The 71,494-nt window shown below is 41.3% G+C and overlaps 2 protein-coding genes and 5 long non-coding RNA genes across 8 annotated transcripts; 6 read left to right on the forward strand and 1 right to left on the reverse strand.

The window, feature by feature from the left end:
* The first annotated feature begins 20,710 nt into the window (after window positions 1-20,710).
* rps6kb1a (ribosomal protein S6 kinase b, polypeptide 1a) lies at window positions 20,711-36,953 on the forward strand. Of its 2 annotated transcripts, XM_031571730.2 has the most exons (16): window positions 20,711-20,997; window positions 25,506-25,549; window positions 25,671-25,791; window positions 25,932-26,000; window positions 27,929-28,076; window positions 28,335-28,392; window positions 28,995-29,095; window positions 29,380-29,470; window positions 29,663-29,753; window positions 30,097-30,204; window positions 30,685-30,747; window positions 31,022-31,099; window positions 31,352-31,459; window positions 31,795-31,907; window positions 32,515-32,830; window positions 33,043-36,953. In XM_031571730.2, exons 1-15 carry the CDS (start codon window positions 20,926-20,928, stop codon window positions 32,783-32,785), a joined length of 1,536 nt encoding a protein of 511 aa, XP_031427590.1. In that variant the 5' UTR covers window positions 20,711-20,925; the 3' UTR covers window positions 32,786-32,830; window positions 33,043-36,953. The 2 variants fall into 2 exon arrangements, with proteins under 2 accessions (XP_031427590.1, XP_012691247.1); XM_012835793.3 differs by having other exon boundaries at window positions 32,515-36,953.
* A 73-nt stretch (window positions 36,954-37,026) lies between these two features.
* rnft1 (ring finger protein, transmembrane 1) lies at window positions 37,027-41,095 on the reverse strand. Its single transcript, XM_031571731.2, has 9 exons — window positions 40,893-41,095; window positions 39,883-40,334; window positions 39,718-39,794; window positions 39,535-39,635; window positions 39,290-39,443; window positions 38,817-38,975; window positions 38,547-38,612; window positions 38,331-38,432; window positions 37,027-38,173 (listed from the first exon to the last, which is right to left on the reverse strand). The coding sequence occupies exons 1-9, from the start codon at window positions 40,916-40,918 to the stop codon at window positions 38,039-38,041; spliced, it is 1,272 nt and encodes a 423-aa protein (XP_031427591.1). The 5' UTR covers window positions 40,919-41,095; the 3' UTR covers window positions 37,027-38,038.
* Window positions 41,096-42,061: 966 nt separating this feature from the next.
* Window positions 42,062-42,721, forward strand: LOC105907411. The gene is made up of 3 exons (XR_004164124.2): window positions 42,062-42,201; window positions 42,347-42,440; window positions 42,541-42,721. It is a non-coding gene; the product is annotated as an uncharacterized LOC105907411 (long non-coding RNA).
* Window positions 42,722-44,779: 2,058 nt separating this feature from the next.
* Window positions 44,780-45,449, forward strand: LOC105896009. The gene is made up of 3 exons (XR_001162198.3): window positions 44,780-44,921; window positions 45,074-45,167; window positions 45,268-45,449. It is a non-coding gene; the product is annotated as an uncharacterized LOC105896009 (long non-coding RNA).
* Window positions 45,450-48,103: 2,654 nt separating this feature from the next.
* Window positions 48,104-48,772, forward strand: LOC116221452. The gene is made up of 3 exons (XR_004164123.2): window positions 48,104-48,245; window positions 48,398-48,491; window positions 48,592-48,772. It is a non-coding gene; the product is annotated as an uncharacterized LOC116221452 (long non-coding RNA).
* Window positions 48,773-51,431: 2,659 nt separating this feature from the next.
* On the forward strand, window positions 51,432-52,101 carry LOC105907412. Its single transcript, XR_001162711.3, has 3 exons — window positions 51,432-51,570; window positions 51,723-51,816; window positions 51,917-52,101. It is a non-coding gene; the product is annotated as an uncharacterized LOC105907412 (long non-coding RNA).
* Window positions 52,102-70,675: 18,574 nt separating this feature from the next.
* On the forward strand, window positions 70,676-71,340 carry LOC116221453. The gene is made up of 3 exons (XR_004164125.2): window positions 70,676-70,810; window positions 70,960-71,065; window positions 71,166-71,340. It is a non-coding gene; the product is annotated as an uncharacterized LOC116221453 (long non-coding RNA).
* The last annotated feature ends 154 nt before the right edge of the window (window positions 71,341-71,494 follow it).

Below are 71,494 nucleotides of genomic sequence, written 5' to 3' on the forward strand. Positions count from 1 at the left end.
GACATTTACATACAACTTTAGAAACACTCAGTATTTTTTTTTAAGATGATCAAGTCATCAGGTCGCCTGTCTGGGTTTTGTGATTTAATGGTGATGTCTGAAAAAGGATACTTTATGCTTAGATTCAGGTTCATTCATCAAAGTGTGCCATCTGTATTTTACAGACATCAGAGCATAGTGAATCATTGACATTGTCTTCATTCGGATTGCATGGGTAATACTGTAATGAAAATACTCTTCACATCAATGAAGGTATGACCAGGCAGGTCTTCATTATGTAAAGGAAAGTGCAACTCAAGTGCCTGCCACACCTGTAACTCCTCACCTTATGGACTTGAAAGGCTTCAGGGTCGCTGTGTAAACTTAAGTGTTAACGCGAGGCATATGGCTTGTGTACTTTCATTCTCAACCTTACAATTGTGTCTTGAAATTAGATTAAAAATTGTGTGTGCTTTCATAGCCGGCTGTGATATCAACTTAATGTGCATAAATAAGTTGTGCTTGTGCAAAATACGTGCCATATCATTGTGCAATTCCTGTATTTTTATTGATGGCTCACTTGCTGAGCAATGCCCCTGTGAAAAGGAAAGCAATAGATATGCACTTTATTACAGGAAGTAGCCAAACCAATTGACTTGAAAATAATGACCCAACTCACATGACAGGAGATCACTTCTCTTCCATGTAGACAGAAAAAAAAAGAACTGGAAAGTTCAGTGACCGAGCATTCACTTTTATCCCAGTCACGACCAGTCTTTCAGAATCAGTTAAAAAAAAAGGTAGCCTCTAAGTGATGTATATCATCAATGTATGGATGTTGGTAAATATGTAAAGGAGATATGAAATATAAATATAATGTCTTTTTTTATATATATATACCTATATATATATAAAAATGAATATAAACTATATGAAATGCATGAAGAAATGAGTAGCTTTGTGATATGGAGGTGAGTGTGTACAGTCAAACAGAGAGATCTGACAGAGATGGATGAAGAGCAAAGTTACAAGGTTAGCTTTGTAGAGAGAGTCATTTTTGAGGAAACAAACAGAAAACGAGACTTACTGAAGAAGAACTGTTTGCACTTGAAAAGAAAGAGAACAAATGGTAAATCCCCATTCTACAAGTAAGAACAAGATCATGCGCTCACCGTCTAGAAACACACAGAAGCCTCGGTCTCCTAAACATTGTGTGAACATGTATTTCCACTGAATATTTCTATCATATGGCTAATATACAGCATATTTGAGAAGATACACTTGATTGAATCAAATATTCTGAATGCTATGTAATCAGTTGTTTTGGAATTCACAGCCAAGCCAGGGTTTTTTTCAGGGTTCAATTTTGAAATACCCCTTTTGTTATTCTAATTTAGAATCTGATGTAGATCTCCAAGGTAACTAAAGAAAAGGACTGAAAGCGTCCCCAGCACTGCATTCCAGTGTGTGAGCTACGCCATGTTGTCAGTTCAAGAACTCTTCTGATGTATTCATTACACGTTTTCAAAACATTCTGGAAAGTTCTTTTCACTCTCACCCATACTAAGTTTTTGTCTTTATATCATAGCACTAAGTAGAAGTGGAAGTACACCCTGTGGGTGTAGGAAATCCCCATAGAGCTTAAAATGAGCATGTGATTAACAGTGTGGATTGGACCCCCAATTCAATTTTGTTGTTGTTTGTGTTACTTCCTCATTTCATACCTGGTCTCTGTTGTGCGTGGACTCTCTCTGTGGCCCATGTGCAGTAAATGATCTAGTGACTGCTTCCTTGTGGGGTGCCCTTCATTGTCAGTCATGAAGCCAAGCAGTAGCATCTGACAGAGACTGAGACACCCCCCAGCCCCCCTATTTGAAAATGAATGAAAGAGAGGGAAGTGTGTGTGTTGCGCGTAAGTGGGCCATTTCCATCACAGAGGTCCGTCCCGCTCAGGAGTCCATTAGCATGTTAGCAGCACAAAGCCAGATGCAGATGAGCCCCCTCCTGGGTGACTTTTGTTCTGTAACATGCACTACTGGGGCAGCAGTGGGGCACAGACAGTATTAAAGGATAACTAACCAGACAGCTGAAGTGAAAGTGAGAGGAAGAGAAAGAAAGAAAGAAAGAAAGAAAGAAAGAAAGACGGTGAATGATAGGAGACATATAACTCATGGGGGGAAGAGGGTGAGAAATGAGAGAGAGAGTGTGAGAGAGAATGAGAGAGAAAGAGAGAGAGAGAGAGAGAGAATGAGAGAGAGAGAGAGAGGCTGAGAGACTGCAGCGTGTGTGTAGTAGGTAGAGTATGTATCCGACTCACTCGTCCGGCGGGTTTACGGTGCGGTGAGAATACGCACCAGGCAGGGTTTTCCCCCGTCCACTCGGCCAAGCGCTGTCTGAATGCGTACACATACCAAGCAGTCCATTCACAAGCACAGGGGCCGGCCTAACAAAGAGCCACTTCAAGCCCGCTGATGACATAATTAATTAACAGCCACTCACTGTCTTACTATCTTTTCAAGTCGCCGAATGAGTTCACAAGACACTCAAAACACGTATAATCAAATCTAAATCGGTAGACCAGTGGAATCTGATTGGGACACATCATTCTCCTTCAAGGTGCTGCTGATTCCGGGATTAACCATTCCATTTAATGTTTCCTGAAAACACTCAATACAGGGGACTCATTTCCCCATCCGAGTTATTTGTCATTATTTTTTTATTATTATTTATTTTGATCCTCGGTTTTCCGATGACCACAAGATTTTTTCCCTTGTGTTAGTCATTTCGTGTTGGTTAAGGCACTGGTCACCTGAGGCCCTTGTGCCCACAAAGCTGGTATTGAAAGGTGTGTGTGTGTGTGTGTGTGTGTGTGTGTGTGTGTGTGTGTGTGTGTGTGTGTGTGTGTGTGTGTGTGTGTGTGTGTGTGTGTGTGTGTGTGTGTGTGTGTGTGTGTGTGTGTGTGTGTGTGTGTGTGGAGAAAGGTTTTGAGGTAGGGAGGGGGGAGAGGGTTGGTAACTTCGAACACCGACAGGGCTGAACTTGAGGTTCATGGGCTTGACTCACCTTGTCTTGTGCGCGATGCTTGCCCCGTCAAAATCAAATCATAATCCTCCTCAATTTGTAAGGAATTCGTTCAGAGAAGCGACCACGAAAAAGTAAACTGTGTCCCTGACACTAACCAGATCCTGGTGCTCTTGATTGTGTTTAGACATCTGCCCAATGAGGGGGTCATTACGATCAGATGTGTTAATGGTAAATATTAGCATTCAGATTGTCTTTTTTCTCCCTCGCTGGAGGTTGCGTGAAAGCAAGGGCCAGAACCGGGCCTCCGAGGGGCCCATACCAGAGAGGTGAGCCTCACGTTCTGTGGGAGGGCTCCAGGGCTTCTGGGGTCTGCTCTCCTTGTCTTATTCGCTTCTGGCAAATTTGTTTTTTTGTCTCTTTTGTGACCTCACACGCACACATACACATGCACACACATGCACACTCACATGCACACTCACACACAGACTCAGACACACACACACACACACACACACACACACACACACACACACACACACACACACACACACACACACACACACACACACACACACACACACACACACACACACACACACTTGCACGCACAGGCCACCCAGGGCCTGCTGAGTCAAAATCGACTGATGATATGCTGATGAGTTCATCTCATGTGCCGGTGCTTCAGTGACGTGGGTGTTTTTGTTGTTTCAAACTATTTTGTCCATATTTTTGTTTGTGTGGCCGTTACGGTAATTGGACAGGCATTCTGTAAACAAGCCCTCAACCAGTAGATGAATCTGTTATTGAGAGGACCAGCATCAACACTTATATGCCACAAGACAGAGCACAACTGATTAATTGGAGCCACATAAACACAGACATACAAAACACACACACACACACAAACACACACACACACACACACACACACACGTAAACACACACACAGGCAGTACTCCGTGTAAGCCTCTTGTCCTTCCTTAACTGCAGTGTTGGACTCTTACTTACTCAGCACCAGAATGTGTCACAGTGGACTGTTGGACTTACTCAGCACCAGAATGTGTCACGGTCAGCCCCACACATGACACAGCCACGGTCCCTGGCCCTCTCCCCTCCTCTCCTCCGCAGGGCCCTCAGGGCCAGACCCGCTCTCTCCCACACCAGGCACCAGACCAGTCACCATCTCAGAGCCCCTCAGCCAGCGGCAGTGGCAGCAGCAGCCTTAGTCACTGCACACTGCAAGCGCTCTGGTTTTAAGAGAACATGGTTAAGCTGCATGGGGCCACTAAAATGGAATGGGAGGCAGTGACTAACTCCGGATAGACTGAGAACAGCAAAATTACACGCAGAAAAAAGAAAAAAAAACAGGCTGAGCATGGCTAAATATATATGTGTGATATCTAAATATAAAACAGCTGAGAATAGGTGAATAAGCATGTTGTAAAGGGAATTACCACAATTATTTGAGATATGTGGTGAGTGAAATAATTGGGACCATTTAAAAACTTAAAAAAAACTTTTTTATAGTGTTTTCTTCAATTCATCCACCTCTCACTGTTGCACAACAGCATTACCAAGTACTATTTCAAAATATGGTACCTTATGTTGAATACAATCAGCATGAAACTTAGTGTGTGACATGAATAATAATAATAATAATAATAAAACTTTATTTATATAGCACCTTTCATGCAAAAGAATGCAGCTCAAAGTGCTTTAATAAGAACAAAAATATTAGCACTCCAACTGCAACGTTACTAGCTGCCTAATATGGTAAACGTTGTTGCTTGTAGCGTTGTGACCTTGATTATTGCTTCTTTTGTGGCCTACGCTGTCTGTCTGAGACACTTTTTAGACTTGTGGTGAGAGTCAGAAAGAGAGAGAAGAGGGGAAATTCAGTGCAAAGGAGTGTAATGGATGGAGTGCACTTTCACTCATCTGTCTGTGGGTGCAGAGAGAGAGAGAGAGAGAGAGAGCGAGCGAGCGAGCGAGACAGAGAGCTGCAGGCTCCTTCAGCAGCCATTACTTACTAACCCTAACCACACAAATGGCTGCTGAGGTACAGGACAGGTGTAGGACACCTGGCTGAATGGTCTTGAGCATGTCATGCTGGGTCAGGAACAAAACGTATTATTTCAATTGTTTGTATTGTGAGTCTGGCTTTATATTGAGTATATATATACATATATATATATATATAGAGAGAGAGAGAGAGAGAGAGAGAGAGAACACAGCACAGATCAATTGCTCTTTATACAGTTTTCATTCATGATTAAAATTAAGGAAGTGTGTGTGTGTGTGAGAGAGAGAGAGAGAATGTGTGTTTGTGAGTGTGTTATCACAGCAGCTCTAGAGCATCTGTTAAAGCACACACATACTGTACATACACACACACACACATACACACACACACACACGCTACATCAATGGGCAAAGGAAGGGCAGGACACTGCTGGATGCAGCAGCCATCTCTCTCACATCCTTCCAGACGCCCACCCCGCTCTCCGCCTCAGCCCCAGGCTGTGACAGCGCTGTCTGGGGCAGGGGCCCGCGGAGGGACCCGGGTCCAGGCCTCTTCCGTCTGGAGGTCCAGTGACTCAGTGGCTCTCTGTGAAGCCACAGGAAGCTCCCATCGCTGCCCAGGGACATTATTTGCCAAACGTTTTTTGTGTGTGTGTGTGTGTGTGTTTGTGTGTGTGTGTGTGTGTGTGTGTGTGTGTGTGTGTGTGTGTGTGTTCGTTTGAATCGTACCACCATGTGACTTCTATTTCACGGCATCAGAAGAAAACCTTGAGTTCATTTCAATCAATTGTCATGTGGCACTGCTCACCTAGTGACAGCATCCTGCTTGTCTGGGCTTGCTCAGGTGTGTGTGTGTGTGTGTGTGTGTGTGTGTGTGTGTGTGTGTGTGTGTGTGTGTGTGTGTGTGTGTGTGTGTGTGTGTGTGTGTGTGTGTGTATATGGGGGGTGGGGGGGTGGCTAGTCTGGGAAGTGACACGGATGCCAGTTGGCTATAATTAGGCCCACTCTCCTTTTTTCCCGGCATCTCCATGGGACACCCATGGGCCAGGTTCAGTTGGTGGAGCCTCTTGTTCCTCTCCTAACCCCTCTCTCTCTCTCTCTCTCTCTTTCTCTGTCCCATGAGCTGATAAGTCAAGAGGTGATCTCACCCTCTTTTCCTCTCTTTCCCCCTCTCCTTTGTTTAGTCTCATTTCACCCCCCCCCCACACACACACACACATATACACACCCTTTTTCTTTACTGTCAGCTCTGGCTGTTTAAACAGAGGTTGGCACGGATGGTTAAGGGGTGAGTGCCTGTTTGTGTGTGTGTGTGTGTGTGTGTGTGTGTGTGTGTGTGTGTGTGTGTGTGTGTGTGTGTGTGTGTGTGTGTGTGTGTGCGTCTGTCTGTGTGTGTATGTGCGTGTGTGTGTGTGTGTGATTAACACCCATAGTGTTTGGGGATCTCCATCCTCTATGAGGCCTCATATTTTAACAGTGAGGTCATGGGGAAAGATTGTGATGTGAATGTGGAGGCAGATCAAACCTAACGTTACTAACCCACCTTAGGCTCATTTAAAACTCTGAGGGAGAGAAAGATGGTGCAGCCTTTCGTATTCATCATGTCACCTTCACACGCCTGCACCGTCTCTGCCAACTGAAAGTAGTTCTTTTCAATTATTTAGAGATGTGCAACGTGGTAAAAGTCATTACGGCCATGCCCATCAAACTGAAGGCCTCATGTTTCTCAACTTGTCTTTGACAGGGAAAGGGGTGTCAGGCCAAATCAGCTCCTGCCAATAGAAACAAAGAGGGTTTTTATGTTTACACACGACCAAGTGTTTGTGTGCGGACATATGAATATATTTGTGTGCATGTATTTGTAAATAAGTGTGTGTGTTGTTGTGCACACACTTACACACACACACACAAATATATATACAGTGTGTACTTGTCTGTTCATATCTGTGTGTGCTACAATAGGTCTGAGCTTCTCTGTGTGTGTGTGTGTGTGTCAGAGCTCATGGTGGCGATTTGTGTTTTGGCGCGCTGCTTCTGGACGGCCCTAAGGTCAAAGGGCACTTCTTACTCATGCTGTGTGGAATTTGCTCACGAGGAAACAAACATTTCGAAAACCAATCAAATTACTTTTCTGTAACGGCTGCAGGAAACGGTATCTCATTAAAAGTTTGCCGCTTGATGCCTGATACTTGTTAACGCTTTGGAACAAGAGGGCAGCGAGAGAGACAGAAACTGTGTTTTGTTTCCTTCTCGACATTTCTGTTGGCCTGAGACAGTACACTGCTATGAAACACCTTTGTATCATCCAGTTGCCTGCCTATTGATTCTGAACAGTGTTTTATTGTTGTGAAAGTGACTGATTTCACTGAAATCATTCATGATAAGAATTCATCAGCTCCTTATTTCTTTGTGTTAAAAGAAAGAATGACATTTGGCCTGCTATAAATCATGAATGTCTTAGCTCATGTCATAGTTTGTGAGACTCGTGACTCTACCTTCCAGCATGTGTACATTTAGTCAGACCTTGGCTCAATTTTCAGCCATTTTGATTTCCGGCCAAGTCCATCTCGTCACCAGTAAGCAATTTATGGGCTCATAGACAGCAGTCGTCTGGGAAAGTTTTATGTTTGTTGTTGTGTTCTCTGCCACAGTCTGTTGTTGTTGCCGTGTTGTGTATTTTTAAAACTCTGTTGTTTATCAGAGGATAGGGTCATGGTATGGATGATGATGATGATGATGATGATGATGGCTATCTCAGGACCTCTGTCTGAATCACCCTGTTAATTCCCCCCACTGACCTCATGGCCAGAAATGAGCTCATTTGACTTAAGGGAAACTAATGGCTACTTTATCTTAATCTAATGACCTGGGAAGTGTAGCGGCTCTATCATAATGTACGTGTTAGTGTCTTGTCGCGTCACCTTTCCCATCTGTCCCCCTCTTTCCAGTGTGTTCTCCGCTGAGGACACTGTGCGTATATCTTCATGTTTGTCATGTTGTCATGTTAAGTATACACAAAGGGGGGGGGGGGACAAAATGCTCTGGTTTCAATAGACTTTGAATTGAAATTAAATTCAACAAAATTACTCTTTAGCATTTGACATAGTGTCGATCACTGATGTTATATACCCTTTAGCCCCCTGAGTGACCCAAGAAAAGACAAAGGAATTAATTCACCTTGTTGTTTGACTTTCAATAAGAGTTTGACCATGCATGCAGAATATTAACATATATTCATAGGTATGCATTAATCAAGATTTGTATGGCTTTAATTAGATGTACTGAGACCATATTAGACTGATACTTAAAAAAAAACATTGTACATTGGAATAGTCAAGCACCAAAACATTGCATATTTGCAGATTCTCATTTCCACAACCATTATTTCTGCCAAGGTTCAAACACAGTAAACTTGAATTAGTGTGCTGTTTTAGTTTGCTGTACTGGCCATTTTTATAAAAAATATATATATTAAACATATTATCATTTTTTATTTGCTAGTAGTTAAACCAATTCATATATTTTAAATGTAATCAGAATATATCATGTGGAAAAATGTAAACATTCTATTCAAAACTTTCTGTGTGAATTCAGATAGCTATCGAAATTCATTATTACTTCATTCGAATTTTAGACATTTTATATGAAATTCACTGAGTGAATGTAATATGTTATCGTTTTATTGTGAATCAAGGTGAAGATTAGTTTCTTTCAGAAGATTCCAAATGACAAATGATTACCAAAAGATAAAGATATGCCTGTATTCATTACGAACATATCCCTAATTATTTCAATATATTTCTGTAGTGTATATCAGTTAAGAAAACTAATACTTTGATTCTTTTTTCCTGTATTAAAGGTTTATCAGTTAACATACTAGACTACAATATATATATATATATATATATATATATATATAATATATGTATAACCATTACTGTAAAAACACAATGTGTTGAATACCTTTAAAAATAAATGGAAACAAATATATAAAAGAATACAGAATATTACGTCAGATTTTAAGAACATTACAACATGTTGCAGGATAGTAAGGATGGGTCACTCCTAACTAAGTTTGTTTTTGTTGAACCTCACACATTTACGGCTGGGACACTATTCTCTCTAAAGCAATGCATTAGAAGGTGAATGCACACATAGTATTAAAGAGACTGTATGTCCTGCTGCGTTTTCAATCGGATTTTTATTTAGTTATAAAAAACTTTGAAAGGAATTTGCACATTGTTCATGGCACAAAACAGTCCCTGGTGTGGGATTATTTCCCCCATGTTGTTGCAATGTGTTGCCTACTTCTCAAATGTGTTCTTGTGAAGAGACCTCCTGGTTCATCTAACACAACTGCCACATACGAATACTTTTAGGCAGGTCTTTCTGTGTAACTTCAGAGACAGCAGTGACTAAAACACGTTCATTTCTGAATGGACTTTTCACACTATGATTTAGTGTCTCAACTATGTATTTTCCCCAAAGTGTGGGCAGACTTGCTTTAGCACATTTAAAACACCCAAATAAAATGTTAAAATTACATTACATTAAGATTACAAAGGCAACATTTTAAGAACATGTGCACCACACTCAAGTTGTTCTGTTTTAAGATGCTTTCCCCTAAAATCAGTGTTAGTATACTCACATTACGATTGCTTCCATTTTGTGCAGGTAAAAACAGGTTCCTCTAATGTTACAGATCAGAGGAACAGAGAAAATTTGATTTATCCCTTTCTTTTGAAATATGTTTTTAAGATCACTTCAGAGTTTCTAAGCTAGGATTTTCATCATCATCATTCATCTTCACCACACAAAATCTGAAAATATCAGGCCACATTTTTTGGAGGGTCCATAATACTTATCCGAATCTTGGCAAAAGCAAATTCCAAAAGTCAATGAAGGATCCAAGGATATTACAAAAAGGACAGTAGAGATGAAGTCAGTCCTTAGGTTTAAAAAGCATGTTTCTGAGTGTTGCATTGACTCACATAGCATTTACTCAGTCAGTTGCTGGGGCAATGACTCATTCTTGCTCATCAGATGGAGCGTGTGTCGAGCCCGCCATTTCTCAAACACAAAGAAACCCAAGGTCTTAGCCCTGTTTGTTGTCTATCTTTTACCGTGTTTTTTCTGAGGTATTTTGCCAGTTTATTTTCTGGGTAGTTTGATACACATTTGGCAGGTTAAATGATTTAGGAAAAGAATGGTGAGAAATCCATGGTCCCTACCGATTGTTTTACAGTACCATGCTTCCATACAATGAGTGGGAGGATGTATATGTGGTTATTTCCTGTGTGTGCTCATGTGTGGGAGAGAGAACCAGGGAGAAACAAAAGACTAACCATCGAGAAACCTTGGTTTGTGAGTTGAAACGTTTGTGATATTACCTTAGATCCATTTTTGTTAAGGCTTGGATAGGCAGGGACATGCTGGTCACTGAAGAAAAGTGTTTTCTATCCAAAAGCTGTTAATTAAAGACAATAGAAATTGGTTTGTGCCGTGGGGTAGATGGCTCACAGTTAATATTTGTTTAGTGATTAATTACTAACTTCTTTTGTGCTTGAAAGGGAAGGGCCATTTGGTATTCTCTTTATTTCCCTCTTCCGTGTGTGTGTGTATGTGTGTGTGTGTGTGTGTGTGTGTGTGTGTGTGTGTGTGTGTGTGTGTGTGTGTGTGTGTGTGTGTGTGTGAGTGTGTCACTTGGTGGGGGGTGGGGGTGGGGGGGGTGATGGGTTGATGGTGGTTAAATCTTGTAAAGGGTTTTCCTAATATGGGCTGTCTCTTAGGAGCTGGCCCCTCCTATAGCTGTTGGTGGGTGTGTCCTTGTCTTGCTCTCAGCCAGTGATGACACAGCCTCGACTCACTTCCTCATTAATTGGCTGAAACCAGTTCTTACAGGAACCGCTGGTGATAAATGAGAGAGTTCTGAGAAATCATTCATTTCTTTCCTCTGCTGCGCAACGGAACACTGTTGGGGACTGCTGCTTGTCTGTGTGTGTGTGTGTGTGTTTCTGTCTGTGAATGACTACTCCTGTTTTTTGACTGTCTTTCCTTACATTTTTTTTTACTTTTGTTAAAGTGCTTAGGATATGTGACTGTCGGTACATCCTGTACTTTTTGCTTGTGTGTGTGTTTTTTTTCCCCTATCTATGGAGGATGAAGTGTTGAGCCATAGGCTGCCTCTCTCCCTCTCTCTCTCTCCCACTGTCTGTGTGGAGCCAGTGCACTTACTGCTCTTTCAGTGGTGAGTAACGCTGATGCGATCGGTCTTGTTCTCTTTCTCTCTCTCTCTCCCTCTCTCTCTCTCTGTCCCTCTCCTCGCTCCCTCTCTCCACCCCCTCCCTCTCTCTTTCTTTCTCCTTTCTCTGCCCCTCCCTCCCTCCCTCCTTCTCTTCTTTTCTTTCTCTCTTCCTCTCCCTCTCTCTCTCTCTTTGTGGATGTGTTCCAGTGTGGTGCCCTTGGTGGGTGCCTCTCTTCAGAAGCCTGTAAGGGAGTATCTGGAGACTCAGCGTGCGAAGCTCCACCAACGGGCGGGAGAGGGCACTCCAGCTGTGAGTATGAGCCTGTTCTCTTTAAACCCGTTCACCTCTCCTTCTCTTTTTTTCCCTCTCCTCCTCCTCCTCCTCCTCCTCCTCCTCCTCCTTCTCCTGTAACTGTCTCGTTTCAAATCGGCTACTGGCTTTGTATTTCCCTTTCTCTCTCTTTTTTCTGTCTCATTTTCTCTCTGTCTCTGTTTGGCACTGTATGTTTTTTCTTTGTATGTCCTTTTTATCCTCTTCTTGTTTCATCATGTTCTTTCTCTCTCCTCTGAATTTTTTCCACCTTCTGTTCACGATCTTGTTTGCAGAGTTCAGCTGTGTGAAAATTCAAACTTTAAGAACCTCCATTTGAATTAGATAGGTAGCTTTCCTCTGAGCTGTTCTGTTATAGACACAGTGATGTACATTTGCGGCGTGGAATTGAGCGGGACATGTGTGTGTGTGTGTGTGTGTGTGTGTGTGTGGATGTGTGTATGTATGTGTGTGTGTGTGTGTGTGTGTGTGTGTGTGTGTGTGTGTGTGTGTGTGTGTGTGTGTGTGCGCGTGAGCGTGAGCGGAGGCCGGCGAGGGGCCCTGGCGGCAGGGGGATGCTGAGTCATGCCCAGCAGTCGGAGCTCCTCGGAGTGAACCGGACACTCCCCCGCGTCACACACACACACACTCACACACTCACACACACATACACACTCCTCCCCTCCCTCCATCCTAGTGCCGAACCCTGATGAACCCGGCGCGGGCTTTGAGGGAGGGGTGGTGGACACGCAGGGAACAGGGGAGGGTGGGGAGGAGGGTGGTCCACACCGCTCTCTGACAGTCTATCAAATCTGTGTCTGGAACAAAGAAATCCAACTGCACCTCTCTGAGAACAGCTTTCATTCATTACCATTAGGGCACGTTTTCAAAAGAAATAACACGGCTGCCTTTCAAGCTTTTGTAGTTTAGTAGTAAGTAATGGTTTTTTTTCTTCAGGTTGTTAGGACATCAGGGTGGAAGAAAAAGCGTAACTGAGACTTGAAGTTGCACAACGAGAGATTACGGTTGTTTCTGGAACAATGTTCCCTTTTTTTCTTGTAACTTGAACCTTCTGCAGTTACATGAGAGAGGTAGAGGCATTTTAAGTCTTGCTCAGGAGAAGCTACCAGTGAGAGGCCACTGCCATGCGGAGAGACAAGAGGAAGTGGGGGACCCCCCCCATACTTAAATTTAGAGCTAGTTTTTTTTACAGCTATGTTCCAATCTGGACACGCTTTGTTCTTCATGAAGAGGAACTGATTGGTTTCTTTGTCATGTCGTTTGTTCACGATGCACTTTGAACAGTTTGGGAGTCTTTGGTGCACTGCTTGCTCGGTGTGTTAACCCCCCCGTCACCCTCCTCCTCTGGACAGAAGGGAAACTGGCTGCCGTGGCTGTACGAGAAGGTGGCGATCACCGTGGTCTGTTTCAGTTGTATCTCCTTTCGACTCTGTGTCACATAGTTAAGCCAGGTGCTCATCCAGCACAGAAATGTTCAGAGAACAAAACCAAGTTGTGAGTGAGGGAGACAAGGTGACTTATTTGGGCCTCAAGTCTCAAAAACTTTCTGCCTCAATCTTAAATGTATGAAGGTCAGTATTGCATATCCTCCTTGAAGTTAGGTATTTGGCTATTTTATGCCCCTTTTCTTGAGATATTGTTTAGTAAGGTATTGTCATGGGAGGTCTTTCTATCCTTCAGATAGATTTGGGTGGGACTCCATGACTGCATGATCAAATTAATTGTCAGGTGAATGTAATTGACAGATGCTGTAATTACTCAACAGAAGTATGGCCTTACTCTTTTCCATGAGCTTCAGCCTACACTCGGTGCTAGATAATCAGACTTCAGTCTAGGCTATAGGGTCTTAAGGCTGAAATCGAATTTGATTTAATTTGTGGATGTATTGCAAGTGCGAGTGTTTTGTGAGATGTTATGTTATGAAATTAACCATACATACTATTTTTAGCATTTTTCCCACTGCCACTGGTGGTATTTTTATTCTGTACCTACCAAAAGACAAAAAGCCTTTTTGGATCAGACTTTATAAAAGCACCGTGATTCATTCTGGTCCTTCCCATTGTCTGGACTTTTTGTTCTATTTCCAGTAAAAAAGAGCATGTGAGTCAGACCCAGGGCCAAGTCAACCAGATGCTATAATGTATTGAATGGATTAAGGCCTGTGTGTGTGCATATGTGCGTGTGGGTGACTGCCACATTTCTTCTGAGGGCCCCCTTATCTATTCGTGTTCTTTGTACTGACTTGGAGGTTCCTCTTTAAAGGGCTTCCTGGCTTGAGCGTTGTTCATTTGCACAGAGTTTAGTTGGTGAATCCATCTGCCCATCCCTCTGCTGTTTAAATGATTGTATGTGGTTTGAACGAGATGGTAAGTGCTTCTTCATCTCTCTGCGAACTCTCATCTCCTGGCCGTCTCGTGTTGTGTGTTTCATTCAGGCTTTTTTTGTCGTCTTGACTCAACCCCTGGAAAGCATAAAGCGTCTGTAAACTCGCGCTTTGTGCTTCTTCCCGTTGCGGGGGCACCACTTAAAACGACCGTTATGTCATCATTTATTTTTTTGCTTTTCTCGTCTTCTCGCTCGGTGGGATAACGTCAGCCAGCTTGTATGCAAAACTCGCTTCCAAGATCCATGTGTTTTTTCCTCCTTTTTCTTCTTTTAATTGCTTGTGAAACCCTCTTTTTTTCCTGGTGCCTCCTTGTAACGCTACCCCGGTATGCTAGTCTGGAAGCAACAGGCATATAAAAAATGGAACAGTGTGGAGTTTCTTTGGCGTTACCTTAAATGAACCCGCGAATGAACTCGATGCACTGCACTCTCTCTCCACCGCTCGCTCTCTCTCTCTGCTTGGCTGAGTGGATGAGAGAGGCAGTGGCGCAGGCACTCGCAAGCGCACACACACACACACACACACACACACACACACACACACACACACAGCTCTCCTCACAGCGAGGCTGTGCGCGGTGGGAAAGACTGCCCGGACTTATAAGCGGCGCTTCACAAAAAAGAGCCCCTCTCCACTGCAGCCACTCCTCTCACTGGCGGGGTAAGTCAATGCTGGCAGGTTGATGTGTGATTTGCTCGGTCGACGGATGTGTGCGTGTGTGTGTGTGTGTGTATGTATATGTATGTTTTTCTGTTTTTAGTCGTACTCCCAGCCTGTCAGATAGCTTATCAGACTGGTGTTGGCTGTTAAATTGCATGGCGACAACAGTCTGTAGGCTGTCTGACATTTTGGGCTCTTTCATCGACAGGCATCTTTTTTTGTGTCTTTGTATTTATTTTGATTTTTGAAAGGGTTGTCACATTTGTCCCCGTTTTAATGTAATTTCGTCATTGTCATTTAATATACAGACATATATTATACATGTTTGATGGATTGCTTTTGGCTAATCCTTACATTTACTCTTTTTTTGTAAACGTGAATTACAACAGGCATGCCAGGGTCAGTCATGTTTGAATCTGTGCCATGTAAAAAGAATCTCGGAACTACCAGTGTACTACCATCTAACACAGTGAAATGTGGCTGTATGTATGAGTGTGCATTTGTGGGTGTGTGCATGCTCTCTCTCTCTCTCTCCCTCTCTGTGTGTGTGCATGCTCTCTCTCTCTCTCCCTCTCCCTCTCCCTCTCCCTCTTCCTCTCTCTGTGGGTGTATGCGTGTGCCTCAGTTCTCCACAGTATTACTGTCTTCCCGTTCATACAGGCTTCTGTGTGTATTTCCGGGGTTTGGATCAGTCCACTTGAATTTCTTGGGAATCCAGAGAGCACACGCATTCACACGAATGCGCGCACACACACACACCTTATTGTAACACATGCTGCGATGGCAGAGAATTGGTGAGGTGCTCGCAGCAGACTCCCTCCCCTCCGCCCTCCCCTTACTCACTGGCTCCTCTCCAGTCTTGCTCAATACTTTTTTGGTTGTTGTTGTTATGGGCTGTATTTTTGTGTCCTGATTTTTTGGGCTCACATATTTTCTGGTGTCGATCTATTTTTTCCATCTTTTAGAACTTTTTCAACTAGTACTACTTTTGATTTAACTTAAGGCCTAGATGGGTTACCTTAATAAAGTTATTTTTTTTATCATTATTATTATTATATGTATGGATTAGTCTGCTTGGCCTGATCACTCAGGGAGTTTTTTCTTCCTCTGTAGTTTTCAGAACATCCTGTTCTGTGAGGAAGCCCCCTTTCATAACTCTTTTTTTTGTAATCCTGTTTATGTGCAATGAATGTGCTGACTTTAACTGGTTGTTGTCTTTTTTTCCCTCAAATAAAATCAGAGACCCTGAAATATTGTGTGTTGTCTTGTGTTATCTTTTCATATGACGGCTGAAGATCAATGTGAACAAATGGGAAAGAAAAAATGTTTAGAAGCGGACCAATTATCTCTCTCTCTCCTCAACTTCTAGTTAGAGTAGTCGGGTAGTGACAATTACTCCCAAACAGCGCCTCTCAGCAGTAGTGGAAAACCCCATATCCTCCAGCTGCACTGCCTCGTTATGCAGTGGAAAAAGACTTTCTCTCAGACCCAGTCAACTCAACTCAGTCAGTCTGCTCATAATAATCCTATTCAGGTGCCTCAACCAGGTAAATAAAATGTGTAGTGTATATATATATACAGTACATATGCATATACACAGTCACCCATACACACACACACACAGAGATACAGTATATATATATATATATATAATATATATATATATATATATTTATATATATAGGGAGAGAGAGAGATGGGTGAATTCCTGTTGCACTTACTCAGGCCAGTGTTAGGTTTCTGTTTCCTCATTGCTGCTGCTCTGCAGAGTCCCCGCCTCAGGTTGTGGAGAGAGCTGCACCCCTGCTGTGACGTCAGGCCTCTCAGAGAACGGCCTCGCCCCTGCTTGTGACAGGCTCTCGCCCACAAGACGCACAATGAAAACCAATATGCAAATCTATCTTGTACAAACAAGTTCCTATTGAAAGGATGGGGGAGGGAAGGGAGGGGGTGGGTGACTTCTCATCCACTTTCTTCAATGTGCACAGATGCACTCTCTCTCTCTGTATGTATTTCTCTGCTTATATACATGTATACACCCCTCACACACACAATGTCTGCAAATTGGTCATTATGGATTTATCATCTAATCGCACTCCACACCATGGAAGATGGCAAGAGGTTTACTAACTTACAATAGAACAGAACATAAACACTTTTATTCAGTCACCTATGGAACCTATAACATTAGCGAGTGTTGTATGAGATTGTAATTCTGGGCACAGAGTTCTATAAAATGCAGCTGTGGGTTGTCAATGCTCTGTTCTCAGTTGAGTAAGTGTGTGGGTTTCATTTCAAACTGGAACAACTCACAACACTGGCCCCATCTGGCCTAATGTGATACATTTGCTTCTTTTCTTTTGCCGAAGTCTCACCACTTCTTAAAAACCAGATCTTAGAAACGACACAACATTACGCGATCCATTTCCCTCGTTGTGGCTTTCAAGTATACACTGATCTAATGAGCCCAACTGCATATTCTTATAATCAAAACCCAAGGCAGTGTGGACATGTTGCCTTGATTGATGATAATGGTGATGTTGTGTGGTGTAAAATGGCCTGCTAAGCACGCTTATGAAAATAGTGGAATGACCTGTGAGAATAATGAAAGGTTGGAAAGTTTTCCTTAAGAGTTTTTGTTTATGAACTTTGCGCCGCTGAACAGCATTACAGGGATTCCTGGAGAGAATGCACTACACTCACACATGGGACTGCCGTTACGGTAACAGCTCAGGACTACGTCTGGGATCTTTATAAATACATTGTTCAAACTTGAGCCCACATTGCATTACCTCTGTTTATCCCACACAGGTGGCACTGCCATTGATGTGGAAAAGAAGATGGACACACCCTAGTGCAGTCATGACGTGGGGCAACCTCATTGAATTAAAAAAATGCTGGGAAGTTGGGTAAAGGTTATCTCATTTACATTACATTTACATTTAGTCATTTAGCAGACGCTTTTGTCCAAAGCGACGTACAAGGGAGAGAATATTCAAGCTACGAGCAATAGAACCTGGTGTAACAATAAATAAATACTACTTTACATAAGAAATATAACAAAATGAAATAAAAAAGAAAGAAAGAAGTGCAGAAATGTAACTGCAAGTTACTAGTCGAAGTGCCAGTTAGGACAGGAAGTGCTCTCTGAAGAGTTGGGTCTTCAAAAGCTTCTTAAAGGTAGAGAGGGACGCCCCTGCTCTGGTAGTGCTGGGTAGTTCATTCCATTATCTCCATTAAGCAACACACTTCTGCATAAGACACATAGCATAGGCCTACAGAGCAAATCGCATCAGGTCAGCCACAGCAGACGAGTCTACCAGTTGTAGTAATTTCATAAGTATAACTCCCTTTGCCATATACTGGGTGAGTAATGAGTTGTCTATAACCATGGATACCACTCTAAAGTCCCATATGCTTCTTGAGGCAAGCGACACAATGTAGTTCGTCTTTTTTTCTGCTTTAGCATATTGGTAGCAACATCTTATTTTTTATGAGACAAGACAACAGTTAGCTACAATCGAATGACTGATATCTACATCTTTACCAGGTTTGCCAAGGTTTTCTACTGGCGTTGTTTCGCCCTCACCTTATTTTCGCCTAGTTTGCCAAAACCCATTCATTCTATTAGGACTTTTTTCTTTGGAACCAAGATGTGTTAAAATGCTAACACTAAAAACTACAAACTTCCGGTTGACTTCCACTCTATAACATTAGTCCGTTATTTTTCGCAGAGTTATAGCAACAGACATATTTTAAAGATAAAATGGGTCTTAAGTATATGAAGACGACATACACATACATCTTATTGAACAGAATCGATTGCAAGGTCTGTCAAAAAGTGAATTTACCTAGCTACTACCTTAGTTATTTTGTCGTTTTTCTAAACCTCATTCATTCTCTCATAGGGATTTTTGTATTTATTTTTTTATCGGAATTTGCAAACATGCTAATCCGCAGCGTACAAAATGACGACTGTCACTTGGACACACTGTATCCAAGGCATGGATAAAAATGAACCTTTCTCACACAGATGCCTGAAAGCTTTTCTGCTGAGGTAGAAGGTTAAGCCTATTATAGGGTTAAACGTCATAGGAAAAAACGAATTGTTCTCTCCTCTGTCGGACACAATGTGAAAGTTTCAGAGTATTCGGGAAGTCCCCCTTTTCTGTCATTTGCATGTAAACGCGTTCTTACTCTATGAAAGCGTGCCCGAGACACAATGTCCCCATTGTTATGTGGTTTTACGAAGTGAGAAATGGAGCGAACGGTATGCTTAGTAGCCTAGATCGGTCCTGGACAAGACAATATGACCACTGGCACTAGTAGCAATACAGGCTAACCACGCACTGACATAAATTGACCTTTCATTGTTGCTCATACCATCGCGCGTAGGCTACTCGTTTCCCCTTGCACATTGCGTGTTAGCCTATAAGTCGTAGGCCTACGTCATTAAAACACATGCCTTTATGTGAAGTGCAATCAGTGTTACTTCACAGGTGTCCATTGCCTAGTCTTAAAAAACCCAAACAATTCTAGGGTGAAACTGTTAAAGAGAACTGTGAAATGAGTGTCGCAGGTTTTAAGCAATTTGACTCAGCTGCAAAGATAGTCATGACATGTCGAGTTTCCTGGTGATAACCTGCCATCTACTGTTAATAAAAGGCAACTACAATTACATTAAGTAATGTCCCCCTGAAGGTTGGCACCAGCATGCATCGATTTACCACTTTATGGTGGTATGTTTTTCATGGACAGATAGTTTGGGGATCTTCATTTTGATGGTATATGGACAGATGAACACACCTGTTCCCAGGCTATGCACTAGATGTGATATGGGGAGGACCACGCCTCAAAAAATGTGGAAAACTTTCACAGCACATCACCATTCAACGAAAGACTAATTATCATGCTAGCAACTTTCATTGGTGTTGTTGGTGTTTGCCAGGTTTAATACCTTTTAGGTAGTCAGCTTGCCAGTTTTACACTAAAACTCCTTACTGCTGCTGTAACAAAGATAGCAAGGTAAACCTTGCCCTGCGTTAGGCCTATGTCCATATATGGGTCAGCGATAAATATATATATCATTGTTTTTGTCCATCAGTATAGCATGCCCCTGCATACATTTAGAAGTGGAGTATTACTCAGCTGCTAAACTGCACCAAAAATTATTTGACACCCCAACTGATTACATCAGTTGCCCAAAAGAACTGTTTGTCGAAACATAAATAGCAGATTTGCAAAACTAATGTAAGCCGCAGATTTTTTTTAATGTTGTAAAGTTCAATTCAACACACAAATCCTAATGAAGCACAATACTTGTTCTTCATCCAATACTTTGTCTCCCATTCAGAAAAATAACAATTAATTATAGCATGTTAACAAAGCACTAGCTAGTAGGCCAACTCAATAATCAGAAGAACCCATGACAATTAAAAATGAGGGTGGGGTGTGTGTGTGATGGTGAATAAAGAGAACCAGAGGAAGTTATAACTTTGGCATAAAACTTTTCATCAAAAAACAAATGGTGGTCCTATGTCACAACTGTACCTGTGGTGTAGGGATTAAAAATGAGGTCACATAGAACAGGGAAGCCAGGGAACGTTATGTCTCTTTATTTATGAATATTTTTGTGTGCACATATTCATCAGTAAAATATGAAAAAAAGACTAATTATATGATTGACAGCTTTAACTACATAGTAAATTCGTAACATGGCGAATTTCATGAGAGGATGTTGTGACTATGTATCAAATCCCATAGCCCTGGTTCCAAACTAACAGCATTTATAGTTTAAAAAAAAAAAAATTATTTAGCAAACTTGGATAGAGAACTAAAACATTTTTTGTCATCTATGGTCATCTAATGAGTCATCTATGGCGCCAGCGAAGTCCAAGTGACTTATTGTGCTTTTAATGTAGGTATCTTAGGTTCACACCTAAATTTGCGCAAAGATTAACATGAGGTTTGCACAAGCTCATAAAACAGACAAATCCTGATTGCAGAAGCAGAAGCTTTGATACATATTTAACTGCCGATGCATCAAATGTTGCATTGGATCAAATGCAGAAATGATGCGTCTGCGCAAGAACCGCGCGTCAAGAGTTGCTTTGTTTTTCCCTCTCAGGAATTTTGTTTGACTGCTACTGCTACTGCTACGGAGTCCTGTGCGCATGGGGCATAACGTTAGTAGTAGCCGGTTATGGCGCTAGTGTGTGTATTTTCATGAGGCGGGGAACAAGCACCTTTCGCTAGAGAAAACAACCAGAGTCTGAAGCTATGGCAGGCGTGTTTGATATTGATCTGGACCAACCGGAGGAAAATGTGTCTGACGATGAGCTTGAGGATGGGGTAAGGAAAATGGTCAGATGCACTGCTCAGACTTGGAACAGGCGCGGGCCTGAAAGCAGCAACACATTCTGTCATGGCTAACGCTGGCTACATAGCTAACTAGCGAACGATTACAGTGTCGAGAGTGTAAATGACAAACCTCATGCCAAGTAAAAATGGAAGTTTTTGCAAACTTGGAACACCGCGCTAACTTCAAACAGGGAAGTTCAGGGTATCATGCATCATCATAGCACGGTGTCACAGTCATTTTAAAGAGCCTAACATTAGCTAGCACTGACTCAACGACACCGTTAGAGTTGAGTAGCTAGCTAGGAAGCTAGCCCCTAACTCATACACACACCAAGTAGCCATAACGTTACATAGCGATAACGTATGTGTTGTATTATTCGTTTTAAGTAATTCGGGATAATAAAAAAAAACATTGTCATACGACTCTACTACTTTTAAACATTTTGCTACAGAGAATAGTAACTGTAACTATCTTTGCTGCGCCGTGTTAGTCTTTCTCCAAACACTAACTTTACGGTTTGATTAGCTGCATTAGCTAGCTACGATGGATATTGGTAGTCTTGTGTGTTGCTGTTCCTAGATAGCGATGCGCATTAAGTTCGTTAGCTAACATTTGCTAGCGACACTTACCAGTGATCATGCTTCATACCGTTCTATGTTACATAGACGCAAATTAACAGTACAAGAAAAACCACTAACAACGCCCGTTGCAGTGAGCAAATAAAAAAAAATTGCATTAAGCAAACAACGTAAAATCACGACAAATCCAATTAGATTGTTTTGCTGAACGTTAGCGAACCACCGGCTGTGCTTTACCAGTTTGTTACACGGGGCTGATAACGGTACACTAGCTAAAGGTAGCTAATCGTCCAAAATGATTGCATTTTAAAGTATTTTCAGCATGGTTTGGGCTTTAGAAATGAAGTCACTGTACTTCTTGGCCGTTTAGAGATGCCCTTTAGTTTTCTAGCAGACTAGCCAAATAGCCTAACAAGTGTGCACGAGGTAGTTAACGTTATGTTTCTGTGAGCGGTATAGTGAATCAATTAAGCCGAAATTGCTTAGAGTTGGTTTATTAAGCTGTTTGACATGGAGTGTGTTGACCATCTCCATTGAATAAGGATTGGGGGCACTTCAGTGAATGCTGATGACTGTGTTGATGTGTAGACAGAAATATTATTTGGACAGGGTTTCCTAGCGATTGGCCCTAAATACTGATACAGACTAATAGCGTTGATCTGCATACGTTCACCGATCACAATTCCATCCGTACACATCTCATTGACTCATTTACGCGCAGGCACTAATATATGTTCTCTTTGGCAACCTGAAGACCTGCAACGCAGACTAGTAGCAATTATTGAGGGATTGGGAATAATTCTGGCTAATGTTTCCAGTTTCTAGTTCCATGACTGAAATCATTGGTTTGGACTTAAAGGTGCAGTGTGTAGGATTTAGTGGCATCTAGCAGTGAGATTGTAGATTGCAAACAACTGAATACCCCTCCCTCACCCCTTTCTTTCCAAGTGTGTGGAAGAATGTAAGGTGTCTGTCAGGTGTCAGTACATACATCCAAAATGTTGTCATTGTTTACAGCCACATTGAGTAGCCATAATATGTCAAGTGATAAGGTTACTTTTAAATAGGTATTTAGAAATTGTATTTAGTTATTTAGTCTGTAAAACTAAAGGCCATGGCTTCCATGGAGGGTAAATTGTGAAGTTGTGAGGCTGGTATGAGGTCCAAAGCTTTTTAATATTCACTTTTATTGAAATTCATTTTATCAGCGGTGGGCTGATCTCGGTAACGTCACCGGGTCTTTTGGGTTAACATAATAAAGATTAATTCAAGTTTTGGGGGTTAAATGTAAAATTACAATCCTGGTAGCAATTCGATTTCAAAATTGACATGGGGGGCAAAAAAGTTTAGTTGTGTTGGTAACTATGGCCATGTTTCTAGCTGAAGCTATCAAACAACAAATTTAATTTAGATTGGCAGGCTTAATTACACGTCCAGCAGAAAACAGGCAACTTAGGCGTCACTCTGAAAACATTTGTTCCTTCAGCGATTTCCATCTGGGAAAGCCCACACCAATGTTTTGCCTCGTTTTTTGCTGTCACCTATCCCGATTTCTTTCTTTTTAAAATTTTTTTTTTTTATACATGTTTTGCTTTTTTGATAATGAGGTTCACGCTCACTTGCGTTTTCTTTTGTTAAATATTTATTTAAACACGATAGGCCCTCTCTAGAGACATGGCAGTGCAACATGGTGGCCTCTTTTGAAAATAACTTTCTCTTATGTAGATGTGAAGGGCTTATTCTAAACTAACGAAACACAACGATTCGTAGTTACACCCATGAAAACATAATGATGAATACTATATTCCAAGATCCCCCTAAATCCTACACACTGTACCTTTTAAAAGAGCAATATGTTTCCTGGAAACCAAGTGTTTAATATCGGTACTGCATTCCAAATTGAAAATATTGGAGAGCGTTGTCTCTCCCCTCCCCAGACTCGTGGGTTGCCTGGTTGAGGACACTGAACCTACACGAACAAGCGCAAGACGTGCTTAACATTAAACTTTGACAATGGCAAGCGACAACAAGTCTTACACTAATGCTTCGTTTCCATTGGGGCGTTAATCGTCCCGCTCTCATTGGGAATGAATGGAGACGATAGCCCGTCTGTCGAGCAACGAACCGCCTCCGCCTCCCTTCCAAAGTTGATGATTCTTTAACTTTATGCAAATGCAGACCACGCGGTAACCAATCAGTTTGGCGTGTGTGAGAATTGGCAGCTGAAGTTGTGCAGATGGGCGGGAGTAATCAAAAAAATCAAAGCAAGATGGCGGAGTCTCGGGATTCTGTTACTGGGAAATATTTTATGTGAATAAAGTTGAATACAGGTGTTTACACGACTTTTATATGTCTACATCGACTCGGTTTGTTGTTTATATACTACACAAACACTGTCAGGGCAAACAGAATATTGTAGGTCTTAACTGAAGCTTTCGACCATTATTGTTAGCTTGCTGCTAACACTTTAATTGAAGATCAATGTAGAAGCTAGCTGGTTTGTAACCTGTAGCCTCATCGGTGCGTTTTGCCTCTGGTATGTGTGATATCGTGATTTAACTGGCTGATATAAATGAATCAGAGAAAACAAACGAATAAAGGAATCAGAGAAAACAAACGAATAAAGGAATACATTGAATGGATAAGTAAATGAATCAGAGCATGAGTGACAGCCGCATCTATCATATTTCCATGACTTCACAAGCTAATCTGCTATATTAGCGCTGCACTGCAACCGAACTTGCTACTTAACAGAGAAACTTGATTTTTCTGACAATGCCCCCTAGGCGGAATACCGCCTGCCGATAATACGCCTGAATGGAAACCTAGAGTCAGTTAATCAGCTAATGTATACGTTTGCAGTGTTGCTATTGTTTGCAAATTATAAACCAGCTCATATGGATTTTTATACTCTGTTAGTGTTAGCGAGATGCATGGCTGGCTATGTATGTTGCCGAGGTAGGAAACAGTCGCTCCTTCTGTGTGGCTGATAGGAGTACATTAGCATGTGTTTGCATTACTGTGCTAGCCAGCTCTACTTGGGATGACTTCATCGGAAGTGTGTGTCAAATGCTTGCTGCTTTGATAACCCAGCTCCACCCGTACAACAGGGTATGAATGCGAGTACTGCAATATTGAAATGACTTAAAATCCCCAACCCTACAAGAAGCTGTGATAAATAAGTTGAGGTTAGCTAACCTTAGCTGAAGCTCATTGCTTACCTGTTCAGGAGAAAATGAGCCAACTCGACATAAATGTACACACTTTTTACTACGTCTCTGGTCATGCAGCTTTTTTAGAAGGATGCTGCTGCTTTTTTGGTTGGGTGGAATTAAACATCTCTGCTGGTCCAGTTCGTTTGCTTATTTCCATGGCGGTCGCATGACGTGTTCGCGTTCTTATCTGGCAACCAAGGGTGTCAAAATGGTACTGGACAAATGGGCGGAATCACACAGGCCAAAATACAAACAGATGTTCCGCTCCGGAACATACATTTTAAAAGGAGAATATCCTGGCTGTAGCATTGTTGGCGGAGAAGCCAGTATTTCAGTTTATTATGATTCCTTAGTCTCTGATGACATATCATGTTCATTTTTTGATTTAGTACAGTACATTTATTACATATTGGTCCCTTAAGGCTTGGATACAGGACCTGAGTATGTGGATAGTAATTGGAAAGTCACGTGTAGCTGGTTGAAGCTTGTGAATGCCTTCAATAAGTTTTATGGTAGCTGAAAAAAACAATTTACTTATACAATTTATTATTATTTAACAATTTATTACATATTGGTCTTTTATATGATAAATAGAAAGACATTTGAAATGTGGTCTATAAAAATAAAAATAAAACATTTTTTTAAATGTATCTTTTTCATGTTCAAGTTAGGCCAACATTTACACATTTGATTTCCTCTTTTTAGACTCAGCTCAGTGAGAGTATGGAGCAGTCCAGCAGCTTTGAATTGTGAGTATTTCTTTTGGCATTGACCTTTATGCAGGATCATGTTTTGAGTTTTGAGTACTATTTTGTGTTCCCGTTTATTCGACTCAGAATTCCATTGTGGGGTATTTGTTTTGTCTTCTAGCGACATGGATGACTGTGAAAAAATTGAGATCTCTGAGGACAGCGTCAACAAAGGCACCGAGCAGATTCGGCCCGAGTGCTTTGAGCTGCTGCGTGTGTTGGGGAAAGGGGGCTATGGAAAGGTATGGAATTGTATTTATCTTACTCCATTATGCGCTCCCTCTTCTGTTCTTTACATGTACCTGGCTAAATAGAACATTTTTGTTTCAGTTTTAGAGATTTGCGCAGTTTCCACCAACCAAAGTTATTTGTTTTATTTCAGGTTTTTCAAGTCAGAAAGGTGTCTGGAGCTGCTACAGGAAAAATCTTTGCCATGAAGGTCCTTAAGAAGGTAACTGAACTGTTATCACTGTCTGTGTTGTCAGCCAGTTGTTCAGCCGCTACGCCCCTTCTTCTGTGTCCCTCGTATCAGACAACTGCCGGTTGCTACTTAAGCTGCCTTTAGACAAGCCATACTTACATGTTCAAAAGCCTGAGTGGCTATGAAGATCGTTGAAATGATTCACAGGGATGACCTTGGGTTTGCCTATTTGTGCGCTGGGTGTGGTTTAGTGTGGCAGTTCAAGAGACCTCCGAAACCCTCACACTGTCAGACTGTGGAAATCCATCTTCTTGCATTTCTTGGATATTTCAAGTCTCATTGATTTTGATGTGATGGTTTAAATGCTACAGGTATGCGTGTGTATGCAGGGGCGCTCCGGACTCTAGTTCATGGTACACACACTCAAGAAAGTTGTGCCACCATAGAGTGTGCCACGCACAACCTAAGCGGCAGCAGCTAATTTCGGGTAAACGTAGAGAAACCATCTACTGATGTAGATCTACTGAGGTAGATCCCTACCTTACAGTGAAAGATCGACTCTCCTGGTCCCTGTTGCTTCAAACTCCTTCAAAACTATATACGTATCGATGTCAAAGTCTATGAATATTAGAGCCAATCCTGTTATTAGTTCAAATGCCTCTGTTTTACTGTTCCTCAGTTGAGTCTTTATACGTCTCAAGCAGCTGAATGACCACCGAAGCAGGCGAGACGGGCGTCGTCAGTAGAACTTCAATCATATTGTGAATGTTTGGGTACATGTCCGCATTCTCACAGATCGGAACCAGTTTCCTGCTGCATCGTTGTGTTACGCCAGCTCCAGCCCAGCGTTTGAGTCTGCACCAAGTCAAGTTTTTTTTTTTAACTGCTAAGTTAAAGGCTCCACTGCCTGCTTTATTTTTTTTGCGTTAAAGTTAAAACCACATTGCTTTCTATTTTTATATTTTAAACATATCATTGCTATTTGCCGTTTAATTTCACGATTAGCATTTTCACTGCCCTCAACATTATTAATCAAAACAAAACTACCGGCCTGCGTCGTGCCACTTCTGGGGTGTGGGCGCCACTGTATGTGTGTGCATACAGGTGTGGGCACCACTGTAGGTGTGGGCATACAGGTGTGGGTGTCACTGTATGTGTGTGCATACTTGTGGTACAAAGGTGGCTCAATTATCCACAACCAGTAACAGTGTTGTTTTCGTCCGTTAGAATGCTTCGAATTTTTCAGATTCCAGATTTAGATTACTGTACCTTGGCACGTGTCTGTTACTTTCAAGATGAAGGCTGTAATTAAAGCAGTAATGCTACCGTGTGAGAATGTTAGGGCGTTTTCACTGCCTAGTAGGAAAGAGATGTCATAAACCAAACATGCTTTTCCGTAGTCTCCTCCTCTCAAAATAAGTAGCCCTGTGGTGGCATTGTTTGCTGTTGGATACTTGTGCTTGTCTGTTACATCTACATTTATTCATTTAGCATTTGGCTTTCATTCAAAGCAACGTATAGCACATACATTATAGATTTTCATCAGTAGCCTATGTGTGTGATTTGGAATCGCACCCATGATCTTGGTGTTGTTAGCACCTTGTTCTACTGGTTGAGCCACAGGATCTGCTGTGCAGTCGAGGCCCATGGGTCATGCTGCGTTAGGCTCCCCTGTGAGGTCCGTCGTAAGCATCCTCAGAGAAGCTCACCTCCTGCAGGGCCTCCAAGTGACCGGGTTCCCTGCATGCCCATGTGTGCCAAGCAAACAAATCACTTCTGAAAAGATCGTAGCCATGATAATGCAGCTCTACTGGATTGTAAGTCGAGCTATATGTACTGTAAATCATAAGTGGCCTTTGATCTGATCTCACTTTAGGACCCCCTTCTACCAATGAGTCCATAATTAGAAGTTGATGTGAACATCATCCATTCTTTGTTTTATTTTTCTCTCATGGTAGGCAATGATTGTTCGGAATGCTAAGGACACAGCTCACACCAAGGCTGAGAGGAACATCCTGGAGGAGGTCAAGCACCCGTTCATTGTGGACCTGATTTATGCCTTCCAGACCGGGGGGAAGCTGTACCTTATCCTGGAGTACCTCAGCGGTGAGCAAGCAGGGCACGCCCAGATGGTTTTGTGATAGAAGTGTCTTGTAGCCCAACAAACAAAACTGATGCCAAAAAAAACAAACACATACACACAGCGCGTTATTCTTTTCAGAGATGGCGATAAGACGCTTTGCCATTTGCTTGATTTTGTCAGAAGAGCTACTGTTACACTCATTAATAGGGTATCATTTTTCTCAGGTTTATTAACAGGATAAAGTGTCTATCAGTTGTTAATGTGCGTTTTTCTAAATGCAGGTGGAGAGCTCTTCATGCAGCTGGAGAGAGAGGGCATCTTCATGGAGGACACGGCATGGTGAGCTAGGAGGAGATGGCTCACACACACACACACACACACACACACACACACACACACACACACACACACACACAAAGAGGAGAAGGGCAGAATGCACTGCAGGCCCTTTTAGACCCGAGTCCTCACGCTCTTGTTTTGTACACACACGCAATGTGTGTGTGTGTGTGGGGGGATATTCTCTGGAAGTCCCTAACTAATGCTGCATATGCAGGTCTTTGTTCTCACCAGTGTTGTAACACACACAAAGAACTCACAACTATGTAACCCTCCATGGCTTAGAGCCAGTCACAGTCGGCAGAGTAGGGTTTGGGTTTGGGGGTGTAAATGTGCTGCCTAGCGCATACCGGAATTAGTTTATCCCTTAACCAGAAATAAACCCCACATTTGATATTTTGTTCTAAATGAAGTAGCACATTGTCTTTCTTGGATTGATTTGAAATAAGTTGATGTACAGTGTTTCTTGTCGTAGTGCACTTTTAGCCAGAAGCACTGGCTTCAGGAATGCAGTGAACGTTTAAGGTCTCAAAGTAGACTAAATGAAAACATGACGTGCATAACTGGAGACTGATGCGAGTGTTTATCTGCTCCGTCACTATTAGCTTCTACCTGGCGGAGATTTCTATGGCACTGGGACACTTGCATCAGAAGGGCATCATCTACCGTGACCTTAAACCAGAGAACATCATGCTCAATGACAAGGGTAAGCAAGAAGGTCTTCCCGCTCCTACTGATGACAAAGGAAGTTGAAACAATACAACACCATGTACTACTGGAGTCTGTTTTTCTCTTATCCGAGAGGTTGTATATGTACTTTTCTATTTTCTCCATTTTTGTTCAGTTAACCCATGCCTTCCATGGTAATTGCTCAGTTACTAAAGTGGATGTGTAGATGGCCAATTTGAGCTTTTATGGAGTTCTGCGATGTTACGACAGCAGTCAACAGTCTTGGGTAGAAACTGTGTGTCCTGTGATGCCTCTCTCCAGGTCACGTGAAGCTGACAGACTTTGGGCTTTGCAAAGAGTCCATCCACGACGGCACCGTTACTCACACATTCTGTGGAACTATAGAATACATGTAAGCATGCAACGATCTTCTTTCACATAGGAATGCCATGGCCTTGATGGCAAATGTTCTTTTATTTACCAACACTGAAACCCTGCTGAGCCTCTAAAAGATTCAATTCATAAAAGCTATTGTGGCAGATTTGGATGTCCATATTTCCTGGCAGCGGTGCGTGCGTTAAACGTTGCTAATTGGCTGTTGCAGGGCTCCAGAGATCCTGATGCGGAGTGGCCACAACAGGGCAGTGGACTGGTGGAGTCTGGGAGCTCTGATGTATGACATGCTGACGGGGGCTGTAAGTAGTCAGAGCCAAGCTTGTTGTGTTTTGACTAGGACTAATGTGGTGGTCGTTTCTTGATATTAAAAGGTGCAGACAAGCAAGATTCATAGAGTGCACATGAGTATGTGTTAAAAGAGTCCTATGCAACAACTTCCCACTATTTGAAGCATGTTTTTATAAGTAACTACTACGGGTATCATCATCAAATGAATGCTCCAAATGATCAAAACTCATTACTGCTACTTTAACCTGTTGCCTTTAGGATAACATTGTTGTTACAGAGGGTCGTCTTTATTTAAAAAAGCGCACATTTCAGAAAGAGGAAAAGTTAATGGGACTCTCATTTGTGTCCGTCTAGCCGCCGTTCACTGGTGAGAACCGGAAGAAGACCATTGACAAGATTTTGAAGTGCAAACTCAACCTTCCACCTTACCTCACACACGAGGCTAGGGATCTTCTGAAAAAGGTGAACTAAGCCAAAAGCTATTGTGTAGGCATGTTAGAATTTAATTGATTACACTAGACATTATGTAATAGTATTGCAAAGAAGTATGCACCAGAGTGTGAAAGTTAAAACCAAACAGATCGATCCTCTTAAACATACAGTCTGCGATTCTGATCCAATGCACTTTTTGTCAAGTTCAGCAAATTGCTCCTCACGGTCCTTTAGCTGTGCATTCAGCAATGTGTGCGCGCTTAAAAACCTCAGACTGGGCTTTGTTAATGGGGAACCAAAATAGTGGAGAATAACAATAAGACAATTTGAATAGTTTTAGGGAACATGCAGACGTTAGATAGACTGTAACTATTGCTGTTATTCTGGATGTATGCTGACTAATTGCGTATTGCAACATATCCTGATCCTGAGTCTTCCAGTACTCTCACAGCTGGATCCTGAGTTAGCAGATGACTGTGCTGCCAGTAACTGTTGTTCTCCCCCCCCCAGCTGCTAAAAAGAAATGCGTCCCTGCGGTTGGGTAACGGGCCAGGCGATGCATCAGATGTGCAGGTAAACACACACATAAACACATACACATCACAACCATTTCTACAGGAACCACGCTCTCTGCAGGCCAGAGCCAGGACATACTCTGGAGATGCAAACCTGTCTTTGAACAGCGCACTGCAGCCTCCATCAGTGTGCTCATGTTTCTGTAGTGTCTAAGGCCAGCTCTCTGGTGCACGCCACTGCGCTGTAACGTAACTATGTGTTTGATTCAGTTCTGTGGTTGTTTACGTGTTCATTTCTTAATCTTAATTCTCTCTTTTTACTACATGTTCAGGCCCACCCTTTCTTCAGGCAAACTAATTGGGATGATCTTCTCGCCCGCAAAGTTGAACCTCCATTCAAGCCTTTTCTGGTAAGCATATGCATTACAGGGTGAAGACAGTGCCTATTAGAGGATCAAGACGATGCCAAATAATTCACATCACTGCTCAGATACCGTTGACCATTTCCTTGCAGTGTGCAGATCAGTTTATTTTTTCTGGCCAAGGAGTTGTAGTGACGAATAGAAAACCGATTTACTGTAGACCTACTGGTTACAACCCTGAGCTCTCGTGTAATCACTTGTTTCAGTAGTTGACCGTGTACTTCCCTCTGATGTTGACAGCAATCGGCAGATGACGTCAGTCAGTTTGACTCCAAGTTCACCAGCCAGACCCCAGTGGATAGCCCCGATGACTCCACTCTCAGCGAAAGTGCCAACCAGGTCTTTCTGGTAAGCTGCTCTTGATTTTCAAGTTTGTTTTTGAAGGCCAGATGGATTTAGAGTCTTTTTTTTTTTTGTATGTCTTTCATTCTTACGAGAAATGGTTAATGTGTTTCATCTGTGTTGTGAGTGTGTGTGCGTGTTCTTGTTTTTTCCCTCTTTATTTAAATGGAAACTTTGTTCCGGCAAATACAGTGATTTTGTTTTCACATTAGTCTCATTGCTCATCCTCCATCGTGCTTCAATTTGTTTTTTTGTTTTCCGTGTGGATTTGCTCGGCAGTTCCAACCACAGGCTTGTCTGAATACCCCCCCCCCCCCCTTTTTTTTTGTCTGTCTCAACAGGGCTTTACGTATGTGGCCCCATCCGTACTTGAGAACATTAAGGAGAAGTTCTGCTTCGAGCCAAAAGTCCGCTCCCCACGGAAGTTTCTGGAAAGCCCACGGACACCAGTGAGGTAATTGTTTTCCTTCTCGTAGCTTTTCAGGGAAAGGGCCTCACAGCTGGCCACTGTCAGACTAGAACAACACTGACCGTAAGAGCAGACTGGAGAGTGGTTTAAACACGACACTCTCACCCTTTGTTGAAGTATGCTTGGTTGACTTTGTTGACCCTTCACACAAATGGAACTTTTTTTTTTTTTTTTTTTACATTTACTCAACACCTACTCAACAGGTTGTTATATGAAGAGGTCCTATAGGAACATTTATCTCTGCATGGATCATTTCACAGCAGTTTCCCCATTGAGCTCAGTTTCGCTCAGTTTCGCTCAGTTTCACACAATGCTTTTTCATGTGTGGTTGGATTTTCTTATTATATTAAGTGCTTAAATAATTAAGCTAGTTTCACTTCCTTTTCTGGACTTAAATTAGTTTCACCTATTTGTATTTCTTTGTTATTACAGGGCCATTGTTGGCAATGTGCTTATTTATGTCTTCCCTTGGTATTACTTCCAGAACCTTAATGAACTGACCCATTAGCACAGCTGAAATAAAATTTGCAAATATAAAGCAACGTGTAGTATCACGTGTCGTCACTGTGCCTCCTCTCCTCCTCTCTCCCAGCCCTGTGAAGTTTGCAGGGGGGGACCACTGGCTGCGGGGATCCCCTCTCCCAGGCGGGGCGTCCTCGTCCTCCCTGCGTTCCCGCGGCGGCGACCAGCCCATGGAGGTGGCTGCTGCGGAGCAGATGGACGTGAGCAACAGCAACAGCGCTGCCGAGGCATCGGCGCCCCTGCCCATCCGGCAGCCCCTGGGCGCGGCCGCGGGCTCCTTCCGTAAGCAGGCCTACCCCATGATTTCCAAGCGGCCCTCGCACCTGCGCATGAATCTATGACACACGGCAGAGCAGCGGCTCACACCCGGCCTGCTGGACGCTCTGGCGAGTTATTCTTCCACCATTTTTTTTTATTTATTTCTTTTTAACCTAAATACACTTTAGATTATGAATGAAATTACCCAGAAGGCCCTTCGTGTGCCTCTGACACCTCCAGCCTCCCAAATGTTGTTTTTTTTTTTTTTTTTTTTAAACGATGAGGCCGTGAGGCAGGAGCTTCACCAGGAGGTGTCTTAATGATCTTTCTCCAATCACAGATTGCGCGATGCAGGCGGTGTGGCAGGCGGAAGAAGCGTGCCACAGACTCTGGGTCTCCTTTTTGCCTTTTTGCGCTTTGCACACGCTGGCGAGGTTTGGTGGACGGTGCTCGAAAAAGGCCCCCTGGTGTTCTGCATGCGTGTAAAAACTAGCTTCTGATTACTGGTGCTTTAAATACTCTGAGAGGCTTGGGCCCGGAGCAACACAGTGCTGCTCGGCAGAATGCCCTGACAGAGAAGTGATGGATGAAACACACTCAAATCACTTTGTCATGAATCAATCACTTAAAAGCAAAATGGGCTTTTTTTTAAGAAAAAGAGAGGGAAAATGCTAACATCCCTGCCTTATTTTGGTTGTGTGGTCAGGGCTATCATAGTTAGTTTAGTTGACAGATAGAAAACATTTCTTTTTTTTTGGTACACATGGCCGTGGACATTGTTGAGGAAAACAGAGAATGCTCCTGTTTCTGGACACTTTGACTTTGTTCCGTGTGGTTTCATCCAATTGATTGCTTTCCAAATATTTCTTGATGATGGTTTGGTTCCGATCAATTTGCTTTACTTATGTGGCTTTCGGTTCTTTTTTTTTGTAGAATGTATGCCTAGGCTTTAAATACTTTTGATGGTCATTTGGACTGAAGACTTGAAAAGACTCCCAAACTCTTTGACAACAATATTGAAATGTGCATGGTTCCCTAGGGACTCCTCAGGCAGTCCCGCTGGGACTCACAACCTCTTTGAGATTGATTTCTGGGTGATAAACTAAGAGCTTTCTTCATTTTATGTATAAATATAACTATGAGAGATGGCCGCTGGCCTGGTTGAATGTGTATGTTCAGTCGACGAATCTCTGGTTTTGCTTGTGAAAGTGAAAGCAAACCCCTTTATTATGAATTGTTGATATTGAATGCTGTATACCCACATTTCCTTTATGAGCCCTCAAGGATTCAAGACTTTTGACTTGGTTTCAGCCTACCTCTTACAGTTCTGTTCCATGACCTCGTTATTTGCTGCAACAATAGCTTTCGGTGGTCGGTATTCTTCTAGCTCAAAAAGACGGACCTTTTCGGTTGTGTCAAGTTAGAGCCTTGCGTAGAGCCTGGAACCATATGTTGTACATCCATGTGAACAAGGCAGTTGTTCGTAGAAACCCTCAACTGTGGTTCTACACAGGCAGCTTGTTCAAAAACGTGAGCAGAAGCTGAAGTCACTGCGAGACATGTTTTGTCTTAAATGTCTGTTACTGTATGTGTCGATTTAACCTGAACTGCTGCTGTATCTTCGACTGACTGAGTTTGGGAGAAGCCATAAGACGAGATCATTTCATTATCGGGGGAAACTAGCACCCAGACTTTCCATCATTGTGGCAGAAATGAACATGCAGGGTACCATTTACGATGGAGGCCTTTGGAGGGTAATTTAGTATTTTAGTAGTAAAAGTGTTTCCGTATGTGAAACTCAGGATCAGTGAGGATTCCTTTGGACACGAGCGGAGTTGGAACAGCTCTTTAAATGAAGCTGTTCTAATATGTTGCTTAATCCGGTAAAGTGGGAAGTAGTGTACACATAACTGTCTAAAGATTTGCTCCTGGTATATCTTCTTAACTACTGTGTTTTTTGAACTGCTCTGGTTCTTCAAAGGTGTACACACTCAGCCAAGATATTCAACCCACTTATAGGGTTTAACATTGTGAAGCGTTGTTTTAAAGACATGATAAGTGTAATTTACTTTTATTATTTCACATCGTGATATTTTCCACTTTGAATCTTTCATATTCATACTTCTACGTATAATTAATTTAATTGGCAAGCTTTTTTGTGTTCCGAGTCTTTGCAACTGTCCGAATAGTCCAGCCTAGACTGAAAGCAGGCCTGTCCAATATACTCCATGTTTTATTTGAATCATTTGAGTCATTTTAATTATTCTACAGATAAGTTATTTATTCTGTCTTAACTTTTTTTTTTTTTTTTTTTATAAAACAAGAGCTATGAACTTTCTAAGTCTGCGTATGAAAACAGGCTCTTCTCGAAAATTGACAGAGCTCCCAATGAAACTGGGATTCATTGGTGAAACCAAACACATGCATTCGAACAAGGGCATTGTTAGGCTTGGAACAACCTCCTGAATTGCTGTCAGTCTGAACTGTAATTCATAGTCTGTTAATTTATTAAATGTGCAGCTTATGTTAATGCTGACACACAGACACAATTTAACACTACACTGCTGTCACTCCAAAGGTTTGAAATTCTTTCGCACTGCCTGGGATTTGTTTTATATTTATGAAGGTTATGAGGTTTGATGTTTTTAAGGTATTTATTTAATCAAGTGCCATTCAACAGCTGTATTTCCTGCACTATGCAACTAACAAGCTATGTTTGTTGAGTCAGTGTTAGCTTAGCGCAACGTCTCTCCCAGAGCTTTTGTTTTGTACCTCCCTGAATGAAATACCTTCGACAGGTTTAAGACATACAGAGACGACACATGAACAACAAGATAAGCCTCCCGGTTGCTCCTGAAATATAGTCTATGTCCTGGCACCTTGCAGAGTGAGAGTGCAGTTTGTTTCTGATTTTGGGTGTTTGTAGGCTTGAAGATTGTAGTTTCAACAATGACTATGGTCTTTGGTTTAGTGTTGCACTGTCATCTTATATCGTGCTTTGTATCCAATCTCGCAGTGTACTTCTCTGCAGTTTGCACCAAGTCCAAAGCTTTCCGACCCTTTTCACTCATTCCACTATGCTTGTATCAGAGCTGACCTTGTTTGGACGTGACCAACCCTTCTTGGCTTGCCACCATGTTAACATAGTTGATGGGGAACTGCATTTTGATGGTGTGTATAGGACCTGGCATTATATGTGTATTCTCTGTTTATGCTCATAATGCAGAAATGACTGGATAATAGAGGGATGGAAATAGTTACCTTCACACTTGTGACACACACACACACGTACAAGCAGTTGTTGCTGTCGACCTATCAGTATCACTGTTACTGCTTTCAATGTATTGCTTTCTTTTCCTTTCGAGACATCAGGACCTCCTGTGGTTTTGTACCTTCTAGTAGGCAGATGAACTAGTGATTCTAGGCGAGCAGAAACAGTTCTCCATTGGGTATACACCTTCATATCAGCAAATGGCCCAAGCTTGCAAGGGTGTCACTTGGTGGGATGGACACCAAGGACACTGACTTGAGTGTGAACTCCATTACTGTAGTTTGCACTGTGCGAGAGCTGATGAGCTCGAGCTTGGATCGGTCTTAACACAAACTCACATCACTTTGCCTTCTGTCTTTGGGTGTAATGACACTCGAAACAAAAACCTCACTTTTCACCATGGGAATCTTAATTTTGTGTATAGTTTTTACATGTTTCATAGAGCTTAAAATTTATTTTTTTTGAAGTGACTAACTGTTGTCAGATTTAAACTGTAATTAACCCTTAATTCACACGTTAGTGTCTGGCTAAGGATGGACTTCAATTCTACATGGCTAAGGCGCTCCTCACTGGCGGCCCGATGACAATGCACCATGCACAGGTGCCACTGGGGCTCAGCACCCGAGTGAAACTAGTCAGAAAATGGATCTGCTTGGCCTTTTTGTGCATAAGCAAAGATGCTTGAAAAAGGCCTTGAACTGGCCGTACCTTGGATGTATAGTGACTGATTTGTTTTATGTGTTAAGAAGAAAAACACATTTACTTCTAGGCGAGTTCTGATTTGATTTCGTTCAGACACTGTAGCCAGTTGTTACTGGCCAACACGGCTTGTTTGTGAAAGTGCATCTGAAGAAAAATCTTGCAATAACACTGGTGTGAAAGGTCACGTTGAATTGATGAATCTCTTGGACCTTGAAACTTTTGATATTGAAAGTGAATGGATGTAAATTGCTGAATAAAAATAAGTTCATTTTGATCTATTTTGTTTGTTGTATTCATTCTGTTGCCTGACAGTATTGATGTTTTACTCCAGATGCAAGGAAGAGATGAGGATGAAGTTAATCAACTACAATTTATTTATTAATGAGAAATATATCATTTAGGAAAAACACTGTACACGATTCAACTATATTGTGGGACATAGTAAGAAAATAGATGTATCTATTTCTTCCTTAATTCTTTGGTTTTCTTTCTAATATGTGTGTACATTTTTATAGAAAAATAAATCACATGAACATCCGACGGTGTTTTACATGTTTGCACATAACGCAAAATTGAAATACAAAGTAGTCAGATTTGTTAGGAAATGAGATCCCACGAATCATGATCAATGATTCAAGTTGGATCACAGATGAAAAATTAATATATGAATCGGGCAAGATTTGTAGAACCATGCCAAACCCATCACAAAATACAATGAAGCATATTTGAATGCAAGAGAGGGTAAAAAAAATGAAAATGCTCAATAATAGAGAGCAAAGGTAAAGCATCATTTGAAACCTATTATTCCCCACCTCTTGCCACTTAACTTATCCAAGAGTGGACTTCAACTAATAAACACTGGGCACTGATGTCCCCCCCCACAATAACCATGACCTAAATGGTCTAGCCCAACTTGACCACAAGCTCCCCAAAATGGTTCAGCTCAACATGATAAACTCCCCTAAATGTTTTTCATCACCTCATACACACATGAGGATGCATGAACAAAAACATATTTTTTTTTTTTACAAACTGAATAAAACTATATTATAAATCAATAAGGGATTGGGAAAAATTCAAAGGTAATGGGGAGGTTATGATATCACGCTGGAGTGCAAATTGCAAGACACGTCCACACTGAAACCAACCAGACTGAGACTCAGCCCTTGAAGCCACCACTAGGGGGCAGGGATGGTTACCCTTTGTGCACTGAGGAGTATTGCTGTCAAACAGCTGTCGCACATTCACAGCAGCTGTGCCTAGTGCCCAACCACGCTAGTCAAGTGGTTTTCAAAATGAGGTGGTTTTTCCTCATATTAAACGTCCCCTTCCCAGTTCCTTTCTTTCATCTTTTCTTTCCCAGTCAGTATATTTGTAAGTAAGCAGAAGTGGCACCGTTTTTCCACTTGTGTACTTTGTCCGTGATTACGGTTCTGCAGAGAGGGCACGTCTTCTCCTGGTTCAACCACAAAGCCACGCACTCCTCGCAGAAGATATGCTTTGGGAGACAAACAAAATAATTCTTTCAGCCATGAGCACATAAATCAGCATGTATAATGCAGCTGGTTTGTGTATGTATGTATGTATGTATGTATGTATGTATGTATGTATGTATGTATGTGTGTGTGCGTTTCTTTTGATCTGCATGATCGTACCTGACACAGGAGGACTCTGGGCTCCCTGTACTCTGCCTGACATATGGGGCAGACGTCCCCTGCGTCAGCACACTGACTCTTGGTGGCTGCGGCCCCGCTATGCTGTACAACAGACACAACAGGGAGCATCGATGAAAACAAGACATTGATACCGCTTAACACAGCAAGAATGATAACCCCACACCGACACTCCCGAGCGCAATGAAGGTGTTATACCTCGTTGCTGAAAAAGATGCTGGTTGTCTTCTGGAGAGAACCCCATTGTCCATAAAGTTCCAAAAGCTGAAAAAGAGATTAACATTCGTTGAAGACGTACACTAAAACACAGCTAAAGTGAACCCCGCATCCGACAAAACGTATGACCCGAGGGCTGTACTACAAAAGGAGTTTAACCTACTCAGATTTAACTCGGGAGGTTATCAAGGAAAGTTTGACTAAATGATTGTTAAGCGGTACTACAACGGTGGTTTTCTGAAGGAATCTCACCTTCAGTATTAGGTAGCCCAAAGCAAGCAGGATGCCCAGGGTCAGCCCGGTGCGACCATCCATCTCCTGGTACGTCACCAGGAAGCGAAACCAGGTTGGCATGGGCACCACTGCTTGGTAAACCTGCCCAACCTCCTCTGTCATCATAAACCATTTCCCCTGTAGGGTAGCCAGTGACATACACATATCTTTACATTGCAAGTCACTCAGAATATGCAAGTTGAACAGTGTTGTTGAGGAAATGTGGGTTGTTTGCAGTCATGTAGCGTAGCTATGTCAGTTATCGGACAGTTTGTTAAACATCGGCCATTCTATTAAACAATCGATATGCACAAGTATACATACGTTTAATATTGGATTAACATGACAACGCGAACGTTTGCCGATAATACACACATGCCGGTAATTAACACCATTACGATAATGTAGTTATGGTTTAGCTGGATTCAGGACTGCCTCTTGGTTATGCTCACCTGAGTCCTGTATGCAGCCATGGAGGGGGGGAGTATGAGAATAAGGCACTTTAATCCCATGAAGATGAACTTCACAACAGAGTTGGTCACCCCAACAGCCCATAAGACTTCCCAGAAGCCCAGGGGCTCGATACTAGGGCTCATAAAAATGAGACTGGAGGAAAAAAAATAAACATCAAAGTTCAATTCTTCAATGAAAAGGAGACTGTCAAAATGTCTGTCTGTACTAGCAAACTCATGCCTACCAGTAGTAAAGTGCATCGCTGAGGAAAGTGTAGTAGAGCAAAAGTGTGGAAGATGTCAGAAACAGCAAAAGCCAAACACACTGCAACTTTGAACGTCGATCCTAGAACACAATGTCAACACCTAACATTACTAAAATGTTAACTACAACTGGTGATTTGTTTCTCAAAAACTGGTAGACTTACCTGGAGGAACACTTGGGTCTGAATATTTTTGTTTACATATAAAAAAGTTGTAAACAAGCCAATTCCAACAGCAAGCCCTACAAGAAAAACAGCAGACCTATTAGTCGAGGTATGAACCCAGACACCTGTTCATAACTTAAAATGTGTTCAGCATGGTGTACGTACCCAAGGCGTGCTGAATAATAAGCTTAGCACTGAGGATGATTATGAACGGAAGACTTTTTTGAATCCAGCGAAAAAGGTAACGGAATTCAGAGAAGGAGGTGCTCGGCTCTCCTGACTCCAAGTCGGGATCGATAGATTCGTTTTCAGGTTCGTGGTGAGAATGGGGGCGGCTGTGTCCATGGGAATGCGAGTGACTGTGAGAACCTGCACGGGCTCTTCGGGATGCAGGTCTCCCGCTGGGTCCTGTCGATAAACCAGTCATGGAGACGCGGACATCATCTGGTTCCGAGGTGTTGGAACCATCCGTGTTGGGTGTCCTCGGAAGTCGCTCTGGTTGCAGTGTTAGGGATAAGCCATTTCCTGAGGGAGTGTTTTCCTCTGATGAATTAGTCTGCATTACAATGGGAGATTCCCTCAGTTTCAACGCTCTTCGGTTCTCGTAAGAATTTCCTCTGTGCAGAAAAGGGAATAAAAGACTGTGACACTAAACAGGCCCAAGCCCAAGTTAATCCATGAGCCATGATACTACGAGGTATAGTTTTAGTAACGTTTAACGTTACTCGAAAATCAGTAAATATTAGCTAGCTTAGATCAGTTTCTAATTTGACGGGGGCGAAAGTAGGTCGTCACCCACCTAACCCTTGACACGTACAGGGTTTCCACTAGACAGGCTTGAGTCTAGGGGCTCTTTCGTGCAACGCAGCAATTCAGTTACAGCTAGATGAATGCTAGCTAGCCATTTTAGCTAGATAGTTGATGTAGCTTATGTCATTTCCATACCGTGAGCTAGCTGTACATCAGCTGTCAACATAGGCTATTTCAGTGTAGCATGTTGCCTTTAACATTTATTTACACAGGAAGGTGTCAACATACCATAACCAGAAAGTAAGTGGCCATAGAGGTGCTAGCATAGAAGTAATGACACCAGCTAGCGTGAAAGCTAACCTGCATGCTACGTTGACAATGTTATTAGCAGTAGATCAACCAATGGATTTTAGTAGAACAAATACCTGTCATACTGACTCCGCTGTTTCATGATAAACCTGCGATCTCCATTTAGCTAGCTATTCGATGCAGTATAAAAATACAGAAAAATAAAATAAAACAAACAAACGGGTAAAAGAAGGCAAGCTAGCTGGCTATGCCTGGTCCATCTTTATTCAGAGTAAACATCCTGCTACTCACATACTCATGCGACGTTTCCTCTACGTAAAAGGTCAAAGTTACAGAGGAAATCATAGGCCACAGGCTTCAGTCAGAATTTAATTAAATAGAAAAAAACGAAATCATTTTGCAGTCATTAGCAACTAAATGAACCATTATATCACATAATTTCGCATAAAATCAGTCATCTAGAATCATCTAAGGATCACGTCCCTGGACACACATGCACAAGCATTCCTATATTCATGATTGTGCCTGCTTTTCTGCACTTAGTTCATAGTAGCCGTGTTTGCACTATTTAAAACAAATGGTTCAAAAATCTTAAGATTAGAATTAAAAGATACAGATATTTCTAAAGCTCATTACGTTTAAACTTTAAAACCTCCAGTTTAATCTCTATGCAAACATTTATGTACAGTCTAATTTCCCCCACTTCTTTGCTGTTTGCCATTAGTTGATATGCTGCTGATTACTTTAAGGTGAAACAGTATTTTTTACAGTATTGATAGATTGATAGAAATTGCTATGATATGATAGTTGGCAATATCTCATATGTTTGAATCAAATTCTTGTATTTGAATGTCTGTACAGTGGCATCTTGAAGGAGGGAATGAGGGGGCTTTCACTCATGGTTTCAAACTAGATTTCTGTTAAGGATTCATTGCCAGGTTTTCCTTTTAGGTATTGTAAGCACTATTGATTTTGAGGCATCATTTGTAAGACAGCCTTTGTTAAACTGATTCCTCTTTGAACCCCACCAACGTTACTCCAAAAAATGGAGTGGATATAAGTTTATCAAAACTAATCTAAACATTCGTTCTCTGAATAATAATATAATCGTTGTTGACATATTATTTTTCTGGGATATTCTCAGGTGAAAGGAATTAGTCAGCTGACCCTGAGCTGTGTTGGAAGTTGTGTTTGCTTTGTCTTTGTTGTCTGACGAATCCTGTAAAATCCAAGATGAGATAACGTGTGTGGCAACAGCCTGAATGTGATTGCAGCAGAGTTCATCATATATAAAAGCAGGTGCAACCAGGTCACAGTCAGACATTTTCCTCCATTCTCACTGGAAAGCATCAACACCCCAAAGAGAAGCCATGAAGCCAGTGATCGTGCTGTATGTTGTGCTGATGATGATTGCACTGGTGTGCAGTAAGTACTGTTTACTTTACTTCATCTACCTCTGTGTTTCCTGTTTGATAAATCATCTTTGCTTATGTAAACTGTAGTGTATAAATAAGTAGTTTGCTGTTTTCTACTGCCATTGAATAGCAACTGTACTGTTCACTCGTTCCAGATGCTTATGCTGCATGTGAGAATGGATGGTGTACCAAGAGATGTGGTCGTAATGAATATAGAGACCGCAATTCATACTGTGGGGGTGGAAATATGTAAGTATAAATCTATAGACTGGTTTTCATCCATAGACATCTTTGGTCCTTTTACTGTGTGCATGTGACTTGTGTCTTGAAATGATATTTCTTTTTTCAGATGCTGTGTTGAAAAAGGCAATTGAAGAACATCCGTGAAGGAAGACTGTGTGGATCAACCAACATGCATTGTTGTTTTTTTTCTTCTTCCATTTAAGTTGACACAAGACATGGAGTAATCATGATTTGTGTTTAAGCCTGTTTGATGCCAGTTTGAATACAATTAAATTTCATAACTATGAGTACCTGTGCATTCATGTCATATTTTTTAGATTTAGAAATACACATGAGGGTTTTACAGAAATTATTTGAATGTGCTTATTCTATTGTCCAGGGACCTTGACATCATACAAGGAAACACACGTTACAAAAGGCACGTATAGCTTGGATAGGAGATGAAAATAAGGAAGATAACAAATACATGGCTCTTTCCATGACAAATATATTTACTTCACAGTGCACATAAACTGTGAAAGGACTTCCAAACACATTGAAAATAAGATAAGGCTACAAGGCTTAAAACAGCAACTCATCAGCTGATTATATTTTCCATGTACAGAAATACATGCAGCAGTCAAACCATTTATTCACTGTTGCAAGTACAAATCCCAAAAGTAAAATGTCGCAAAATGATCTTTATGAATCTGTTAGGCTAAGACTTTAGCATCAGTTTGTCCCCTCCTGACCTGTGGTGTCCTAACACTTAATTTGGGAGGCTTCTTGAGCTCGTCATTGCTAAATTAATTTCTTCTTCAATCAAAACTACACTAGTGTATGCTGCTGGACACTTTAATGTGAGAAATAAGAGAACGACAGATGTTTTGATGCCAATTCATTTTCTTTACGATTTATGTATATATATATACAGTTCTTTCTTTACGATATATATTCAGTTGATCACCTAATTATGTTAGGTCTATCTGGCTATGCTGGCTGTATATGTATAATGCCTCAATTTCTCATGGTTGTTCAAATTCAATTTCTTATTTTTTTCAAATGTCCTGCAAGTCACTTTGGATTTGGCAAATACTTTATACTTAACCTCAACTTAAACTTTGTTGTTGGCAACATTTTGTTATTGTTTTCAACACATCCAACGATACATTATGTGATTTCTGTTCTGTTTCAGGCAACTTCTCATGGCAGTATTGATAACATAACTGTCTGATAGGTCAGTTGGTTTGTAATATCCGTAATTGGGTACTAAGTAAGTAATGGCCTTTTTCAAGAAATTATTTATAGTGATGTAATCTCCACAACTCATGATAAACAAAACAGAGTTTAGATAGAGTTCAGGGAATTGTAAGTCAAATAGTTTTTGGCCATTTATGAGACCAAAACAAAATTGAGAAGTGTCAGGATACTGCAAGTCAGAGGAGGACTTCTTCATTCTGCCCTAAATGTTTCACAAAAACCTAAATATTATATGATGAAGTTTTTAAGGAAAAATGTACGTTTTAAAGCCCAGTCATCCTTTTTAAAGCTAAATGATGATAAAACAGAGGTACTTTTGGTTGGACCAAAATCAAACAGAGAAACCGTTCTGAATTCATAATCTTGGGAACCTGGCACACCAGGTCAAATCAAAAGTAACAAGGCTCAGTGCCATCTTAGATACAGAGTTAAACTTCAAGCCCCATATTGGTAAAGTTACCCATACGGCTTTCTTTCACTTGCGAAACATTGCCAAGGTGCAGCATTTTTTAAGACACTAATATCACTAGTAGGTTACTACTACTGCAATGTACTGTTTACTGGTCTCTCAAAAAAGTATATAAAGAAACTGGAACTCATCCAGAACACTCTCCCACTTCACCTGCCTGTGAAAGCTGTCAGTATGACAGTATTAATCTCTGCTTTTGCATCTATTTTTTCTCACAATGTCTATTTTGTCCTGGTTCTTTACTTCAAATGTAAAGCACTTCATGCTTTCTTTTCTGCTGTTGCTGCTGAATGTATTCCTACAGTCTGGTTCTACTTCAAATTTGTACAAATTTGTTCCTGATTTCTCAGTTATTCTTCTACTTTTTTGTCTGCTTGTATTCATTACTTTTTTTGTTCTGTTTCTTCTGTGTTTATTTCAGTTTCTGGCATTTATTTCTGTTATCATTTTTCATCTGTTCTTGTTTTAAATGCTCCAAATTTAAAGCACTTTCCTCAGGTGAAAGGAATTAGTCAGCTGACCCTGAGCTGTGTTGGAAGTTGTGTTTGCTTTGTCTTAGTTGTCTGACAAATCCTGTAAAATCCAAGATGAGGTAACGTGTGTGGTAACAGCCTGAATGTGATTGCAGCAGAGTTCATCATGTATAAAAGCAGGTGCAACCAGGTCACAGGCAGACATTTTCCTCAATTCTCACTCGAAAGCATCAACACCCCAAAGAGAAGCCATGAAGCCAGTGATCGTGCTGTACGTTGCGCTGATGATGATTGCACTGGTGTGCAGTAAGTACTGTTTAACTTTACTGTCACTTCATCTACCTCTGTGTTTCCTGTTGGATTAATCATCTTTGCTTATGTAAACTGTAGTGTATAAATAAGTAGTTTGCTGTTTTCTACTGCCATTGAATAGCAACTGTACTGTTCACTCGTTCCAGATGCTTATGCTGCATGTGAGAATGGATGGTGTACCAAGAGATGTGGTCGTAATGAATATAGAGACCGCAATTCATACTGTGGGGGTGGAAATATGTAAGTATAAATCTATAGACTGGTTTTCATCCATAGACATCTTTGGTCCTTTTACTGTGTGCATGTGACTTGTGTCTTGAAATGATATTTCTTTTTTCAGATGCTGTGTTGAAAAAGGCAATTGAAGAACATCCGTGAAGGAAGACTGTGTGGATCAACCAACATGCATTGTTGTTTTTTTTTCTTCTTCCATTTAAGTTGACACAAGACATGGAGTAATCATGATTTGTGTTTAAGCCTGTTTGATGCCAGTTTGAATAAAATTAAATTTCATAACTATGAGTACCTGTGCATTCATGTCATATTTTTTAGATTTAGAAATACACATGAGGGTTTTACAGAAATTATTTGAATGTGCTTATTCTATTGTCCAGGGACCTTGACATCATACAAGGAAACACACGTTACAAAAGGCACGTATAGCTTGGATAGGAGATGAAAATAAGGAAGATAACAAATACATGGCTCTTTCCATGACAAATATATTTACTTCACAGTGCACATAAACTGTGAAAGGACTTCCAAACACATTGAAAATAAGATAAGGCTACAAGGCTTAAAACAGCAACTCATCAGCTGATTATATTTTCCATGTACAGAAATACATGCAGCAGTCAAACCATTTATTCACTGTTGCAAGTACAAATCCCAAAAGTAAAATGTCACAAAATGATCTTTATGAATCGGTTAGACTTTAGCATCAGTTTGTCCCCTCCTGACCTGTGGTGCCCTAAGATTTTAGCATCAGTTTGTCCCCTCCTGACCTGTGGTGCCCTAACACTTAATTTGGGAGGCTTCTTGAGCTCGTCATTGCTAAATTCATTTTTTATTCAATCTAAACTACACTAGTGTATGCTGCTGGACACTTTAATGTGAGAAAAAAGAGAACGACAGATGTTGTGATGCCAATTCATTTTCTTTACGATTCATGTATATATACAGTTTTTTCTTTACGATATATTCAGTTGATCTCTTGATTATGTTAGGTCTATCTGGCCTAACATTTATGCATAATGCCTACATTTCTCATGGTTGTTAAAATTCAATTTTTTTCAAATGTCCTGCAAGTCACTTTGGATTTGACAAATAATTTAAACTTAACCTCAACTTTAACTTTGTCGTTGGCAATATTTTGCTATTGTTTTCAACACATCCAACGATACATTATGTGATTTCTGTTCTGTTTCAGGCAACTTCTCATGGCAGTATTGATAACATAACTGTCTGATTGGTCAGTTGTTTTGTAATATCCGTAATTGGGTACTAAGTAAGTAATGGCCTTTTTCAAGAAATTCTTTATAGTGATGTAATCTCCACAACTCATGATAAACAAAACAGAGTTTAGATAGAGTTCAGGGAATTGTAAGTCAAGTAGTTTTTGGCCATTTATGAGACCAAAACAAAATTGAGAAGTGTCAGGATACTGCAAGTCAGAGGAGGACTTCTTCATTCTGCCCTAAATGTTTCACAAAAACCTAAATATTATATGAAGTTTTTAAGGAAAAATTTACGTTTTAAAGCCCAGTCATCCTTTTTAAAGCTAAATGATGATAAAACAGAGGTACTTTTGGTTGGACCAAAATCAAACAGAGAAACCGTTCTGAATTCATAATCTTGGGAACCTGGCACACCAGGTCAAATCAAAAGTAACAAGGCTCAGTGCCATCTTAGATACAGAGTTAAACTTCAAGCCCCATATTGGTAAAGTTACCCATACGGCTTTCTTTCACTTGCGAAACATTGCCAAGGTGCAGCATTTTTTAAGACACTAATCCATGCCTTTATCACTAGTAGGTTACTACTACTGCAATGTACTTTTTACTGGTCTCCCAAAAAAGTATATAAAGAAACTGGAACTCATCCAGAACACTCTCCCACTTCACCTGCCTGTGAAAGCTGTCAGTATGACAGTATTAATCTCTGCTTTTGCATCTATTTATTCTCACAATGTCTATTTTGTCCTGGTTCTTTACTTCAAATGTAAAGCACTTCATGCTTTATTTTCTGCTGTTGCTGCTGAATGTATTCCTACAGTCTGGTTCTACTTCAAATTTGTACAAATTTGTTCCTGATTTCTCAGTTATTCTTCTACTTTTTTGTCTGCTTGTATTCATTACTTTTTTTGTTCTGTTTCTTCTGTGTTTATTTCAGTTTCTGGCATTTATTTCTGTTATCATTTTTCATCTATTCTTGTTTTAAATGCTCCAAATTTAAAGCACTTTGAGCTGCATTCTGTGTATGAAAGGTGCTATACAAATACAGTGTATTATTATTATTATTATTATGTATTACTTAATAAAGGAAACAGGAACCAGCGTCAAAAACCCGGTCTGTCCTATCACGCTCATAGGAAAGGTAAAATCAAAACAATGCAAATTTCGTGATGTAGGCTGAATTCAGTTTTTCATTAAAGATACTTCTTTTACAGAAATTGCTCTTCAAGCCCTGCCCCACTATGATGATTGGCAATATCTCATATGTTTGAATCACAGTCTTGTATTTGAATGTCTGTACAGTGGCATCTTGAAGGAGGGAATGAGGGGGCTTTCACTCATGGTTTCAAACTAGATTTCTGTTAAGGATTCATTGCCAGGTCTTCCTTTTAGGTATTGTAAGCACTAATGATTTTGAGGCATAATTTGTAAGACAGCCTTTGTTAAACTCATTCCCCTTTGAACCCCACCAACGTTACTCCAAAAAATGGAGTGGCTACAAGTTCTCAAAACTAATCTAACATTCATTCTCTGAATAATAATATAATTGTTGTTGACATATTATTTTTCTGGGAAATTCTCAGGTGAAAGGAATTAGTCAGCTGACCCTGAGCTGTGTTGGAAGTTGTGTTTGCTTTGTCTTTGTTGTCTGACAAATCCTGTAAAATCCAAGATGAGGTAACGTGTGTGGTAACAGCCTGAATGTGATTGCAGCAGAGTTCATCATGTATAAAAGCAGGTGCAACCAGGTCACAGGCAGACATTTTCCTCAATTCTCACTCGAAAGCATCAACACCCCAAAGAGAAGCCATGAAGCCAGTGATCGTGCTGTACGTTGCGCTGATGATGATTGCACTGGTGTGCAGTAAGTACTGTTTAACTTTACTGTCACTTCATCTACCTCTGTGTTTCCTGTTGGATTAATCATCTTTGCTTATGTAAACTGTAGTGTATAAATAAGTAGTTTGCTGTTTTCTACTGCCATTGAATAGCAACTGTACTGTTCACTCGTTCCAGATGCTTATGCTGCATGTGAGAATGGATGGTGTACCAAGAGATGTGGTCGTAATGAATATAGAGACCACAATTCATACTGTGGGGGTGGAAATATGTAAGTATAAATCTATAGACTGGTTTTCATCCATAGACATCTTTGGTCCTTTTACTGTGTGCATGTGACTTGTGTCTTGAAATGATATTTCTTTTTTCAGATGCTGTGTTGAAAAAGGCAATTGAAGAACATCCGTGAAGGAAGACTGTGTGGATCAACCAACATGCATTGTTGTTTTTTTTCTTCTTCCATTTAAGTTGACACAAGACATGGAGTAATCATGATTTGTGTTTAAGCCTGTTTGATGCCAGTTTGAATAAAATTAAATTTCATAACTATGAGTACCTGTGCATTCATGTCATATTTTTTAGATTTAGAAATACACATGAGGGTTTTACAGAAATTATTTGAATGTGCTTATTCTATTGTCCAGGGACCTTGACATCATACAAGGAAACACACGTTACAAAAGGCACATATAGCTTGGATAGGAGATGAAAATAAGGAAGATAACAAATACATGGCTCTTTCCATGACAAATATATTTAATTCACAGTGCACATAAACTGTGAAAGGACTTCCAAACACATTGAAAATAAGATAAGGCTACAAGGCTTAAAACAGCAACTCATCAGCTGATTATATTTTCCATGTACAGAAATACATGCAGCAGTCAAACCATTTATTCACTGTTGCAAGTACAAATCCCACAAGTAAAATGTCACAAAATGATCTTTATGAATCGGTTAGACTTTAGCATCAGTTTGTCCCCTCCTGACCTGTGGTGCCCTAAGATTTTAGCATCAGTTTGTCCCCTCCTGACCTGTGGTGCCCTAACACTTAATTTGGGAGGCTTCTTGAGCTCGTCATTGCTAAATTCATTTTTTATTCAATCTAAACTACACTAGTGTATGCTGCTGGACACTTTAATGTGAGAAAAAAGAGAACGACAGATGTTGTGATGCCAATTCATTTTCTTTACGATTCATGTATATATACAGTTTTTTCTTTACGATATATTCAGTTGATCTCTTGATTATGTTAGGTCTATCTGGCCTAACATTTATGCATAATGCCTACATTTCTCATGGTTGTTAAAATTCAATTTTTTTCAAATGTCCTGCAAGTCACTTTGGATTTGACAAATAATTTAAACTTAACCTCAACTTTAACTTTGTCGTTGGCAATATTTTGCTATTGTTTTCAACACATCCAACGATACATTATGTGATTTCTGTTCTGTTTCAGGCAACTTCTCATGGCAGTATTGATAACATAACTGTCTGATTGGTCAGTTGGTTTGTAATATCCGTAATTGGGTACTAAGTAAGTAATGGCCTTTTTCAAGAAATTCTTTATAGTGATGTAATCTCCACAACTCATGATAAACAAAACAGAGTTTAGATAGAGTTCAGGGAATTGTAAGTCAAGTAGTTTTTGGCCATTTATGAGACCAAAACAAAATTGAGAAGTGTCAGGATACTGCAAGTCAGAGGAGGACTTCTTCATTCTGCCCTAAATGTTTCACAAAAACCTAAATATTATATGATGAAGTTTTTAAGGAAAAATGTACGTTTTAAAGCCCAGTCATCCTTTTTAAAGCTAAATGATGATAAAACAGAGGTACTTTTGGTTGGACCAAAATCAAACAGAGAAACCGTTCTGAATTCATAATCTTGGGAACCTGGCACACCAGGTCAAATCAAAAGTAACAAGGCTCAGTGCCATCTTAGATACAGAGTTAAACTTCAAGCCCCATATTGGTAAAGTTACCCATACGGCTTTCTTTCACTTGCGAAACATTGCCAAGGTGCAGCATTTTTTAAGACACTAATATCACTAGTAGGTTACTACTACTGCAATGTACTGTTTACTGGTCTCTCAAAAAAGTATATAAAGAAACTGGAACTCATCCAGAACACTCTCCCACTTCACCTGCCTGTGAAAGCTGTCAGTATGACAGTATTAATCTCTGCTTTTGCATCTATTTTTTCTCACAATGTCTATTTTGTCCTGGTTCTTTACTTCAAATGTAAAGCACTTCATGCTTTCTTTTCTGCTGTTGCTGCTGAATGTATTCCTACAGTCTGGTTCTACTTCAAATTTGTAAAAATTTGTTCCTGATTTCTCAGTTATTCTTCTACTTTTTTGTCTGCTTGTATTTATTACTTTTTTTGTTCTGTTTCTTCTGTGTTTATTTCAGTTTCTGGCATTTATTTCTGTTATCATTTTTCATCTATTCTTGTTTTAAATGCTCCAAATTTAAAGCACTTTGAGCTGCATTCTTTGTATGAAAGGTGCTATACAAATACAGTGTATTATTATTATTATTATTATTATTATTATGTATTACTTAATAAAGGAAACAGGAACCAGCGTCAAAAACCCGGTCTGTCCTATCACGCTCATAGGAAAGGTAAAATCAAAACAATGCAAATTTCGTGATGTAGGCTGAATTCAGTTTTTCATTAAAGATACTTCTTTTACAGAAATTGCTCTTCAAGCCCTGCCCCACTATGATGATTGGCAATATCTCATATGTTTGAATCACAGTCTTGTATTTGAATGTCTGTACAGTGGCATCTTGAAGGAGGGAATGAGGGGGCTTTCACTCATGGTTTCAAACTAGATTTCTGTTAAGGATTCATTGCCAGGTCTTCCTTTTAGGTATTGTAAGCACTAATGATTTTGAGGCATAATTTGTAAGACAGCCTTTGTTAAACTGCTTCCTCTTTGAACCCTACCAACGTTACTCCAAAAAATGGAGTGGGTATAAGTTCTCAAAACTAATCTAACATTCATTCTCTGAATAATAATATAATTGTTGTTGACATATTATTTTTCTGGGAAATTCTCAGGTGAAAGGAATTAGTCAGCTGACCCTGAGCTGTGTTGGAAGTTGTGTTTGCTTTGTCTTTGTTGTCTGACAAATCCTGTAAAATCCAAGATGAGGTAACGTGTGTGGTAACAGCCTGAATGTGATTGCAGCAGAGTTCATCATGTATAAAAGCAGGTGCAACCAGGTCACAGTCAGACATTTTCCTCAAATCTCACTCGAAAGCATCAACACCCCAAAGAGAAGCCATGAAGCCAGTGATCGTGCTGTACGTTGCGCTGATGATGATTGCACTGGTGTGCAGTAAGTACTGTTTAACTTTACTGTCACTTCATCTACCTCTGTGTTTCCTGTTTGATAAATCATCTTTGCTTATATAAACTATAGTGTATAAATAAGTTGTTTGCTGTTTTCTACTGCCATTGAATAGCAACTGTACTGTTCACTCGTTCCAGATGCTTATGCTGCATGTGAGAATGGATGGTGTACCAAGAAATGTAGTAGTAATGAATATGAAGACCGCAATTCATACTGTGGGGGTGGAAATATGTAAGTATAAATCTATAGACTGGTTTTCATCCATAGACATCTTTGGTCCTTTTACTGTGTGCATGTGACTTGTGTCTTGAAATGATATTTCTTTTGTCAGATGCTGTGTTAAAAAAGGCAATTGAAGAACATCCGTGAAGGAAGACTGTGTGGATCAAGCAACATGCATTATTGTTTTGTTTTTTCTTCCATTTAAGTTTAGTTAAAACAGTCAGACACTTACACAAGAGATGTATTCATCATGAATTGCATTTACGCCAGTTTGAATAAAATCAAATATCACAACTATAAGTATCTGTGAATTAATTAATACATTAATTTAGTTAGAAATACACAAGGGTTTTACAGAAATTACTTGAATGTGCTGATTCTATTGTCCAGGGACCTTGACATCATACAAGGAAACACACGTTATAAAAGGCACATATAGCTTGGATAGGAGATGAAAATAAGGAAGATAACAAATACATGGCTCTTTTCATGACAACCGATTTACTTCACAGTGCACATAAACTGTGATACAGTGCCCTCCACAATTATTGGCACCCCTAATGAATATGAGCAAAACAGGTTATGAAGAAATATGTCGTTTCTGTTTATCTTCTTGGTCTTTCACTCAAAATATTCACCAAAATCTTACCTTTTCATTGAAGTAAAGTTATTGAAAGAAATTTATTTTTTTTGACATTGATGGGATATAATTTATACCATATATTGAAGATTCAGTCTTAGGTTTGATCAGTCAGGATTCAGGTTTATTCTTGAAGAATGGCGGCCGACCACTGTGAGACTGTGAGACTGTGTTACCGTCTATTCAAATGGGCCATGCATGCAGGGTTCTTTGTCTCGACCTGGGGGGGAAGGTGAGAGTCTAATATCACACCTCAATCCCCAGGTCAGCCCAAAGTATATTCACCAAGGAAAGTTTACATGCTAGTTAAATCCAAATAAAAGTAACAATTATAACTAGGTATAATATCATTGAATTATTGACTATGGCATATTCTTATGACCTATGCCGGTCCCTTCAACATTAAATAAATATATTTCCCCAAAACATGTGTGCCACAATTATTGGCACCCCTTAATTTAATGTTTTGTGCAGCCTCCCTTTGCCAAGATAACAGCTCTTAGTCTTCTCCTATAATGTGTGATGAGGTTGGTGAACACATGGAACGGGTTCTGAGACCATTCCTACATGCAGTATCACTCCAGATCCTTCAGATTCTGAGGTCAACGCTTGTAGACTCGGCTTCAGCTCATCCCAAAGATTGTCTATGGGGTTTAGGTCGGGGGACTGTGATGGCCATGGCAAAACCTTTATTCTGCGGTCGGTGAACCATTTTTGTGTTGATTTTGAGGTGTGCTTCGGATCATTGTCCTGCTGGAAGGTCCAACCACGGCCCATTTTTAAGCTTACTGGAGGGGGCTGTTAGGTTTTCATTTAATATCTGCTGGTATTTGATGGAGTCCATGATACCATGTATCTTAACAATATGTCCAGGGCCTTTGGAAGAAAAACAGCCCCACAACATCAAAGATCCGCCACCATACTTCACATTGGGTATGAGGTGCTTTTCTGTATGGCTATCTTTCTGTCTACGCCAGACCCACCTTTGATGTTTGTTGCCAAAAAGCTTCATTTTGGTCACATCTGACCATATAACTCGGTCCCATTGAAAGTCTGACTTACATTTGGAAAACTGTAGGCGCTTTAGTTTGTTGTTGATTGACAGTAGAGGCTTTTTTTCTGGCAACCCTCCAAAACAACTTGTGGTGATGTAGGGGGTGTCTTATGGTAGTTTTGGAGACTTTCTGACCCCAAGACTCAACTAACCTCTACAATTCTCCAGCTGTGATCCTTGGAGATTCTTTTGCCAGTCGACCCATCCTCCTCACGGTGCGTGGCGTCAATGAACAGACACGTCCTCTTCCAGGCTGATTCTTAACATCTCCTGTTGCTTAAACTTCTAAATTATTTCCATGATAGTAGAAATGGGTATTTTCAACTGTTAAGAGATTTTCTTGTGTCCATTTCTTGATTTGTGCAGCTCAACAACTTTTCGTCGCACATTGTCACTGTGTTCTTGGGTCTTTTCCATAGTGATGAATGACTAATGGAATTTGGCCTGTATCACCTCATATTTGTACGCCAGTGGAACAGGAAGTCCTGGTTGACCTCTTAAGAGTTCCTTATCAAATAGGTGAACTTAAAAATGTAAAACATGACTGGAAATATACTTCAGTTAGATTTTAATTATAAGATTTTTCTAGGGGTGCCAATAATTGTGGCACACATGTTTTGCGGAATTTTTTTTATTTAATCTCAACAGTTTTTTTCAATAATTCTTTCAATAATTTTACTTCAATGAAAAGGTAAGACTTTTTTGATATTTTGAGTGAAAGACCAAGAGGATAAACAGCAAAGACATATTTTTTTATAGCCTGTTTTGCTCATATTCACTAGGGGTGCCAATAATTGTGGAGGGCACTGTAGGACTTCCCAACACATTGAAAATAGGTTAAGGCTACAAGGTTTAAAACAGCAACTCATCAGCTGATTATATTTTCCCTGTGTACAGAGATACATCCAGCAGTCAAACCATGTATTCACTGTTGCAGCTACAAATGATCCCAAAAGTAAAATGTCACAAAATGATATTTATGAATCTGTTAGGCTACAGTGGAGTTTGTCCCCTTCTGACCTGTGGTGCCCTAAGATTTTAGCATCAGTTTGTCCCCTCCTGACCTGTGGTGCCCTAAGACTTTAGCATCAGTTTGTCCCCTCCTGACCTGTGGTGCCCTAAGACTTTAGCATCAGTTTGTCCCCTCCTGACCTGTGGTGCCCTAAGACTTTAGCATCAGTTTGTCCCCTCCTGACCTGTGGTGCCCTAAGACTTTAGCATCAGTTTGTCCCCTCCTGACCTGTGGTGCCCTAAGACTTTAGCATCAGTTTGTCCCCTCCTGACCTGTGGTGCCCTAAGACTTTAGCATCAGTTTGTCCCCTCCTGACCTGTGGTGTCCTAACACTTAATTTGGAAGGCTTCTTGAGCTCATCAGTGCTAAATTCATTTCTTCTTCAATCTAAACTACACTAGTGTATGCTGCTGGACACTTTAATGTGAGAAATAAGAGGACGACAGATGTTGTGATGCCAATTCATTTTCTTTACGATTCATGTATATATACAGTTGATCACTTGATTATGTTAGGTCTATCTGGCTAAGCTGGTTGTTTATGCATAATGCTTAGTTTCTCATGGTTGTTAAAAAAAAATTATAATTTATTTTCAAATGTCCTGCAAGTCACTTTGGATTTGACAAATACTTTTAACTGAACCTCAACTTTAACTTTGTCGTTGGCAACATTTTGTTATTGTTTTCAACACATCCAACGATAGATTATGTGAAATTATTTTCTGTTTCACCACAATTTCTCATGACAGTATTGAAACATAACTGTCTGATTGGTCAGTTGTTTTGTAATATCCTTAGATTGGGTACTAAGTAAGTAATGGCCTTTTTCAAGCATAACCTTTATAGTGATGTAATCTCCTCATGATGAACAAAACAGAGTTTAGATAGAGTTCAGGCAATTGTTAGTAAAGCTTAAATTCTGGATATTCATGTATCATTCACTTGGTCATTTGGTGTCAAGTTGGGAGAGCAGCAAGAACAATCTTACTGATTTCTATATATTCAGTGCTGTTGTCTAACTCTGTTATTAAACACTTGATGTATTTTACTTAAAACAATTTAGACATGTAACTGCCAACTATGTGTAACCTAATGGTAGTTGGGTCTTGGCTCTGGAATGCGACTACGCCACCTGGTGCCTTTCACACCAAGATATATTGTTATGTGTAATTGTACCTTTTGACAGAGACAAGAGGGCTCTCACACAGGTACGCTCAAGTAAAGACAGAGACGAGGTATTTCAGTAGAAAAATAACAGTATTTATTAATACAAGGCTAAATTATGATCAAATATGGCAAGAGAGTGGGTAATGGCTGCCACCAGAATGGTAGATGTAGGAGCCATTGGGGTTCATGTTTTAATCTTGTTTGGGACACTAGATGGCGCTCTACCTTAATTGGGCTCACACAATATAGGTGGGAGCATTCATGCAGGTGTCATGTGTTGCTTGACGGAGGGAAAGCACATATAGCTTTTTGACCGCTACACCAAAGGTCTGTTACATGTAAATTTAGATGCAAGTTTGGATGTATGGACACCTTTATTTATTGGATCTTACTGTGAGAAATAAAGTATCATAACCAAGAACAAGAATGCAAAGTTGGAATGTTATTTTACATCTAACAAGCGCTTCAATCAAGTGCTCAGTCAGCAATCCCTCTGGGCTTTAAGTGTAGACTTTGCCCATACAGCAGGGGACATTGAAGGGGTTTATAAGGAGCAGCTGTTGCAGGGGGTTACCTGTCCTGGAAAAGGGAGTGAGACCGACACGCCACCCGTGCTCTTGATTCTTATGCCTACTCACACAAACACACCTGCACACAAGACACCTTAGGCACAGGCACTGCAAAAGGGATCACAGCAAATGGTGAGGTGCACGTTACCACTCAATACGGCATGCAGTGCGCGAAGAAGAGGACTCAGATCCGGCGACCTACCCCGTAAACAGCTGCAACACTCTCTGTTGTTCTGGAGAGGAAAGGGGAAGAGGAGTTGGGGTTAAGCCTAACTGGCTAAAACCAGGCAGAGTTCAAGCTTTTGAGAGGGCTTACTCCAACTAAGGAAGAACGCTTGGGCTGCTAGTACCGCACCTATCGCTCTAGCACCGCGGGGAAGAGAGGGGACAATAATGAAAGTAATAAAAAGCAGCACGCTAAACCCAGTTCACACCTAGGTTTAGGCTAGGTCAAACAAACAAATACAAAAGCAAACAAACCAAAAACTACAAAAGGCAAAAGCTGAATGAGCTACGTAAGGAAAGTTTACCTTGACCCGTCTTCCTATATACTATAGTGAGGTGTGCTCGCCCGTTGTCTTCGAACCAAGACCTTCAGCAGCGAACCGTCATGCTACCCGGAAGCGTCTGGTGAACTACAAACACCTGTTGCCAAACAGTACATTTAGGCACAGAGGCAGGGGCGGCGCCGGGGAGGGGGCTAGGGGGTGCTTTAGCTCCCCCTGGATTAGCCATAGCACCCCCAAGAAAATAATGGTTTATTTATTATTGTTATTTTATTTAATTCTGCGTTATTTATTGTGTGATAATAATATTTAACTCACAAAATAAAATTATAATCAGATTGAAATTAACAGATTGTTTTAGACACAGAGCAATCATTCTGTCATAACCTTTGACCCAATTTTCATGTCGCACTTGTGAACGTTGGCGTTACCGGACGGTTGAAGGAGAAAGCGAGCTAGTGCGTGGTAGTTTCAAGTTAACTTCAACAATGCATCGGTTTTTGCTACCTAAATGTCCACGTTTGGAAGAACGATTAAGAAACGAGAGTGACGTAGAAGAAGATATGGATTTTTAAGGAGAGGAACGTTGTGGTCAAGGAGGTCAACCCTCCACCACTACTGAGGGTGCTAACTATGGTGCTAGCAGCATCAGTGACATAAGCATGAACGCTCAGGATGGTCCGAGAAGACCAAAACTCCAGAAATATCCACCTCGCATGTTTTGAGTCCAACAAAGGAGTTTTTGTAAAAGCTGGTTGGAACAGTTTGCGTAGTTGGAGTTCAGTGTATCTAAGGTATTGTTAGCTGTGTAACATTAATGAATGCTGTCTGATTTGTGGCATGCATTTATTGCCCTGTGTCGCTGAAGACTCGTTTCGGTTGATTAGCAACGAAGAGGCCCTTTTTTGGCGAAGATTTTAACTTTTTGCCTTTTTCAGATTTTTTTTGGAGCCACCTTCAAAAAATCAGAGACTCTTTAGCCTTGGACAAGCAGTCTTTCTGTGTGCTAGGTTTACATAACGTTCTATGTGATAATTGATGTTTGTGAACTGAAATAATATATACCTTTTTAACGCATTTCTGACTCTTTGACTGTTTTGGTTAATTCTATCTGCTATTCCAAGATTAATTTCACTCTGTCTGACATGGTAGGGTCACCTGGCGCCCAACTTTAACCCTCACTACCACAAGTGTTTTAAAGTAAGTTAAGTATTTGGGATTGCGGATTGCATAACATGCTGTATGCATTTTGACAGTGACCGCCGCAGATGAACGCGGCTATGAGCACGTCCGTCGGAAGTAGCCTAAATAATGATAATAATAATACTGTAGCGTAGCTCAGATTCTGCTACGCGGACTGGTGTTATTGTTATGCCGCGGCGTATTATGGGAGTACTACACCGCGACTGTTAGCCTATGCTAACTGGATATGTGTTGTGTATATTCAATTGTTATTTGTGTGGTCTATGTAGAAACCTTCCTGTTCTGTATTAATGTGGTTTATACATATAACTGAAGTGCCAACCGTGTTCATGTGTTACATATGTCGTGATTATAATCTCCTGTATTTACTGTTAATCTTTGTACGAGTATGACTTGAGTGTTCGAGAACAGTTCGGAATCATTCATCGTCTCATCCTCATTCTTTATTCGTCACATTGGTGTCAGAAGTGGGATAAAGAATGTATACGCCATGGGGAGCACCTGGAGGTCTCGAACCCGCGAACTACTCGAGGAACACCCTGCCAGTCTACGGGATGGAGGAGTCACCGCTGGACGCACCACGACAACGCCTCTTCAATGGAACGGATGGTGCCAGCGACCTGCGGCAGAGGAGCGACGTCAAGGGAGACGACATCATCTTGCCCGCCTTGGACCAACTGCCCGCTCTGGAGCCGCTATATCCAGGACAGCTGCCGGATGGACAGCTCCCGATGCCGACTCTGGACGCCCGACGAGCCATCTACAACCCACCCAGGCGAGCGACCATGAAGCTGCCGAAATACCACGGAGAGGGACTGCTGGAGACGTACTTCATCCAAGTGCAGCTGGCGGCCGACTTCAATGGCTGGTCGAGCGAAGAAACCGGCGTGCAAGTCACACTCGCCTTGGAAGGGAAGGCGCTGCAAGCGTTGATGGACTTACCATCAGCTTTGCAGCGCCGTTTCGGACAGCGCGTGTTCACGGAAGATGCACGGGAGAAGCTGGCCAACCGCTACAGAAAGGAAGGAGAGAGCCTCGGGGCATTCGCTGCTGACCTGAGATTCTACACGCGAAGAGGATACTCCACCTTTGCGGATGCCGAACAGGAGGAGCTCACACTGCAGGCGTTTGTGCGAGGCCTGCGCCAAGAACGGCTCAGAGAGCACATCCGCCTGAACTTTCCTGGAACATGTCCTGTGCGTCTCAAGACATCAGATACGGCAGGCGGACGTGACCGGGGAGATCGGCGAGGACGAAGTGGTGGAGACACAACAGGCAGCGGCGACCGACACACGGCGATACACCAGGCGAAGCCCCGGACAACAGAGGAGGCGAGACGACGGCTGCTACCGATGCGGAGAGCCTGGTCATGTTGGTGGACACAGGGTCCACCATTTCAATCATCACCGACCAGCCAACCCCACCGGGCTGGGTAGCCACAAAGACACGCATCGCGACAGTGACTGGAGAACAAGGGTCTATGAAAGGAAGAAAAGCCCTGACAGTCTCCATCGCTGGCCGCACTGTCCAAGGGCGTCAGCAGCATTTTGAGAGTGGGGGGGACATTTTGGCGGGGGGTCTGGAACTTCTCCCCCAGAAAATTTTGAAAGATGTAGATGCAATTTCCCGCATTCTGGTGTATTTACCATGTTTTTAGATAGAAAATTATCTCTGTCTTTCACCCCCCCCCCCTCTGCAATTACTGACTACTATTATATTCTCGTAGACTGGGTAAACCCAGCCCAATCTGCAATCTTAAATAAGATTGAACTTGGTCTGGTGATAGCCAGGATAATGTTTTGGTGTAATATACAGAATACTGACACTGACAACTTTGGCACTTTATTCAACATTTAATGAGAGCAAAATTGGGTAAAGGAGGATTAAAAAAGTCGTTAGAAAAACTAGCATGTTAGCTAACGTTAACTCCAGATTAGCTCACGGTTGTTATGGCAATACAAAAAACCACCAGCGTTTTTTTTAGCTACTTGAAAAAAATCTCCTGGTCATGGCTTTCTGCCCGAAACAGGCGCCTAGGTCTGAACACGGCCAAAAGCACAACATATTTCAGACCCAGATTAAGAAATCAACAAATGCTGTTCCATGGGTAAATAAAGCATGGTATTGCCTAGTGCTAGTTTTAGGTAAATAGCTTGTTCATCTAGCTATAACCATAATGTTTGCAGAAGGATCTTTGTGACTTAATGCTATTACAGCCAGAGAATGTCTCATAAGGGTGCTTTGGCCACTAAAGGGAAAACTTGGGCAACTCTGTGTAACGGTGCGGCTGCCCGTTACTGCTAGGGTACTACATTCCGTGGCCAAAACATACACAGTTGACAGCGCGGGGTACATGGACACTGTTTATTGGCACACAAACAACAATCATACTTAACCACGATCAGTAGGCCTACCTCATATTGGACATACATCCACCAAAACATACTGGGACTGAAAGCGTGTGGCTTGCAAGCAGATGCGACAGAGGAACAACCAGATCAGAAAGTCGGGAATGACCTTTGAACATGGGGGGAACCACGTCAGACGTGCACAGCCCAAGTTGGTGTGATGAGAGGGGGTGTGACAACTTGTAACTGATTTAGAGTGCTGTGTAATATAATAGTATTGTATGTGTGTAAACCCGTCTGTAGTTATATAGGGAAACGTAGGGATTGAATAATGAGTTGGAATATGTATTTTATCGTTAATTGATTTGCGATGTGTAATGGTTCAGGCCGGGGTAAACAAATACCGGCGCAGAACTAGTGTTCGAGAGCGACGAGTTAGGGGAACAACTTCCAACCCCTCCAGAGGATCTATGTGCATTGTTTAGTTTGGAGTGCTACACCTGGTTATGTAACTCAGGATAATTGAGAGTTTACTTTTACCTTGTTGAAGCTGAATTGTTTAGGGAATTATTTATTGATTGAGTTCTATGGTTTTGGAGTTTTTGTTTGTTTTTCTTTTCTCCATTCTGGCGTGTTTGCCTGCTGCAACCGGCATTAAAACCTTTGCCATTTACCAACAACCATCTGAGACACTGCCTCCATTTCTGTTTACCTTGCCGCGAGGCCGGCCATCCTACACTGACTTACTTTCCTCTTCCTCGAAAAAACCTCATGTCCATCTCGTGAAACCAAGTCAAGTGCTAGCTGCTAGCGGAGTTGAATCTGCGTGCGTGATGTGTAGGAAACCAGCAAAACGCGGAGTGGATTTCTATTGCTATGGGTATTCCCCCTACTGATAAAATGGAACGGATTTGATTGTGAAGCAATGGAAAGAAAGAACGCTGGGCTAGTAGACCAGTCATGCACTAATACTTTTATGGCAAATGTGGGGGGGTCCAAACGACTTTTTGGTGAGGGGGACGTGTCCCCCCTAAGTTATATTGTGGCGACGCCCATGGCACTGTCCAACACTCGTTCTGGCTGGCCAATATTCAAGACAACAGCATTGATTCTGTGGGGGGCTACTGTGAACGTGAAGGACTCCTCTACCAGGGGGGTATTCGTTGTAGCTCGCTAAGCGGTTTAGCAAGCTAATTTTCAGGCTAAGATAAAAAACGCCCCTCTTTTTGGTTCGTGGAAGCAACTTTCGATAAATCACCATAGTAACATATCAATTAGCACTAACCTGCTCCAGCGCAGGCTAACTTAAGTGTAGCCGGATAACCACACCCCCGGAAAAAGGAGGGATCCCATTGACCAAGGAGCCATATTAGATAGTTAGATTAGCGTAGGGAGAGAGTTCTTTGCAATCGCCAAGATCTATTATTCCATCATGAGTTCTTGTATGAGCGCTACCGATTCAGCTGACAAGGAATAATTAATTTACAAGACCTTCTCGAGTCATTTATTGCAAACACCACAGTCGAACATTGACTGTCTTGCGCTTTTTTGCGAGTGGTACATTTTTGTAGTGTCGGCGATGCGGAGAACAAAGCACTCATAATTATATGACAGTGTTATTAGTACACCATAGCATATCATTATTGTAGAAAATGATTAAGGTGGACTCATGATAAGAATAGAGAGAAATACACAAATTTTTACTGCTTCAATTTATTGCATTTGTTATTAATACATTTAGTCATTTAACAGACGCTTTTATTCAAAGCGACTTACAAGGAAATGTAAAACTACACCGAGGAAGAAGGTGAGGGGATTCAAACTAGCAACCTTGCAGTGTCGAACCGGTAGAAGAATCCTCTGTACCAGTTGACACTTGCCATCAGGTATTCATACATAGATATCACCCTATAAACATCCCAACACACCTTGCTCTAACAGCGGTGGCGGTGTTGAATTTTGCCATGATTATGGTCTTGTATTCTTCATAAGCGTTCATGTTCATCTCCTGCTCGCCAGCAGAGAAAAAAAGAGCCCTTTTCTTTGAGTTTAGAACCATTATACCGTTAGAAAATCATTGTTTTGGTGATCGACCTTTCCTTGCCTTTTGAATTAGGACGTGCACGCGCAATTGCCCTGATAACTTTAGCCTGGTTGAAATTAACCACATGATTTGGAGGCGGGTGAGCCGTTGACAAACCAATATTTGCTGTTCTCAATCAGCTCGCTAATGTTAACGGGCTAAAAGGACAATTGATTAACTTAGCTTCAGCCCTTACGACGAACGGGGCCCAGGTCCACTCCACAAACAGCACGCCCCTCCCAGTCCCGGCCAGTGTCCGCCTACCGCCACACCAGAGCCAGGCTCCGGAAGAAAAACATCACGCCGGAAGCAAAACAACGCAGTGCCAAGCAGCTTCAACTCTACGACACCACAGCCGTCCGAGGAAACAAGACAAGCCGTCCAAGACCTGTGTGCTCGTAGTGAAGAAGAGCTGCTGCCTGCCCAAAAGCTCCGACTACAGCAACTGCTCCAGGGATTTATGGACATTTTCGCTGCACGGGACGAAGAGTGTGTTGGCACAAGATTAGTGCAACACGACATCGACACGGGAAATGCTCGCCCGATTCGCCTTCGTCCCCGGCGGTTGCCCCTAGCCAAACAGGAGGCAGCATAGCAGCAGATTGCGGAGATGGCGGCAGCAGGAGTCATTGAGTCAAGCAACAGTCCGTGGACGGCGCCGGCAGTCCTGGTAAGGAAAAAAGATCAGACATGGCGTTTCTGTGTGGATTACAGACGCCTGAACGATGTCACACGAAAAGACTCATACCCCTTACCACGGATCGACGATGCCCTTGACGACATTGCCCGGTCAAGACTGTTCAGTTTGCTGGACCTCCGGAGCGGGTATTGGCAGGTACGCCTGACGCCGGAGGCGCGCGCCGAGACAGCGTTTTCCATCGGGCTATGGCAATTCCGAGTCTTGCCATTCAGACTATGCAACGGGCCCGCCACCTTCGAGCGCTTAATGGAGAGAGTGCTCGCGGGTGTGCCACGGAGTCGATGTGTGGTGTTCCTGGACGACTTGCTATGCCATGCTGCAGACTTTGAGGGGGCTATAGCTAACCTGCAAGAAGTGTTCGAGGCTATCCGAAAAGCGGGACTCCGATTACACCCACGGAAATGCCATCTGCTGCGGAGGAAAACAGCCTTCCTCGGACACATCGTCAGCGAGGCCGGCGTAAAGTCGCCGCCGTGAGAGACTGGCCAACCCCCCGCGACGTCGCTGAGCTACGGAGCTTCCTGGGGCTGGCGTCCTATTACAGGCGCTTCATCAAGGGCTTCGCCGATATAGCTAGCCCGCTACATCGACTGACGCAGAAAACGCCCAGTGTTAGCATTCCCCGACCCCACTCGCTCCTTCATCCTCGACACCGATGCCAGCGACGTGGGTGTTGGGGCAGTGCTCTCACAAAAAGGCGAGCACGGAGAGCAGGTAATCGGCTACTTCAGCCGAGCCCTCAGCCGACCGGAGAGGAATTACTGCGTCACGAGAAGAGAACTGCTGGCGTTGGTCCGGGGGATAAAGAATTTCCGGACTTATCTCTATGGGAAAAAGTTCCTCCTACGCACAGACCATGCCGCCCTCACCTGGCTGTTGAACTTCCGCGAACCGGAGGGGCAGTTAGCTCGATGGCTAGAAACGTTGCAGGATTATGACTTCAACATCCAACACAAGGCTGGCAAACTGCATGGTAATGCGGATGCATTGTCACGACAACCGTGTGTGGAGACGGAATGCCGCCAGTGTGAGCGTCACGAGAGGAGGAGCACGCCGGCGGCTGAGACAACACACCACCAGCATCCGAGAGAGGCAGATGTCCGCACAGCCAACACCGCGGACACAGCGCCGACCGCAGACAACGAGTGGGAGGTCTTCGACAGACAACAGCTGCAGCAGATGCAAGAGCAAGACCCTGACCTCACCAGGCTCCGTTCTTGGGTGGGAGAGGGGCAGCGTCCACCGTGGTCTGCTGTTTCCACTCTGGATCCAGAGACTAAAACGCTGTACTCGCAGTGGCCCAACTTCACCATCAGAGAAGGGCGGCGGTCCCTTGCCCCACTACAACTATACCAGGTCGGGGCACCCATGGAACGAGTCGGCGTGGATTATAATTTGTTTTCAAATGTCCTTCAAGTCACTTTGGATTTGACAAATACTTTTAACTTAACCTCAACTTTAACTTTGTTGTTGGCAACATTTTATTATTGTTTTCACACACATTCACAACACACAACACATTCAATGATAAATTATGTGAAATTCTCTTCTGTTTCACCACAATTTCTCATGACAGTATTGAAACATAACCGTCTGTTTGGTCAGTTGTTTTGTAATATCCTTAGATTGGGTACTAAACAACAGCCTTTTTTAAGCATAACCTTCATAGTGATGTAATCTCCACAAGTCATGATGATCAAGTTCAGGGAAGATAGAGTTCAGGGAATTGTTAGTAAAGCGTAAATTCTGGATATTTCTGTATCATCCCCTTGGTCAATTGTGTTTCAAGTTGAATGAATCTTCCTGATTTCTATATATTCTGTGCTGTGCTCTAACTCGGTTATTAAACACTTGATGTATTTTACTTAAAACGATTTAGACATGTAACTGCCAACTATGTCTACTTCGCTTGGCTTTTAGTGGTCAGATTGATATTTGTTACTGCTGTTATAATCCCATTCCATGTTTTACTTTACAATAGTCAGCAGTAAACAGAAAGGACTTTCAGTGGATCATTTTAAGCTACTCAAGAACTTCACTGTGGGCCAGAGGGCAGTCTCACGATGTCAGATGTGTGGATTCTTTTGATCTGACACAGATCACACCAGGTCAAATCAAAAGTAACAAGCATGGATGTCATCTTAGATACAGAGTTAAACTTCAAACCCCATATTGGTAAAGTTAACCAGACGGCTTTCTTCCCCCTGCGAAACATTGCCAAGGTGCAGTCTTTTTTAACACAAGATGCTGAGATACTAATCACTAGTAGGTTAGACTACTGCAATGCAATGCATTTTTACTGGTCTCCCAGAAAAGTATATAAAGAAACTGGAACTCATACAGAAGACTCTCCCACTTCACCTGCCTGTGAAAGCTGTCAGTATGACAGTCTTAATCTCTGCTGTTGCATCTACTTATTCTCACAATGTCTATTTTGTCCTGGTTCTTCACTTCAAATGTAAAGCACTTTATGCTTTCTTTTCTGCTGTTGCTGCTGAATTTATTCCTACAGTTTTGTGCTGCTTCAAATTTGTACAAATTCCTCAGTTATTCTTTTATTTATTTCAGTTTTTTGTTCTGTTTCTTCTGTGTTTCTTTCTGTTTCTTGCATTTATTTCTATTACCATTTTTCATCTATTCTTGTTTTAAATGCTCCAAATGTAAAGCACTTTGAGCTGCATTCTGTGTATGAAAGGTGCTATACAAATAAAGTGTTTTATTATTATTATTATTATTATTATTAATATTATGTATTACTAAATAAAGGAAACAAGAACCAGCATCAAAAACCCTGTCTGTCCTATCACGCTCGGAGGAAAGGTAAAATCAAAACAATGCAAATTTCGTGATGTAGGCTGAATTCAGTTTTTCATTAAAGATACTTATTTTACAGAAATTGCTCTTCAAGCCCTGCCCCACTATGATGATTGGCAATATCTCATATGTTTGAATCACAGTCTTGTATTTGAATGTCTGTACAGTGGCATCTTGAAGGAGGGAATGAAGGGGCTTTCACTCATGGTTTCAAACTAGATTTCTGTTAAGGATTCATTGCCAGGTCTTCCTTTTAGGTATTGTAAGCACTATTGATTTTTGTATCTTTGTACGAGTATGACTTGAGTGTTCGAGAACAGTAAAGAGTTCGGAACCATTCATCGTCTCGACCTCATTCTTTATTCGTCACAATACAAATGGTTTGTTAAGCGCTTTTCATGGACCCCAAAGACGCTTTAGAGAGCAAACATGTAAACAGATGATAGACGATATGGTGGGGAGGTGTTATAGTAGAGAACCATGTGATACATAGGCTATTACCCTCATTTCATAGCACCCTCGCTAAAACGCCGAGCTCCCCCATAGCACCTGCAGAAAAAGAATTCTAGCACCGCCACTGCACGGAGGATCAAACAGCTGTATGCTAACAAGCTGTTTGCTAAGTAGAAATGAACCAGGAGCACAAACCTTAGGCAGCAATAGCACACAGAGCAAAATGTGGAAACCCAGACACCACTATTATCCTGGTTACATACGAGCAGCACTTTGGCTGATGAATGAACAACCATGGAGTGCTACTCAGGGGCGTGGCAGAGCAGTACCGGAGCTATGGTGGCTGCTGGGAGACAGGACCGTAATTCTGCCGGCTACATATGTCTACTTCGCTTAACTTTTTGTGGTCAGATTGGTGCCTATCACCGTTGTTATCATCCCATTCCATGTTTTACTTTACAATAGTATATACAAGCAATATCTCGAAAAGTAAAGGTTTTAGAGCCTAGAAACCTTCATAGTGCATATATAGACATGCCTATTCCGGTCATTTTGAGACCAAATTCAAGTGTCTACGACCTTCAGAAGCTGAGACATAGATGCGCTGGACACGCGCTAAAAGGGCGTGGCAAAATCTCGATGTTCGCTCGGGTTACAGTAAACCACAGCACCCTAGTTTTGTTCCCCAGGGTCAAATTAGCCAGAAACCGTTGAGAAAAGTCGTGCCGCTCATAATGCATACTCAACTTGAGCCTGCTAGTGGAGTACTTTTTGCGCCCTCCGCGAATACATTAAATGTTTTTTTTCTTGAATATCTCGAAAAGTAAAGGTTTTAGAGCTTAGAAACCTTCATAGTGCATATATAAACATTCATATTCCGGTCATTTTGAGACCAAATTCAAGTGTCTTTGACCTTCGGAAGCTGAGATAGAGATGCGCTGGACGCGCCCTAAAAGGGCGTGGCAAAATCTTGATGTTAGCTCGGGTTACAGTAAGTGATAGCACCCTAGTTTTGTTCCTCATGGTCACAAACCATTGAGAAAAGTCATGCCGCTCATACTTCATACTCAACCTATTGGCTGCTACTGGAGTAAGGCCTTAGTTGAGCTGCAAAGTAATATTCTAACAGGCACGTAAGCCCCATTACTCCATATTCCTTTTTAAGCTGCAAAGTTTTATATTTAATCCTAGGCTTTTTGCCATTCCATATGTACCTAAATATGAGCTTGTCCCATTCTGCAAATTGCTGAGTTGTCACCTCCACAGGTAAGGTTTGAAAGAGGTAAAGCAACCTTGGCAAGATATTCATTTTAACTGATTTAACTCTTGAACTTTAATTGAAGAATGGAATGACTTGCCATCTTCTTACATCTGTCTTTATTTCGGAGTTCAGGGGCCCAAAGTTGACGTTAGACAAGGTTGTTAGGTCTTTTGGTATGTACACACCTAAGTATTTTATTGAGTCTGCATCCCATTTTAGTTGGTATCTTGGAGCAATATCCCTAGTGGGCTCATAGTTGAAGGTGATGATCTGTGTTTTAGATATGTTAAGCCTATAGCCAGACATCTGGCCACATTCCTCCATACAACGCACCAAATTAGGTAGAGATTGTGTGGGTTTTTCTAGGTAGAGCAAAATGTCATCTGCAAACAATGCCAGCTTTTGTTCCTCTCCAAAACCCTAAAATCCCTTTAATATTAGGATTTTGGCGGATCCATTGACTTAGGGGTTCAATAAAGATTCCAAATAAGAGGGGGGAAACGGCACATCCCTGCCTGCATCCTCGCTGAAGGGGAAAAGAGTCAGTGAGGTCTACACTCACTTTTATTCTAGCTGTTGGGTTGTTATATAATGTTTGGATATTTTTTATGAACTTTTTTATGAAATCCAAATGCATATAGAACTCTATATAGGAATTTCCAGCTGACTGTATCAAATGCTTTTTGGGCATCTAGGCTGATCAGGGCTGACTCTGTGTTCTTTTCTGTGATGTGTCGTATTCTACGTAGTGTTCTTCTAATGTTGTCCTGTGTTCGTCTCTGCTTTATAAAGCCAGTCTGGTCCAGATGGATAATATCTGGCAAACATTTTTCCAGCCTCTTTAAAAGTATAGATGTAGCTGCTGGACACTTTAAAGTGAGAAAAAAGAGAACGACAGATGTTGTGATGCCAATTCATTTTATTTACGATTCATGTATGAATTCAGCTGCTTATGTTAGGTCTATCTAGCTATGCTGGTTGTTTATGCATAATGCTTAGTTTCTCATGGTTGTTCAAATTCTTTTATAATTTGTTTTCAAATGTCCTTCAAGTCACTTTGGATTTGACAAATACTTTTAACTTAACCTCAACTTTAACTTTGTTGTTGGCAACATTTTATTATTGTTTTCACACACATTCACAACACACAACACATTCAATGATAAATTATGTGAAATTCTCTTCTGTTTCACCACAATTTCTCATGACAGTATTGAAACATAACCGTCTGTTTGGTCAGTTGTTTTGTAATATCCTTAGATTGGGTACTAAGCAACAGCCTTTTTTAAGCATAACCTTCATAGAGATGTAATCTCCACAAGTCATGATGATCAAGTTCAGGGAAGATAGAGTTCAGGGAATTGTTAGTAAAGCGTAAATTCTGGATATTTCTGTATCATCCCCTTGGTCAATTGTGTTTCAAGTTGAATGAATCTTCCTGATTTCTATATATTCTGTGCTGTGCTCTAACTCGGTTATTAAACACTTGATGTATTTTACTTAAAACGATTTAGACATGTAACTGCCAACTATGTCTACTTCGCTTGGCTTTTAGTGGTCAGATTGATATTTGTTACTGCTGTTATAATCCCATTCCATGTTTTACTTTACAATAGTCAGCAGTAAACAGAAAGGACTTTCAGTGGATCATTTTAAGCTACTCAAGAACTTCACTGTGGGCCAGAGGGCAGTCTCACGATGTCAGATGTGTGGATTCTTTTGATCTGACACAGATCACACCAGGTCAAATCAAAAGTAACAAGCATGGATGTCATCTTAGATACAGAGTTAAACTTCAAACCCCATATTGGTAAAGTTACCCAGACGGCTTTCTTCCCCCTGCGAAACATTGCCAAGGTGCAGTCTTTTTTAACACAAGATGCTGAGATACTAATCACTAGTAGGTTAGACTACTGCAATGCAATGCATTTTTACTGGTCTCCCAGAAAAGTATATAAAGAAACTGGAACTCATACAGAAGACTCTCCCACTTCACCTGCCTGTGAAAGCTGTCAGTATGACAGTCTTAATCTCTGCTGTTGCATCTACTTATTCTCACAATGTCTATTTTGTCCTGGTTCTTCACTTCAAATGTAAAGCACTTTATGCTTTCTTTTCTGCTGTTGCTGCTGAATTTATTCCTACAGTTTTGTGCTGCTTCAAATTTGTACAAATTACTCAGTTATTCTTTTATTTATTTCAGTTTTTTGTTCTGTTTCTTCTGTGTTTCTTTCTGTTTCTTGCATTTATTTCTATTACCATTTTTCATCTATTCTTGTTTTAAATGCTCCAAATGTAAAGCACTTTGAGCTGCATTCTGTGTATGAAAGGTGCTATACAAATACAGTGTATTATTATTATTATTATTATTATTATTAATATTATGTATTACTAAATAAAGGAAACAAGAACCAGCATCAAAAACCCTGTCTGTCCTATCACGCTCGGAGGAAAGGTAAAATCAAAACAATGCAAATTTCGTGATGTAGGCTGAATTCAGTTTTTCATTAAAGATACTTCTTTTACAGAAATTGCTCTTCAAGCCCTGCCCCACTATGATGATTGGCAATATCTCATATGTTTGAATCACAGTCTTGTATTTGAATGTCTGTACAGTGGCATCTTGAAGGAGGGAATGAAGGGGCTTTCACTCATGGTTTCAAACTAGATTTCTGTCAAGGATTCATTGCCAGGTTTTCCTTTTAGGTATTGTAAGCACTAATGATTTTGAGGCATAATTTGTAAGACAGCCTTTGTTAAACTCATTCCCCTTTGAACCCCACCAACGTTACTCCAAAAAATGGAGTGGCTATAAGTTCTTAAAACTAATCTAACATTCATTCTCTGAATTAATAATATAATTGTTGTTGACATATTATTTTTCTGGGAAATTCTCAGGTGAAAGGAATTAGTCAGCTGACCCTGAGCTGTGTTGGAAGTTGTGTTTGCTTTGTCTTTGTTGTCTGACAAAGCCAGTAAAATCCAAGATGAGGTAACGTGTGTGGTAACAGCCTGAATGTGATTGCAGCAGAGTTCATCATGTATAAAAGCAGGTGCAACCAGGTCACAGGCAGACATTTTCCTCAATTCTCACTGGAAAGCATCAACACCGCAAAGAGAAGCCATGAAGCCAGTGATCGTGCTGTACGTTGCGTTGATAATGATTGCACTGGTGTGCAATACTGTGTGCAACAGTAAGTACTGTTTAACTTTACTGTCACTTCATCTACCTCTGTGTTTCTTGTTTGCTAAATCTTGTCTTATATAAACTGTAGTGTATAAATAAGTAGTTTGCTGTTTTCTACTGCCATTGAATAGCAACTGTACGGTTCACTCTTTCCAGATGCTTATGCTAGAGAATGTCTCTCTTCCGGTGGAATATGTAAGGCGTCATGTCCATGTCGAGTTCCAGACCCAACTAAACACTGTGGGGGTCCTAAAACTAATGTGTACGTATAAATCTATAGACTGGTTTTCATCCATAGACATCTTTGGTCCTTTTACTGTGTGCATGTGACTTGTGGCATGAAATGATATTTCTTTTGTCAGATGCTGTGTTAAAAAAAGCTGGTGAAGAACATCCGTGAAGGAAGACTGTGTGGATCAACCAACATGCCTTATTGTTTTTTTTCTTCTTCCATTTAAGTTTACACAAGACATGGAGTAATCATGATTTGTGTTTAAGCCTGTTTGATGCCAGTTTGAATAAAATCAAATTTCACAACTATGAGTATCTGTGAATTAATTCAATATGTTTTAGATTTAGAAATACACATGAGGAATATGACGTGATCAGCTGGACAAGATGGCAGCCTAAGTCCTTAGCTCCTAGCCCAGCCTTGCCGAATTGTTTAATTATTATAGTAACTAGTATCAGA

This window comes from Clupea harengus, chromosome 8, assembly GCF_900700415.2.
Source record: "Clupea harengus chromosome 8, Ch_v2.0.2, whole genome shotgun sequence".
Classification (NCBI taxonomy): Eukaryota; Metazoa; Chordata; class Actinopteri; order Clupeiformes; family Clupeidae; genus Clupea; species Clupea harengus.

What these genes read in the sequence shown, in the direction of transcription:
- rps6kb1a (XM_012835793.3), top strand. Translation starts at nt 20,926, where the DNA reads ATGGCAGGCGTGTTTGATATTGATCTGGACCAACCGGAGGAAAATGTG. An exon ending in CATCATGCTCAATGACAAGG is followed by an intron (nt 29,096 to 29,379) that starts GTAAGCAAGAAG and finishes GCCTCTCTCCAG; the next exon opens with GTCACGTGAAGCTGACAGAC. An exon ending in ATGACATGCTGACGGGGGCT is followed by an intron (nt 29,754 to 30,096) that starts GTAAGTAGTCAG and finishes GTGTCCGTCTAG; the next exon opens with CCGCCGTTCACTGGTGAGAA.
- rnft1 (XM_031571731.2), bottom strand. Translation starts at nt 40,918, where the DNA reads ATGAAACAGCGGAGTCAGTATGACAG. An exon ending in TGGCTGCATACAGGACTCAG is followed by an intron (nt 38,976 to 39,289) that starts GTGAGCATAACC and finishes GCTACCCTACAG; the next exon opens with GGGAAATGGTTTATGATGAC. An exon ending in TGGGCTACCTAATACTGAAG is followed by an intron (nt 38,613 to 38,816) that starts GTGAGATTCCTT and finishes TCTCTTTTTCAG; the next exon opens with CTTTTGGAACTTTATGGACA.